At 43.0% G+C, this 72,089-nt stretch overlaps 2 protein-coding genes and 1 pseudogene across 3 annotated transcripts; 1 reads left to right on the forward strand and 2 right to left on the reverse strand.

Moving 5' to 3' along the window:
- Window positions 1-14,160: 14,160 nt before the first annotated feature.
- Window positions 14,161-15,394, reverse strand: LOC309961173 (tektin bundle-interacting protein 1-like; annotated as a pseudogene). Its single transcript has 4 exons — window positions 15,174-15,394; window positions 14,657-14,924; window positions 14,435-14,559; window positions 14,161-14,337 (listed from the first exon to the last, which is right to left on the reverse strand). The product of its transcript is annotated as a tektin bundle-interacting protein 1-like (transcript).
- A 1,323-nt stretch (window positions 15,395-16,717) lies between these two features.
- On the forward strand, window positions 16,718-38,085 carry CTSO (cathepsin O; the record flags this gene model as incomplete). The annotated part of the gene is made up of 8 exons (XM_082838525.1): window positions 16,718-16,825; window positions 23,372-23,480; window positions 24,050-24,189; window positions 27,278-27,445; window positions 28,762-28,883; window positions 33,236-33,399; window positions 33,971-34,063; window positions 36,166-38,085. 8 exons carry the CDS (start codon window positions 16,718-16,720, stop codon window positions 36,198-36,200), a joined length of 939 nt encoding a protein of 312 aa, XP_082694651.1. The 3' UTR covers window positions 36,201-38,085.
- Window positions 38,086-40,242: 2,157 nt separating this feature from the next.
- Window positions 40,243-60,705, reverse strand: TDO2 (tryptophan 2,3-dioxygenase). Its single transcript, XM_082838524.1, has 12 exons — window positions 60,606-60,705; window positions 60,277-60,382; window positions 58,839-58,929; window positions 56,818-56,888; window positions 55,680-55,807; window positions 53,990-54,176; window positions 52,654-52,761; window positions 45,493-45,604; window positions 44,691-44,748; window positions 43,209-43,288; window positions 42,546-42,636; window positions 40,243-40,795 (listed from the first exon to the last, which is right to left on the reverse strand). Exons 1-12 carry the CDS (start codon window positions 60,638-60,640, stop codon window positions 40,642-40,644), a joined length of 1,221 nt encoding a protein of 406 aa, XP_082694650.1. The 5' UTR covers window positions 60,641-60,705; the 3' UTR covers window positions 40,243-40,641.
- Window positions 60,706-72,089: the final 11,384 nt, after the last annotated feature.

Here is a 72,089-nt window from a genome sequence, read left to right on the forward strand (position 1 = left end):
ATGTAGGCGTCTGTACTGTCACGGTGCTATTGTAGGCTTTAATAAATGAAATTAAAAAATCTAATGATCTAACACTGACTGACAACTAACACTGTTATATTAAGCTTCTTTATGTTAATCATACTTGGGGTCTGTTTCATCCTTCAGCCTGAAACTATAATATGCATAACTTCATGGCTGCACAAAGTAGTATCCTAGCAACAAAAAAATAAGTACTTTCTTTGTACTAAGTTAGTAACTGCAGTATGCCCACACATAGGTGGAAGGAAAAATGCTAGAGCTCTGATAGAAACAAAAATTCTTTCAAAAGATAACTCATAGAATTTACATATTCGGTCAACACATACTTGTTAAATACCCACTAAATGCCAAAAACTATCATGATCACTGAGGACTCAAGGTTAGTGCCAGCATAAACCAAAACTCTGGTTTCAGCTGAAAACACATGGAAGGGAAGCAAAGTGTCTGCAGCGGTCAGGGTTCTCCAGAAAAGGAACAGAGTAGGAGAGACTTATTGATTGCCTGCTTGACTGATGATAAGGAATTGACTCACATGATTACAGAGGCTGGCAAGTCCCAAGACCTGCAGGGTGAGTCACCTGCAGCACCCTTTACAGGATGGAGTCTGGAGACCTGAGACCCAGGAGAGCTGAGGGTGCCGTTCCGGTCTGAAGTCCAGCCGGCTTCAGGTCCAGAAAGGGCCAAGGTTTCATTTGAGTCTGAGGCTGGAAGAAAGCCAGTGTCCCCAGTTTGAAGGAAGGCAGGAAGGAGGAATTCTCCAGATTAGCCATTTTCTTCTAGTCTTTTTTTTTTTTTTTTCAATTTGCATTTCTTTTTTTTTTTTTTAAACATCTTTACTGGGGTATAATTGCTTTACAATGGTGTGTTAGTTTCTGTTTCATAACAAAGTGAATCGGTTATACATATACATATGTTCCCATATCTCTTCCCTCTTGCGTCTCCCTCCCTCCCACCCTCCCTATCCCACCCCTCTAGGTGGTCACAAAGCACCGAGCTGATCTCCCTGTGCTATGCGGCTGCTTCCCACTAGCTATCTACCTTACGTTTGTTAGTGTGTATATGTCCATGACTCTCTCTTGCCCTGTCACAGCTCACCCTTCCTTCTTCTAGTCTTTTTGTTCAGCCTTCACCTGCTTGCCCAGGGCCTACCCACATCGCAGAGGGCAATCTGCTTTACCAAGTCTACTGATTTAATCTCATCCAAAAATTCCCTCATGGAAACACCTAGATTATGTTTCACCCAATGTCTGGGACCCCTGTGGCCCAGTCAAGTTGACACATAAAATTAAGCATCGCAGTGTCCAATTTTCAAGGCTGATTGAGTAATGCAAAAGAGGGGTAACCATGGCAGTAGAGAAGGGAAGAAAGCAAAGATGTGAAAGATGTAGGGGAGGTGAGGGAACTGGGGACGCTGGGACTTACAGCAAACGTATTCTGCTGAGCCGGGTCATCTGATGCTTATTCATGGAGCTGGGAAAAGGGATGTGTGTGTGGTGAAGACTCGGTGCAAAGTCAGAGCAGCTCTCTCCCAGCACAGATTCCCACTGTGCCACTGCCACTGGGGTGTATGTCTCTGTGTGTTCCTGGCTGTGTACGTGTATGTGTTCATACGTGGCTGGGGAGCGGGACGTGTTGAAAAAGTGGGTTACAGAAAGGGGGGTTCCTAGGCAGGACTGGCGTGCACTCGTCCTTTGCTCACTCCTGCTTCCTGCGGTCAGTGCTGCAGTTTCAAGGCAGTGCACGCACACAAGGTTGTGAGCAAAACATGAATGACAACCTTGAGAAGTCGCACAGTTCAGTCTTCTGCCTTCCAGGATGCACTTATGCGCTTATGTCTTCTGGAAATCAGATGCTATCTTTGGATTTGTCTATTTCCCCAGAAGGGAACATTTCAGAGGCTAATTCATTATCAGAAATATTCGATTCCTCTACAGTTCTGCCACACACAATATTAGCGCATAATAAAAAGCCCTTAGAGAACCTGGGGGCTCTGATAACACGATTACTGTTGCTTCCTCAGTGCTGTGGCTGCTTCTCTGCTCTGCCATCCACAGACACCAGTTGTGTGACGGGGGACTCGCTAGTTGGCCTCTTTGGACATCAGTTCCTTCCCCCATAAAATGAAAGTTTGGGTTAGAGAATCATTATGGAGCCTTCTCATGTTAATTCTGTGCCTATGATTTCTATAGCTTTATTACTAGATTCTTTCACCCCCCCCACCCCAATCCCCCCCCGCCCCCCCCACCACCACCACCACCCCCGCCCCCCCCCCCCACCACCACCACCACCCCCGCCCCCCCCCACCACCACCACCACACCCCACCCCACCCCCGCCCCCGGCTCCAGCCAGGCTACATTCCTGTCTTAAAAAGTACCATGCTGCCCTCATGTGGTCATACCTGAAACTGCACATTTGCAGAAACCAGGAAATAACGTTTTTTTGTTTTAACTAATGTCAAGTGAAATCCTATACTTGAAGTTAAAATTTATAAATAGTAACAAAATCTATTTGGATCACCTATCCGCTAAAAGTGTCAAGATTTCACCTACTCACAGTGCTGCAAAATTTTCCTGTAGGAATAATAGCACAGACTCTAACATGAGTTAACATTAATTAGCTAAGTACCAGGCAAAATTAAAATTTTACATATCTCATCTCACTTAGTTTTTCAAAGATAAGTTGTTTTGATATATTAGTTTTTATACGTGTGCACTAAAACACACTTGGGGAAAGTACCAGGATGTCAATAAATAAATGGAAAGGCCAGTATAAATCTAATTTGTCTGACTCATAGCCCAAGCTCTTTCACCACCGTATTCATGTTCAATCATTTTATATTTACAAAAGTGCATTTTCTAACATTCCATTATTTCAGGAGACAGAAGGAGATGGACAAAGGATTCTTGAAAATGCGGTGAAAGAATAGATATGAAAACTATAAAATGCAATGCCTTATACGAAAATAAGAACTCAGAGAACATTAATTCTTTCTGAATTACCTGTCCTATTGTTAATACTACAATACGGCTTTGTTAAGTAACTAATATTCGCTACCAACCCGTTGGGATGTGAATCAATAAAGAGATTAAATAAATATCTTACATCAACCAATGTGTACTGATTTTCTCAACAGTTCAAACCCTAACCCTGGTAAGCACAAAAAGATCTGTTAAGAATTCTGGAATGAAAGGGGATTTATTTGGGTTGCTAGCTCTGTTGAATGACTGCATAAGGCAGATCAGCAGTGACTTGTTCCAAGTTGCAAAAAAGAAAAAAGAACCATTTTTAGTTTAAAAGTGAGACGGCGTGTCTCCTCAGAGAAGCAGTAGCAGTCAGAATACCTCGTTAATCTCTGGCTCTCCAGGGGCTGGCTGTGTAAATTTTAGGAGCTCTTCCTCTCATCAGGAAATGTCTCATCTGCAAATTAAAGAGATTAGACTCTAGGGTTTGATCCTAGTGATTCTAAAAAGTCTTGGGTTCAGATCATCTTCATCTTTGGTCCACTTTGTTTCATAATGCTGTAGTCCATGGTAGGAAGATTTGTACTTGGTTAGGCTTTCTTTAACTTATTCAGTTATTTCTCAACCACCTGCCTGAGACTTGAGGTTAACAATCTTATTTTTGCCCATAACAACTCAATGACAGAACACGTGCCATCAGATCCTTTTAATGCATCACAAAGGCAAAGAAAGCCAGTGACTGAATGTCACATGACATTTTCTCTCCCCAAATTCCACGCATAAATCATGCTTCTGGCTGTGCCATTCACGTTACTTCTATTTTCTGTCTCAAACTACAAAAACCCCTTTTCCGTAAATATCTCTTAATGAAGAAGCATAAACTTAAACAAAAATTGTCCAAATTTGCTGGGTCAGTAGGAATATCTAAGAAGAAATTATGGCTGTATTTATAAAACCTAAACAAGTTAGAGTCATTAGGGAATCACCTTATTTCCCTGACAATAATGATAGCTAGCTCTTATACTCTATGACTCTAAGTCCAGTGTCAAGATCAGTAAAGGTCTTTAAGATGCAGAAAAGACAAGGAAGGGCTACTGTCTTCAAATATGAAATGATTTTTGCATAAGGACTTAATAATATAGAGAGTAAAGGCTCCAAATGTTTGTTCTGAATCTTGTCTCAAAGGGAAATTTTATAGTCAAACAATTGTAGCTACTATTATGAATCAACTTCTATGGCTCAAGAACTCTTGATCCATTACCTCTAATCCTCATAACAACACCAGAACTAAAAATTATTTCCAATTTATATATAATGCTAATTGAGTCCCAAAAAAGATAATTTCTTAAGGTCACACAGACAATAAGCAAACAAGTATAAGAACACACGTCTATCCAAACTCAAGGCTGTGTTTCATGCACTAGATATGTCACATGCACTGTGGCATTACCTGAGGTCTTAGCTCAAGAATTACCTTAAAGACTGTAGTACACAAATATGGTGTTAAAAATGGTGACCATCAGGAACAAGGTAAGTAGACTCCTTCTCAGCACTGCTTTTCAACATCATAACTGAAGTCCTAGCTAATGCAATAAGACAAGAAAAGAAAAGGAAAGCTATGAAGTTTGAGAGGGAAGCCATAAACTGCCTTTGTTCACAGATGACAGATTCATCAATGTAGAAAATCTGAAAGAATCAACAAATCTCCTGCAACTAGTAAGTGATCATAGCAAGGTTGCAAGATATAAGGTTAATATAGTAAAGTCAGTCTCTTTTCTATATAGCAGCAATGAACAAGTAGAACATGAAATTGAAAACATAATATCATTTACATTAGCACCCCCGAAAGTAAAATACTTAGGAACAAATTCAATGAAATATGTACAAAATTTGTATAAGGAAAACTACAAAACTCTGATGAAAGATATCAAAAAAGAACTAAATAAATGGGAAGATATTCCATGTTCATGGATGGAAAGACCTAATATTGTCACGATGTCAGTTCTTCCCAATTTGATCTGTGAATTCAACAGAACCCCAATCAAAGTCCCAGCAAGTTATTTTGTGTATATTGACAAAGTGATTCTAAAGTTTATATGGAGAAGCAAAAGACTCAGAAGAGCGACCTTGATTATTAAAGGAGAAAAGTCAGAAGACCAACACCACCCAACTTAAAGGCTTAATATAAAGTTACAGTAATCAAGACATTGGGGTTTAATGGAACAAAATAGAAACCTCAGAAATAGATCCATATAAATATAGCCAACTGATCTCTGATGAATAAGCAAAGGCAATACAATGGAGCAAAGACCATCTCTGCAACCAATGGTGCTGGAACAGCTGGACAGTCACATAAAATAATGAATCTAGACACAGTCCTTACACCTTTCACAAAATAGTTAGAAACCTGAATGTAAAAAACAAACTATAAAATTCCTAAAATATACTCAACAATAAGCATATAAATAACCCAGATAGAAAATGGGCCAAAGGTCTTAACAGACCCCTCACCAAAGAAGATATATAGATGGCAAGTAACATATAAAAATGGCCGAAATCCAAAACACTGACATCAGTAAATGCTGTCAAGGATGCAGAGCAACAGAAACTCTTGTACACTAATGGTGGGAATGCAAAATGGTACAGACACTTTGAAAGACAGCTTGACAATTTCTTATGAAACTAAATATACTCTTACCATAGGATACAGCAATGGCCCTTTCTAGTATTTATTCAAATGAAATTGAAAACTTATGTTCACAAAAAACCTGCACATGGATGTTTATAGAAGCTTTAGAGACAATTGCCAAAACTTGGAAGGAACCAAGAAGTCCTTCAGTAGTTGAATAAACTGTGGTATACCCAACCAATGGAATATTATTTAGCACTAAAAAGAAATGAGCTATTAGGCCATGAAAGGATATGGAGGAAACGTAAATGCATATTACGAAGAGAAATTTAAGCCAATTTGAAAAGGCTACATACTGTAGCCTATGGTTCCAACTATATGACATTCCGGAAAAGGCAAAACTATGGAGAACGTAAAATGATTGGTGATTGCCAGGGGTCAGCTGTCTGGAGGGATGAATAGGAGCACAGAGGATGTTTAGGGCAGTAAAACTACTCTGTATGGGGCTTCCCTGGTGGCGCAGTGGTTGAGAGTCCGCCTGCCATTGCAGGGGACACGGGTTCATGCCCCGGTCTGGGAAGATCTCACATGCCACGGAGTGGCTGGGCCCGTGAGCCACGGCCACTGAGCCTGCGCGTCCGGAGCCTGTGCTCCGCGATGGGAGAGGCCACAACAGTGAGAGACCCGCGTACCGCAAAAAAACAAACAAACAAAAAGAAACTACTCTGTATGATTCTATAATGGTGGATATATATCATTATACATTCATCAAAACCCATAGAATATTCAATACCAAGAGTGAACCCCAGTGGAGAAGAGTGATGAGCTAATGTAGGCCTTTGATTGTGACAGATGTACATCTGGTGGGGATGTTGATGGTGGGAGAGGTCGTACACGTGTAGGGACAAGAAGTATATGGAAATTCACTGTTCTCGTTGTTCAATCTTGCTGCAAACCTAAAATTGCTCTAGAAGTCAAGTTTATTAATTTGTAAAGCTGAGTGATCAATAAAAATCATTTAAACCAAGTAATCCTGCAAAACAATGAAACTGAATCTTTCTGCAGCTAACTGCCCCTGTAGTTCAGCTGCAAGTAGCTTTCTTTTTTGTATGCTTCCTGGGTTATAGATTTCTTTTGTGATTGTTGAGTGTAAGGCTAGATTATAGTCAGGATGAGTCAGCCTCATTTATGCAAAATCCACCTGAAGACTGTTTTGTGTGTGTGTGTGTGTGTGTGTGTGTGTGTGTGTGTCCCTCCCTGTGAGCCTTGCTTTTCTTACATCTCCTGTTTGGGATAATGTGATTTTTGCATAGACAATAGAAGTTAAAAGGCATGTAATCATTTCAGGCTCCATCTAACTCCAGGAAATGGAGAGGTATTAAAAAGGTTGTACATTAGTACTAATGACGTCCTGAGAATAAAGGATACTAGAATTATTTTCTTAGATCATGCAAAGGACACAGTTCTGCTATTTAAAATGATTGCGTGAGAGAGAAAGGGAGTTTTAGGGTCCTGCAAAATATTATTGTCTTGTGAAATGTATTGTTTATACCTACAAGTCCCAGATATTTCTGAAATACTTAAGACCATGGAATAATCTAAGTCTATGAGGAGAGAACTGCTACTGTTTTGCTACAAGCAGTTAATAATGGTTCTAAGGTAAACCCATTAGCTGTCACCACAGCGCATGCCATGCAGCAGAGCTAGTGCTATCCTCTGCTCGCATTCATTCAAATGTCGGCAGAATAGAAATGGATTGAGGTTTCTATGGAAACCACTCATGGTTTCAGGCATTTCTTGGGACATTTTGTTCCATTAATTGTTTGGAGAAGGGAGGTATACATCAGGGCTTTTCATTAATGACATTTTCCCTCTCGGTTAGAAGCTGGTGGGTGGAGTTACCACCTTGCCTTTTGTTTTACCGCAGTCTTAGCAGCTCCTGTGGCAGCTTCCCCTCCGGCTGAGAAAATGGAATGAGCTACTTCTGAAGCTTAACAAATCCTGCCCATCAGCAGTGGCTGTTCAGACAGCATTTCTTCTCTTGGCCTTAAAGGAAATTTGAAATTCTCATATCTAGAAATTTATGTAACTTATTTTCTCACTCAGGATTTATGTAGCTCCTATGAAATGTAAGCAATGTAAAAAGTCAAGACAACTTCAACGTCTTTGTGAACCCAATTAGCAATAACAATAACAGAAGGGAATGCTTGTGGGGAGGGGGGATTTTGTGGCATTAATGAAAATTTCAGTGTGAAATCCAAGACCAAAGAAAATAAAATATTTCAGTCCAGACACTAGCTAATTAATTACCTGGAGGAATAAGATCCCTCCCATAATATAGAGAGAAAAATTAAAAAGAAAAAACCAGCTCTTCAACGACTCAAGTGCATTAATGAGTGTCACGCTTTCCTGTAATCATACCAGAACACAAGAAGCTCGTAGTGGACTAAAGAAGGTATTACTAATAAAGAAAAGCCAACACTAAATAAATAAGAAGAAGAAACAACCACAGAGGTTCCTTGGAGTAACTGAGGGCGGTCTGGACTCTGAAATCCGACAGCTCAATTTACATCTCATCGCAACCACTGACTACTTAGGATCTTAAATAATTTCCTTAGTCACCATACAAGCCAGTGACCTCATTTGTGGAGTGAAGGTGAGATTTCCTACCTTGCGGAGGTGTTGTGAGGATCAGAGGTCATGGATAAGGTTCCTTCTCATATCAGTATAGTCATTATCTGAGACCCTGAAGTCATGAGGTTGTATAGGGATACAAAATTCCACATATCATGCAAAACATCCCTAAACTACTCTCTTATAAAATTAATATCCATTCAAATATTATCCCTAGTTTAACATGAGCAGTTCCTCGGCTTATGTTTCCGATTATTTGACTATCATTAGCTGATTAAAGTTTACAATATCTCTTGCAATTATAGTGTTCCTTGATAAGGAGTTAATAATGCATCTCTTAAGAAGATGCAGAATTTCATAAAGCATATAAAGATGGGGATGAAGAAGTGAAGAGGCTGCAGGGCAGAGACTAGAGCCGGGCTCCCCCGACTCAGATGGGCCAGTTATCAGATACACAACATTAAGCAAGGACCTCTACTTTTCTGTGTCTCAGGTTCCCACGTGCACAATGGAAAAATTACAACCCCGTCTCCTACAAGGATTTGTTATGAGGATTGAATAAAGGTAATATTTGCAAAGTACTTAGAACAATGCTTAGAAAATCTTAAGCATGGGTGTTCATTAAAGTAAAAATAAAAACAAACAAAATAACTCCATAGCAAAGTCATTTTATTTATTTTTTTAATTGGAGTTTAGCTGATTTACAATGTGGGGTTCATTTCTACTGTACGGAAAGTGACTCAGTTATACAAGTATATACATTCTTTTGAATATTTCTTTTTTATCAAGATAAATATTTTTTTTCTTTTCCATGACGGTTGATTACAGGATATTGAATATAGTTTCCTGTGCTCTACAGTAGGAACTTGTTATTTATCCATCCTATATACAATAGTTTGTATCTGTTAATCCCAAACTCCCAATCCATCCCTCCCTCACCCCCTCCCCCTTGGCAGCCACAAGTCTGTTTTCAATGTTTGTGAGCCTGTTTCTCTTTTGTAGATAAATTCATTTGTGTCATATTTTAGATTCCACATGTAAGTGATATCACGTGGTATTTGTCTTTCTCTGTCCAACTTACTTCACTTAGTATGACAATCTCTAGGTCCATCCATGTTGCTGCAAATGGCATCATTTCATTCCTTTTTATGGCTGAGTAATATTCTAGTGTATATCTGTACCACATCTTGTTTATCCATTCATCTGTCGATGGACACTTAGGTTGCTTCTGTGTCTTGGCTATTATGAATAATGCTGCATTAGCAAAGTCATTTTAAAATAAAGTAAAATGATTATAAACTGAAGAAAACCCAGAAGGTTTATGACAAGATAGAAACAATAACAAATAATGATCTGAATACCACAGAGGTTGAGAAGCATTTGTGAAAACAGTGGAAACGCTGGATTGCTCTCACGCACACACAAATGACTGCATACGCTGCCAGTGTTGACATGAGGCTGTGGGATCTTGTTCCCCAGACGCACCAATGGGTCCAGCTCCTGGTGTTCACAGCCTGTGTCATCCCCTCCACCCACCCTAGACCAGGCTTGGTCTGTGTAACTCAGGGCAGAAGGGTGCTGTGCAACTTCAAGGTTAGGTCATGGGAGACACTGTGGCCTCACCCCGGTCCTTCCCTGGCCCGTTCTCCCCACCCCTGGAATGGCTCACTCTTGAGGAAGACAGCTTGCAGGCCCCGTGGAGCCCTTGGGGGGCCCCAGGGGGTAGGGACCGGAGGCCTTCATCCAGAAGCCTGAGGACCTCTGAGGACCCCTGCCAACAGCCATGTGAGCTTGAAATCGAATCCCCCAACCCCGTGAGACCTCCAGATGACCACAGCTGCTTTCAACAGCTTGTCTGTGTCAGCTGAAAAAAAGGCACAAACTAAACGTTGAGAATTATGTGTTACTTGGCAAACATTCTGAGGACTTAAGCCCGGGACGCAGCCTCTCAGATGGCTCGGAGGGGCTGTTTCAAAGAGGCAAGGGGGGAGCCAGGATATAGAGGAGTTTTTGCTACAAAGACCAGGTAGTCGGAACATCAAAAGATTACTGTTAAGTAAAGAAAACCAGACATCTCAAGTTAAGGAAGTGAGAGCTTTTCGGTGTGTGGAAAGATGCAAAATCTGGGCTCACTGAAATTGCTCCTTTGATGCCCACCTCAGCTCTCTGGGGCAAGTCTCCCCAACACTGCAAGGTGGCTGCGGTGGCTGAGGGCTAGATGGCGGGCATCCTGTTTCCATCCTGAGTCCCTCAGGGCTCACCATCCAGGCGGCTGGAACGTGATGGCTCGACGGCTGCAACATCCTTTGTTTACTGATACGGCGGCAACAATTTTCACTGACACCTGCAACCCCACGAGAGAGCCTGAGTCAGAATCACCCAGCTGGTTCGCTCCTAGACGCCTGCCCCACAGACACCGTGTGAGATCATAAAGGTTAGTACTTTACGCTACTAAGTTTGGGGGTTATTGTTATGTAGCAACAGACAACCAGCACAGAAGCAAAGGAAGCCCAGTGTGCTATTCTGCCAATTTAATGAGAAGAATTACACCTCCCACATAGATGAAATTGATGGTGTTTATTCTAAAAATTAGCAGGAACGTGCAACCTTCAATTTTCAAGATAAAAGCTTTTTCAAATCCCTTTCTAATAAGTACTTAATAAGTAATTTTGATTCCCCTTTACCCTGCAGAGAAGTACACAGTCTGAGCGCTGCTTCTGCACTCCCCGCGTTCTCTCCTCTCCACCGCACGGACGTCTTCGATGCTTCTGGACCGTGCCAGGCACACTCCCACCTCAAGGCCTCGGCACTAACTATTCTTTCCATCTTTGTTTCTCTCTTCCAGACACTTGAGCATCTCACTTCACCTTCTTCAGGTCTACTCAGATGTCTCTTCCCCAGAGAGTTTCCCCCCAGGCACCTTACTGAAAATCGCAGCCCCACCACTCACTCCTGACCCTCTGTATCCTGTTTTATTGCCTTGTAACACTTTTACTAACTTGTGTGTATCCTTCATCCCTGGAGGCCAGCTCCATGAGGGTGGGGATTTTTGCCTCTTCAGTCACTTACTTACTGACAGATCCTCATTAACCAGAATGTCTGGCACTTAATAGGTGCTCAATACACAATTGTTGACATGCGCTTAGGAAATAAATTTAGTTTAAATGGCTTTTTTACTGAACCAGTTTTCCTGGGGTAAGGCGGCTACCTGTATTTAAATGTTCTGACTCAGTAGGTTGTCAATAAACAGTAGCTATGATCTGAATGCAAACTTCTGCTAAAAATATATATATATATATATTTTAGCAGAAGTTTGCATTGCAAACTTATATATATATATATAAGTTTGCAATATATATATATATATATATATATTGCAATATATATATGAGCTTGAGTGACTTACAGGAGAGGGCTGGTTGCAGAAGAACAGCCGGAGTTGATATGAACATTGACCTGTGAGCTCACTATTTAAATTAAACCTTTACCCCCTACATTCCGAGAGCAATCGTCTCATCATACATGCATAGAAAAAACTTTCATGTCTTTATTCCTAATACCCAGAACAGGTGTACATTATCTTTATTATCAATTTTCCATCAGAGAATAGTACGACTCATCGTACCTAGGCAAAAACGAAAGACGTACGCCAGATGGTGGTTCTAAAAAGTCTAAGAGGGCTGACCTTGACATCAATTCCGAAGACTCCCGGAAGCCTTGTTTAGAAAAGGTTAGAGTAGAAAGGCCTAGTAAGCCGCCTGTGTGGGCATGTGGCATGGGGAACCACACAGGACCCTGTGCTCAGAGAGACTCAGCCCCTGTCGCCATCCTGAAATTCTTAATAACGTGTGAATAGGGGGCCTCCATTCTCAGTTTACACGGGAAGATGCAAATCACATAGCTGCCCTGAGGCCAGAGAGGACAATATTACTCACTGATACTCACTGTCCGAGGAAATGAGCAGAGATGCAATGACCAGAAAGGAATATGAACTTTCTCTGAGGGAGACGCCTCAGTTCTTTTTCATTTCCCTGCTGAGTGAGGGGAGTGCAGAAACAGCAGCAGGCTTGGTGTACTGCTTGCCATTCTAAGTGTGGCCCCTGCTACCAGCAGCAACAGCCCTGGGAGATGGTTAGAAAAGCATAATCAGGACCCACTCCAGAACCACTGCACAGGAATTTGCACTCACTGTGCACTTTAAATTGGAGAAAAAAATCTGTGTTCTTCTGAAAGACAATGGACATTAGATGTGGCCTGGTCTCCTTGTTACCAAACTCGGGTTCAGTTGCTCACCACTTAAAAGCCAATAATTTGAGAGGCAAGTGTGAATAGAAAGGAAAGTTGCTTCAATCAGAAAGGGCGGCAATCTGGGGAGAAGGTGGACTCATGTCCTAACACCAATGCCCAAGATTCTGCTCAGCCAGGACAGTGTTTAAAGGGGAAAATGGGGGGAAGAATCTCAGTGAATCATGGAGGCAGGAGAGCGTGCAGGCTGGCTGACTCCTTCTTCAGATGTTATCTCCTCTGCCTAATCTGCCTGCAGGATTGTTAAGGGGCCTTGGGGGTAGAGAGATAGCCATTCTTTACTTGCTGAATTCTTCATTCTTCCTTCTTTTTTTTTTTTTTTTTTGAAGGTGTTGGGGGTAGAAGTTTAGTACTTTATTTATTTATTTTTGCTGTGTTGGGTCTTCGTTTCTGTGCGAGGGCTTTCTCTAGTTGTGGCAAGCGGGGGCCAGTCTTCATTGCGTTGCGTGGGCCTCTCACTATCGCGGTCTCTCTTGTTGCGGAGCACAGGCTCCAGACGCGCAGGCTCAGTAGTTGTGGCTCACGGGCCTAGTTGCTCCGCGGCATGTGGGATCCTCCCAGACCAGGGCTCGAACCCGTGTCCCCTGCATTAGCAGGCAGATTCTCAACCACTGCGCCACCAGGGAAGCCCCATTCTTCCTGCTTTTTATCTAGGAAACAAATCAACAGGTTAGCAAGGCATGATGTGCATTCAGGAGCCCGTAAGTCAGAAGTTAGGTTAAACTGCCTAGTGGTCTCATTCCTATAATTATTCTTTTAAGGTTAGAGGGGGACAGAAATGTATAAATAGCAAAAAGGGGCAAAAGAGCTGCTTTCATCCTTAAAGTGGCCCCCCCTTCACCAGAAAATCCTTAACCTGAGATGCTGCTGGAATGGGATGTTAACTTATTTGAACACTACTTCTGCTCCTTTGGTCCATTCTCTAGGATTAGGTTAATATGAAGTGAAATGATCTGAAAAAATTAAAAACAAGGAGAAGAAAACACGAAGAACTGGGTGACTATGAACTAAGCTGAGCAGGTGGAAAGCAGTGCAACGATAACCAAAGGAGGGGAAAAGCTACTTAAAAGTAAAATAAATAGCTAATACTGAGTGCTTAAGACGTGCCAGGCACGTACAAAGTGCCTTTGTGCGATGATATACTTTATTTAAACCTGGCCACACGGCCGGATGTGAGGCTCCTGGGCACAGGGCCTGCCCCGAGCTCAGCCCCGGCCAGCCTAGGGTCTCCCGGGTGCCACCAGCCCTGGAGGACAGAGCCATTGCTGAGTCTGCCAGGAGCCCAGCCTCGGGGTTAGGGGCTGGGCCCAGACCCTGGCCCTGGCGATGGTGAGGCTCAGCATGCCGGGCAGGCGGCCCGAGTGCGGCTCCCTGTGCCCAGGCCACCTGGGGCCAGGACTGTGCCTCGGCCTGGGGCCCGGCGTAGGGGGGCCGAGGGCAGGAGAGCTCGTCTGTCTGACTCTGCCCTGGAGCTTGGTCACCAGGGTCCTGGTTCAGAGCTCCCTTCACCTGGCTGCCTGAGGGCCCCAGGTCCCGGCCCCAGAGGTGGACAGACGCCTTGGGGGAGAGGCGCCGGTCCCGAAGAGCCACATCGGGCAGCGTGATCTTTATCAGTGCCTGGCCGTGTAGACGGGCGGGGGCTGCTGGCCGGTGGCGGGGCACCAGGGTTCTGTGCCCGCTGCCGGTAGTTCTGGGTGGTGTAGCGCGGGCGCTGGGCGCTGACAGGTATAGCACGTAGTCAGACGTGCGCCACAGCGGCTCCTCTCCGAATTGGTGCCTGTGGATGGCTGAGGGGCCAGGACCTGGGTCACCGGCTGGCCCCGCCTCCTGGCCCCGGGCGGTCTCACCCCAGCCCCTGGGTCGCGTACCCTGGCCCAGGATCACCGTACTCCTTGCCCCATGGGTCTGCCTTCCCACAGCACGCTCCCTACCGCTCGCAGGGGCCCCTGTACTGCGCGGGGATGATGCCGTCTACCAGGCAGTCGTCTCCCGGAGCCGCTGGGTGTGGGCTTCGGGATAGGGGTCAGGGGTCATCTCTGCACCTCTGGGCCTCACCCTCCCCTCGAGGAGGGCCTGGTGTCGAGGTGGGCAGGGCCGGGCACTCACCCGAAGGCATGCTGCGCTCCCGGGGGCTGTGGCATCAGCGCTTGTGGACATAAGCCTCGAGGTATGGGCTGTCCAGAGCGCCTGAGGGAGCGTGTTCCAGGCTTCTCGGGGGTCCGAGCTGGTCAGGCCCGTGTACCACTGTGGACCGGCAGCGTCGCGTCCCATGGGTGTGTACTTCCAGCGCAGCGCCTGCTTGATGGCCGGCGTCTGGCGGGGCCCCTCCTGGGACAGGTAGTCATTGCCGAGGGCGGGGGTGGAAGAAGAGAGACTGAGTTTTCAGCCCCCCTGCCCTCCCCGGGCCTCTTCATCCCCTTCGCCAGCGCTGAGGGTGCAGAAGCCTGGCCCGAGGTGCAGGGGGCCTCGTCTGTCCTTCAGTACTGGACACCCTCCCACCCAGGCTGGCAGAGGGTGGGAGGCTGACCCCTTGTAGCCCCTCCTCTCTGCCACATCCTCTCCAACCCCCAGGACCTCCTAAACATTTCATCTTTTCTTGCCTCTACTTAGTCCTTTGCCCAGCCTCCCAGGTCTGCAGGCCCTTTCCTCCAGGAAGCCCCCCTGGCCTGGAGATGCACCAGGAGGACGTGGTCTCAGCTGTGGCTGAGTGAATGGCACAGGTTTCACCGTCATTGGTCTGGCCTGGGAGCCGTGGGCTGGGGACACAGGGAAAGTGTGTGGGGAGCCCAGGTTCCCAGGGAGACCTTCAGGGAGCTCTTGCACCATCACCACCTGCCCAGTCATCGGGGCCAGCTGGGAGTGAAGACAAGCTCACATTTAAAGGAGAAACTATGCAGCTACACAGGAGTGCCTGTTCCGGGGGCCTCTGTTGCCAGAGCCCGTCCCAGGCTGAGAGCATCAGGAGGGCTTCCCCAAGGAGGAGGTGGCAGTGATGTGAGGAGGGACCCACTTGTGCAAAGGCCCTGGGGCATCAGGGATGGTGTAAGGAACAGAGTCTGGCAGAGCAAAGAGGGAAATGGAAATAAATATGCTAATGACGGCAAAAATCTAACCTCAACCAGGTACCATTAAAACTAAAGCTATCCTTCCGGAACACCCTCGCAGCACCACTGCCCAAGAGACAGACATGGGCACGTGCTATGCTTTGACTTGGTGAGCTCCCTCCGGGGAGATGCCCTAGGGAATGAGGACGTGACCCCAAGATGGTCCTAGCAGGGATGCTGATAAAACGTTCTCCCCTGTGCCTACTTGGAGTTCTCACTCCGCACGGAAAACCAGAAACCCAAGAGTCTCATAAGAGGTGGGCTCAACCCTGGTGGTTCCGGGACACAGGTTTCAGGAAGTGGCCGCAGGCTGGGTTTGCCGCTTGCAGGGAGGGGAGTTTGGGGACCATCTGGGGAGCCCCACTCTTCTGAACTACAAAATGAGCCGAAACTACAAAATGAACCTAGCTTGTAAAAAGGAATTAAAACAGTCTAAAATAACACACACACACACACACACACACAATTTGACCACAAACTTAAGAATTAAACGCTACGTTTCTTCCTGTGCAAATGAAGAAACTGGCTTCCAAAGTTTGAAACGGCCATAATGCAATAAGCCGAAACATTGTGTACTATTTTCACAACTGTACGTTTTGATATGTATTTAATAAACATCTGCTGAATGAATGTCTCCGTGCAAATTCGCAGACATTATTTCGGAATCAGGTTCCCAATGTCAGAGCCCATCACAGTAGAAACAGGATGAAGGTGAAATTAAACTCCGCGGCTGCCTGCATCTTTCCATCCGAGACAGAAGGAGGAGGCAGAAGGGGCTTGAGGCAGCAAGTGCGGTCACGCGTCAGCGCGTACTGTCACTCCCGTGCGAAGCCCACCCTCAGGCTCTCTTCTAGCAGGCGCGGGGCGACACCGGAACACGGGGTCCCGGGCGGGCGCTCCACCGAGCGCAGCGCGAAGCCGCGGTTCGCGGCCGCCGGACGCCCACTTCCGGGCGGCGGGGAAGAAGGGGCGTAACCGTCTCAGCCCCGCGCCCCGCCCGCGGCCCCCAATCCCCGTACCTGCCGGCTGCGGGAGCCCGCGACCGGAAGAGGGAGCGCGCGCGATGGAGCTGCGGCGCCTCTGGCTGCTCTGCTGCTGCTGCTGCTGCGGCTGCTGTCCCGGCGCCGCCCCGGCCCCGCCGAGCGGCCGCAACCCGCCCGCCGCCTTCCGGGTACCGCGCTCCCCGGGGGCCCTTCCCGCCTGCCTCTCCCGGAAGGGGGAGGGGGACCTGAGCTCACCCCCGGGTCCCCTGGGCTTCCTGTCCCGGGGACGGGGGAGGAGGCCCTGAGCTCACCCCCGGGGTACCCTGGGCTTCCTGTCCCGGGGACGGGGGAGGGGGACCTAAGCGCACCCCCGGGTCCCCTGGGCTTCCTGTCCCGGGGAGGGGGAGGGGACCTGAGCTTACCCCCGGGGTCCCCTGGACTTCCTGTCCCGGGGATGGGGGAGGAGGCCCTGAGCTCACCCCCGGGGTCCCCTGGGCTTCCTGTCCCGGGGACGGGGGAGGGGGACCTGAGCGCACCCCCGGGTCCCCTGGGCTTCCTGTCCCGGGGAGGGGGAGGGGACCTGAGCTCACCCCCGGGGTCCCCTGTGCTTCCTGTCCCGGGGACGGGGGAGGGGGACCTGAGCGCACCCCCGCGTTCCCCTGGGCTTCCTGTCCCGGGACAGAGGGGCCACCGGAGCGCCACCCCCGGGGTCGCCTGCGCGCAGTCCGGTGACGCGCCTGCGTTCCAGAGCTGGCGTGACGCGCGCGAGCCGTGCTGACACACAGAGGGGTCCTCCAAGAAAGATGTGCAGCTGCGGGTGACCACTGGCTACGTCCAAGGTGGTCCTAATTTGAAGGCGCACCCCCTTTTGGAGCCCCCGGGCGTCCTCGCCGCCTGCCCAAACTGCATTTCAAGGATGGGAACCAGAAGTAGGCGGAGAAACCTGCCCATCTTCCGGAGGGGGCGCTGGCCACCTCCTTCTGAAGTCGGAATTTTATCCGCACAGAGCCAACCTTCCGCAAGCTCAGGGAATCCTGCCGGTTTATGATTTAACTGAACGCGGGCCCCTTGCACTAGCGCACACCCTGCAAGTTCCGCTGACTTGGTGGAGACCGATTTAGAGAAAGGGGAAGCATTTCATTTCCTTTTCAGATTATTTTGAAAAGGCTTGGTAATCTCAGATGCACGCCAGCATTAAAACTCAGGAACACACCAGTTAGCTCAGTATAAATAAGGTTTTTCCTGAAACCAAGCAAGCTGCAAGAGGTAATGATTTACAGTTGGCCTCACTGTGTTCTATTCAATATGTATCCAATGCTGGGAGCCGTGGGCTGGGGACACAGGGAAAGTGTGTGGGGTCATGAGAGGTCATTATCATTTTTGAAGTTATCAAAGGAAATTCCTTCTTAAGCAAAAGCAGGTATGAAATCAGTAATCCTGCTGCTTAGTGGAATTGCATTTCTTATTTTCCCGGTATTTTCTTGAGCTTTCCATGGGATTCTGTAGCTGCTCTCTTCTTCTCCTCGTCTCCCTGGACCTCCAGTGTTTAGGAGGCGCCAGCCTTGTCTGATTCTGCGCATTCTTGTTTTTTGCCCAGACCAGGATGTGTATTTTTATCACCAATTTATTTCTCTAGCTTTCAAAACCAGAAGCACCGGTATAATCGCTTAAGATCAAAGTTTTTGTCCTGTATTCCATTCCTGCCCTGAGCTTGGAGGCATATGGTGGTGAACTAACACCTTAGGGGAAAAAAACCAATCCCACCCATACCGCTAACGTATTCATTGACTGAAGAAATAAAAGCACTGCCATACTTCTCAAAAATAAAAAAAATTGAGGAAGTCACAAGGAGGCCAGAGTAATGAATATGTATTTTAAACCTATGTTATTTATATAATTTATAAATATATATGTATTCACTCATACTGCATAGTTACTCATACTAGAAGCCATACCCAGGAGATGATGTCTAGAAAATACAGCTCCTCTCGGGTTCTGCAAGGGTGCATGCCAGGAGATAGACAGTTGTAAGCAGACAAGGGCAGAGTGAGGAAGATTCTCAGTAAGTTTAAAAACCTTGAGCTGAGAAAGCCTGAAAGATGTTCAAAGCAATTGCTCCCAGTGGGAGTTTAGTTCTTGAGATGGGGGCCTGGAAGGGAGAGCAACGAGGGCTTCTGTCCACACTTGCTGGAAACTGTGTTTGAACCTAAACAGCTGTTTGGACCTTGGGCAGAGCTGGACGTGAGCAGATAGAAAGGGCCTTGCTGGCTGGGTACCCACAAGCATTGGGAAGCACCCCTCTGGCCTGGCAAGATGGATTAAAGTGTGTTGTAACTGACACTCAGTATAACTCTGCAAAGCTTTATCTCTTTAAAATTATGTCAGGGCTTCCCTGGTGGCGCAGTGGTTGAGGGTCCGCCTGCCGACGCAGGGGACACGGGTTCGTGCCCCGGTCCGGGAAGATCCCACATGCCGCGGAGCGGCTGGGCCCGTGAGCCATGGCCGCTGAGCCTGTGCTTCTGGAGCCTGTGCTCCGCAACGGGAGAGGCCACAGCAGTGAGAGGCCCGCGTACCGCAAAAAAATAAAAATTAAAAATAAAAATAAAATAAAATTATGTCTCATTAGGAATTGGTTGAGATTCTCTGTTTACCCATCGGGGTAAATTATGTACAGATTCTAGAAAATTCCCTGGCTCCATAATCAACTTAAAACGAAAAAAAAAGTTTAAAAATTAAAATAGAGTTATAAAGTGCTCTGTGTCGTGCTAGAGAGAATGGAGAGGTTTTAGGGTGAAAAGTGGACAAATGTTGAACCAGCAGCTGTAGTCTTTGGATCTTGGTATCTTAGTTAGGGAGAGCAAAGAGGTGTCCTCTTGTTTGCAAATGCATTGATGACTGACTAGTGGCTGCCCAAAACCCAGTGGAAAGGTGTTCAGGGAACTGCTGACGCAGCTAGAGAAAGGATCTGATTGATTAGTAATGTTTTCACCATCATGGGTTCATGGTGAAAGGTTTTGTCATCCCTGCCTTACAGGGTTTCCTAAGTTCCCCGGGAATATTCCTTGAGCGGAAGTCAGGTGGCACCTGTGATACTTGTACACAAACCGACACTCCTCCTGGGATGATTATGGGATGCCTCACAGGCTAAGTGACTGGGGAAGGGGGGGACAGCAGCCGCCCCTCTGCCCTTTCACTCCTTAGAAGCTTCTGGTGCTCAGGAAGCCCCTGCCGTTGGGTTCAGCCTGTTCTTTGTGCTACAGCCCAGGTGTGGACTGACATTTGCTGAGGCTCCCTGTCTGACCACAGAACAGCTGGTCTTCTGACCCCTGTGGGAGACCACAGACCCAATAAGGGAACCAATAAAAGTTGTATGTTCTCACCTCAGGAAAGTATTTGTATGCCAATGCACATGTGATTTTGCTTAAAATTTCAGAAACTCCACCTTAAAAAGTCTTGCCTCGATGATTACATGCTCTGTTTATAAAAAATAAAATTGTACTTTGAGGCATGTTTGTTTATGTATAAATAGAAGGTCATTTTACAATGAATGATCCTAATGAATGAACCACAGATGCTTGCTGTAAACAGCCCCTGAAGATCTGGATTATTTCCTCCAAATAAACTTTATCCAGAGTGCTTTAAACCACAATTTCTGTCTAACAGAAACATTAAGAGGTGAAATTGATGTAAGACACTGAGGGTCGGGTGGCAATTTCCAATGGCTCTAGCTTCACGCGTACACTGCCAAAATGAAAACGTACCAGAAACTGGAGATCTTGGGTCAGAATTGATTCAGTCTTTCGTTCATCTGTCCATCCGTTTATCCAGTACTTTAACATCTACCATGTATAACAAGATAGTCTAGGTTTTCTGACTAATTCAGTAGGAATAAGACACGAATGGATTCTGTTCGGAGTTGGCCTCTGATTGAAATAGGCGCTTCATAGATTCTTTCCATCAGGTTGAAGAAGTTTCTTTTCATTCACTGCTGAGAGTTTCTATCGTGAAAGGATTATGAATTGTTAAGTGCTTTTTCTGCGTCTATTGAAAATACCATATAGTTTTCCTTCCTCTTTCATTCCATTAATATGGTGTATTGTGTTGATTGATTTTCAGATGTTAAACCAATATAGTCTTTTTTAATGGCCCTCACTTGGTCATGATGTATTGTCTTTCTTATAAATTGTTGAATTTGATTTGCTAATATTTTCTTAAGGATTTTACATCTGTAGTCATGAGGGCTATTGGTGTGTATTTCTCTTTCTTTGAGATGTTTTTGTCTGGTTTTGGGATCAGGGTTATACTGGCCTTATAAAATCAGTTGCAATGAGTTCCCTTCGCCTTTGTTTTCTCAAAGAATGTGCGTACAGTTGGTATTGGTATTTCTTTTTTAATTACATAGAATTCACCAATGAAGCCATCTCGGCCTGGAGTTTTCTTTGTGGAGTAATTTTCAGTTAGGAATTTAATGCCTTTACTTGATAAAAAGCTGTTCAAGTTTTCTGTTTCTCTTGTATCCAGATTTGGTAATGTGTGTCTTCCAAAGAGTTTGTCCGTTTCATGTAGGTTGTCAAACTTATTGGCCTCAAGTGGTCAGAATATGATTCTTCTAGTGCCTGAAGCGTCTGTAGCGGCCCTTGTTTCATTCCTGATATTGGTGATTTGTGTGTCTTCTCTTTCTTTCTTTTCTCTATCCCAGGAGTCAGGACTGAGAGAGGAAGTCGAGGAGGGTCAGGGAGAGTGTCTGCAGCATCTCTGAGCTGAGAGAAGGGGTGAGGGCAGGGTACCCTAGACGCCCTGCAGGCCAGGGGAGGGTAGGAGGCCATGGGGACACACAAATCCCAAACCAGTCTTCAGTGGAGGCCCTTCCCCAGTAGGCCGGCCAAGTGCTTAGTCATGGCCTGGGTGCAGCCTGTGAGCACCAGGGCCTCCCTCCCTGCAGTCCTGGCAGTTCAGATTCAGGGGGTAAGCTCCCTGTGGATGGTCTGTGAGGCCCATCCTCCTGGCTGCAGCGGGCTTTCCTGTACATCCATGAAGGTCCTACCTTGTCAGGCCTTCGCTCATCCCTCCAGCTCGCAACAGTGGCCAGTAGATGCTTACAGGACGAGGGAAGCCGCTGGACTCCTCGTCAGTCTGCAGTCGCTGGCTCAGATTTGTCACGCGGCCTCTCCTCACACTTGCTTTGCATCTCAGTTCTGTTGATAGATTTTTACGTCTCCTTCCCAAATTATATTCGGAGGCTTGCTTCATCGAGATTATCTTTAAATCTCTAAAACTCAGTAACTGTTGATTGATTAACAGTCCCTCCAGGCGTATGCTCAATAAGGAAAAAATAAGATTACGATGAGTCCCAGGAATAATCTGCTTGAAAACAAACAGCTTATGCCATTTGCAGCAACATGGATGGGCCTAGAGATGATCATACTAGGTGAAATAAGTCAGAGGGAGAAAGACAAATACCGTGTGTTATCGCTTGTATGTGGAATCTATAAAAATGATGCAAATGAACTTACTTACAAAACAGAAACAGGCCCACAGACAAAGAAAACAAACTATGGTCACCAAAGGGGAAAGGGGCACAAGGGGTAAATTAGGAGTTTGGGATAAACATATACACACTACTGTGTATAAAATAGATAACCAACAAGGACCTACTGTATAGCACAGAGAACTATACTCAATATCTTTTAATAACCTATAATGGGAAAGAATCTGAAAACGAATACATATGTAAAAAATAGCAGCTTAGCACTATCAAGGGCATGACGTATATAAAATGTAGTTATGCATATATTCAACAACAAATATTAATTAAGCATCTGTTGTGTGCCAGGTGTGTGCTCAGTGAGGGGAACCCAGTAGCGAATAAGACAGACCAGCCTGGCCCTCATTTTGCTTATAGGTTTATGGGACAGACACGCAATAAACACGTAAGTGCACAAGCAAGTACAGGATAGCTAGAGCTGGAAACTTACCAAATGGTGGGGTCTCCTGAAGTTCTGTTTATCCCACACAGCTGGTTAGAAGTAGGAAATGGAGGCGTGTTCATACAAAAGACAAGCCTAAGATTATTATCACACAACTCAAAGCTGAGGAATCTGTAACAATGGTCCCATTTTCCCTTTGGAAAGACAAGCCAGGCGATCTTCCTGGGACAGTTCCAGGCTTGCATCTCTTTCCCAAAGCCTTTTTACCCAAAATGAAACAGAGACCTCTATAAAGCTCAAGGAGAATCGGATTTATAGATTCATTAGTTACGTACTCCTTTTCTCATGCTTCATTAGTTGTGCTGGGAAATACGGAGATAAAGAAGACAGTGTTCCCAGATCCATAGCTGTTGGATCACATGAATGCTGTTTGGCGACAACTCCCACTAGTGTCTAGTGTTTATTTGCAATTTATTTTATTTTTTCCACTATGTTAAATAAACATCTATTTAGTGCTTTCAACATGCTTAGTAAAGAGGAATTATAAATGGTTACCCATTTATATGAATTCCTGGGACATTCCTTTCCCAGCTTCAAAAATTACTCCTGAAATCAGATAATATTTGTAATACAAAACATTTATAAAAGTAATCTGATTATCTTAGATGACCTTCCGTCGTGATCTGCAGGAAATAAATCAAGCTTTAACTTCTGCATCTGAAAGCTATCTCCAAGTAAGTTATATGCAGCGTGCTCTGGAAAGTTAACATGGGTGATATAAATGAGTGTGTTTTTTTTTCCTTTTAGGAAAGTCTTAATAGACATCGATACTTGAATTCTGTATTTCCTGGTGAAAACTCCACTGCCGTCTATGGAATAAATCAGTTTTCTTATTTGTTCCCTGAAGAGTTTAAAGGTACGGTGCGATGGGGCTACTAGTTGATTACTTTCCCGACTTTAACTTGTTTCCTTAACTTTTGAGAATTGTTCAATTGTGAAGCTAGTAAATTGAGTAATACTTAATATTTATTAAATGCTTAATAAATGTCCAGCACGTACCTGGTGCTGACAGTTAGAAAAGTAAATCCATGTTCACTCTCTTCCAATTATTGCTTAAGAACTAAATACCGTAGATACAGACATTTCCACGTGGCTCTGAGGGCTAATACCTCATCTCTCCTCCAGTTTTCTGTGCTCTTCCTATTCAAGACACCCATGGTTCCATGGGTTGTGATCAAACAAATGATGTCAATTATACTCATCTTTTTTTGACCTGCTTCTATCAAACACGTCATTTTATGTGAAAGCCCCGGCCCTATTGGAGGGATTCTCATCTTTGTAGCTTTCGCCTAATCCATTTCGTGTATGGAAAAGCACAAAAGGCAGACTTTATCAGAAACTCCACTGTTTCTGTTGAAACGTCCCTCCAAAAGGAATCCCTATAATATAATGTTGGTTGCCTTTTCTTTTCATGTGTATCCTCAGCTATTTATTTACGAAGCAGACCTTCCAGTTTTCCCCGGTTTTTGGCGGACGCGCACACATCCATCTCCAACGTGTCTTTGCCATTAAGATTTGACTGGAGGGACAAGCACGTCGTCACCCCAGTGAGGAACCAGCAGACAGTACGTTTGTTTTCTTTTCCTTTTTGCTCAGTGTCTGAGTCACTCTTGAGGTCAAGTTCGATCACGCTTGTAAAGGAGCCGTCACTGCTGTAGGTGGAAGGACACCCCAATCATCAAAAAATGGAGAACCCCTGGTGGGGGAGACGGATGTCAGGCCGGGCTCTCACTCTGGAGGTGAGCTCTGTGGCGCCCCTCCCTGGCTGCCTAGCCCCCTTATCACGGTCCCCAGGCCTGTGCAGAACAGCGGGTGGAAGGCTGGAGGAGGTGAACTTGACCACTGACGCTTTAGCCGTTCAAAAGGGAAACGACGTGGGCTTCCCTGGTGGCACAGTAGTTGAGAGTTCGCCTGCCAATGCAGGGAACACGGGTTCGTGCCCCGGTCCGGGAAGATCCCACATGCCGCGGAGCGGCTGGGTCCGTGAGCCATGGCCGCTGAGCCTGCGCGTCCGGAGCCTGTGCTCCGCAACGGGAGAGGCCACAACAGTGAGAGGCTCGCGTACCGCAAAAAAAAAAAAAAAAAAAAAAGGGAAATGACGTGACATCAGGCACTGGCCCCCCGTGTGCCCTGGTCTCTTGGGTTCATCCCCTGAACTCCCTCAGAAACCCTACCTCCATCCCCACCCCTACAGGATCGCACACTTTGTACCTGTGATCCTTAAAAGTGCAGTCAGTTCTGCTGGAATGTGACATAAACGTTCCTAGAAATCACCAACTGTGTAAAATCAGGCAGTGAAAATGAGAGGGAGTATAGAAGAAATGAGGTTAGGACTCAGCGCTAAAAACTTCGTGACACACTAAAAAAAGGCAGGGAAGTAGTAAAGGTGGCAGTGCGGTTTTACATGTGTTAAATGATAAAGAAGTGAGTAAGCCCTGCAGTAAATGCAACCGTTTACCACCCTGTGATATCACTTACATGTGGAATCTAAAATATGACACCAATGAGCTTATCTATGAAACAGAAACAGACTCACAGACATAGAGAACAGACTTGTGGCTGCCAAGGGGGAGGGGGTGGGGGAGGGAGGGAGTGGGAGTTTGGGGTCAGCAGAGGCAGACTAGTACATATATAGAATGGATAAACAACAAGATCCTACTGTATAGCACAGGGAACTATATTCAACGTCCTGTGATAAACCATCATGGAAAAGAAAATGCAAAAGTATACATATGTATAACTGAGTCATTTACTGCACAGCAGAAATTAACACATCATTGTAAATCAGCTGTACTCAAGAAACACAAATGTAAAAAATGCAGCCATTTACCCTGCAGAAGTCCTGAGTGTGCCTGTGAGGATCACCTGGAATCAGAGGGAAAGCGGGACCCCAGGTGTGGGTAGCACGCCCATTCACGAGGCGAGCCATCTCCCCGGCAGACGTTGGAGGGCAGACGCGCTTGCCCCGCACCCCCGCTGCGCACGGGGATGTCCACTGACCTGGGAGAGTTGGTCCCTAACCCCAGGGATGCGGCCCCAGTTTGTCTGCAGTAGAAACCTCAATGGGTCACTCAGTCTCCTCTCCTAAGACCAACGCTTTGGACCCAGCAGTTCCCCGGTCACCATCTAGTTAGGAGGATCCTTTTTGCTTTCTCAGATTCTGTATTTATTGTTGTGGGTTAAATTTTACCGCCAAATCATCTGCTTTATTTTTGGATTCGTAATGAAGGGTGATGTAGTCTGAAACCCAGTCCATCCAGGGTGTGCTTACGTTGTATTCAAGGCAAACTTTTAATTAGGAATCTTCTTACTAAAGGAAAGATGTTTTGGAGCAGGGACTGTCCCCCTGGGGCAGTGGTAGGTGGGTACCCTAAGGTGACCTGCGTTTACAGTTCTCAAGGGGTGGGCACCCTGCTGGAATGTCCCCTAGTGAATGCGGTACCCTGCTCCAGGCACTGAAGCTAGAGGTGTCAATAAGGCCACTTGGAGGCCATTAGATCGCTCAGAGCTTCCCTCCACGAACACCACCAGCTGTGCGTCCTTTCTTCGCCTGCAGTACCTGGTCCCGGGATTAAGACAGTTCCGCCCAGTTTCAAATCCCACTCTCTGCCTTTCCTGCAGTTCTTCCTTGTATGAAATTCTTGATCCTTTCCTTCCACCTCCTCCCTTTCTTGTAGGACCAGCCCTTTAATTCTTTTGCTGTAGTTTGTCCAGTGAGGGGAAGTTAAGAGTCCCAGTCTCAGGAAGCTCGTCAGCCAGTATCTCAATGAGGAACGAGCAGTAGAGGTCTCCATCATTGGGACATTTCCTGTGTTCATAACTGTGATGGGCTGAGGAGTCATTCAGCCAGTTCCTGAGTCCGTCCGTGAAAGGGACCAACGTAGGCATGTGCATCCTCACCCCTGCTCACCTCATCCCTGCCTTCTAGCCGGAGGGGGGGAGGTGGATGGCCAAGCAGAGGGATGGAAGAACGGGCTGGGCGTTGGTACACACCTTAGATGCAAGCCACCTGTTCAGTGAACTGGCTCGATTTTTTTTTTTAATGTATTTTACTGAAGTATAGTTCATTTACAATGTTGTGTTAATTTCTGCTGTACAGCAAAGTAACTTACTTATACATATATATATATATATATTCTTTTTCATATGCTTTTCCATGATGGTTTATCACAGCATGTTGAATATAGTTCCCTGTGCTGTACAGGAGGACCTTGTTGTTTATCCATCCTATACATACTAGTTTGCGTCTGCTAATCCCAAACTCCCACTCCATCCCTCCGCCATCCCCTCCCCCTTGGCAGCCACAAGTCTGCTCTCTCTGTCTGTGCAGACTCATTTTTTTAAAAAGACCGTCAGTTCAAGTGTGTTCCCAGTCTCTAAAATTCACTTGTATTCTGCATCGTCTAACCTGCAATGGTGATACTACCAATTTACCTTTAATGAATAACTAGATTTTGATGCTTACAAGAGAATTTTGGGTTTCGTTTCCTTTTTTCAACTGGAAAGTCGACGGGATTGGCGTTTATATCCTGTGGGCCTGGGCCTCCAGACTGTGCTCACTTGATTTGATCATCTGAGATATCAGAGATGTTGGCAGACTTGATTTGCACGTTATTTGATAGTAAGTACTGTTCCTGTTTCTGTCCCTGGCAGTGCGGCGGATGCTGGGCCTTCACCGTGGTAGGAGCAGTGGAGTCCGCGTGCGCCATAAAAGGGCAGCCTCTGGAGGCACTGAGTGTCCAGCAGGTCATAGACTGTTCATACAGCAACTACGGCTGCAACGGAGGGTCCCCGCTCAACGCTTTGAACTGGCTCAATAAGGTGACTAGGTCCACAGCCTTTTAAGCTGCTTGTTTAATGCACATTCAGAATTCACAGACAATCTACTGTCATTTACTAAATAATGTTTTCGGGGTCGGCAATGTAGCTAACCAGAGCTTGAATTAATCAGAAGACTTCCCAGTGTGACCATATCCGGAAATAGAGTCTTTAGGAAGCTCTGGAGGTTAAATGAGGCCATAAGGTTGGACCCTGACCCGATCGGACTGTGACCTTGGACTTCCAGTGTCCAGAACCGTGTGAAAATCAATTTCAGTTTTTTAAGCCAAAAAAGAAAAAAAAGAATTGCTTCTGGGCAGGTCAGCCATCAATAGTGAAACCAAAGTATGAAAAATCTTACCTGCAATCGGTGTTCAGAAAAATATTTATGTTTATTTCCTCACATTACTTAACAGATGCTTTTTTTTTGCAGATGTGTGTCACATGACTCACAGCTGAGAGCGTATTCATTTCCGTAGAATTTCTGAGTGTTCAGGTTTACTGGGGATTAGCGGTCAGCTGATTGGGTGCTCTCTGTAGGCGCAGGGCTGAGCCCACGTTGCGCGTCAGTAGCTGGCATGGGGCTGCGCCCTGTCTCTCCCCCTCCAGAGGCTTCCCCAGCACTAAACACCCTCTGACGCTGTCCTAGGTCCAGCAGCAGTGGCATGAAGCCAGCGATGAGGTGTTGTGAAAGCTTGTCACGACAGCGCTCCCCAAGCTCCAGGGCCCCCCTCTTGCTCATTTGCTGTGTTTTGAGTCACCGCACACCGGACGCTGATGCTCTGCACATGTTATGGGCAGCAGTGGGTAGAGCGTGTGCCCGTGCTCGCATAAGCCCCGCTCCCCGAAACGGAGGGTTCGGTCCCGACAACTGTACGGGTGTGTGGCATTTGCCAAGTGAATGGCAGCGAGAGAAGTGGATGGAAGGATGCTTGTGAGCACAACGCAGGACCACTGCCCTGCCTGAGCCTCAAAGGCTTGGCAGCCCAGAGCCAGAGCCGTGGAAGGAGAGCGGTTTACACGCCTGTACCCTCGGGAGAAGGAGAGCCAGACTTTATCATCAGATCACCGGAGGTCCCGGGAAACGGAACACAGGAAATACAGGAGCCAAAGACAAAGAAAGACATTGAGTTTAAGTACCTAGGATGTCCTTATAAAACACCTAAAGCGTTCATTTAAGATTTTCATAACTCAAAGAATACCCACACGATGAAGGTGTGGCCCAGGCTAATCTTGTTTTGACACATGGTAATAAGTTCTATTTGATTTCTGACACAACCCTGTGACAGAGATAACTTTGGGCGCGCATTTTCTTTTAGATGCAAGTGAAGCTGGTGAGAGATTCAGAATACCCGTTTAAAGCCCAGAATGGTCTGTGCCGTTACTTTTCTGACTCACATTCTGGATTTTCAATCAAAGGTTATTCTGCCTATGACTTCCGGTAAGTGTCTCCCTCTGTTGTGGTTTCCTCTGTATCTCTTAATTTATTATCTATTGATTATTTGGAATGAATAAGTTGATTGACAGCATCACTGCCTACTCTTGTCTTACAATGGCCTTTTTACTGAAAATTGGTAATCAACGTGGAGGTCTATGTACGTTGTTTCTTAAATATGATCTGCTTTCTCCCACGTCATTACAAATGGAAACAACACACTTAAATTAACACGTTTCAATCCAGTTTAAAGTATAATTGACACTCACCACCTCTCACCAAGTTTAAGTGCCGCACTTCCCTTTAGCGTATTTCAGTCTTACTCATGAATCAATAAAGATTGCTCGGTGTAGACTCCAGCTAACGTCAAGCCGTCTACGTACCAAGAAGCATTTTTGAACGCACTCTGTGTTCCTTGCGTTTCTCAAGTGATCAGCTGTAAGAAAAACATGAAGTGCGGTTTTCATGTGAGAGGCAAGAAGGCAGAGCACGTGAAGAGCAGGTGACGTAGCACATCTGTAGGCGCGATGGGGAGGCCGGAGAAGAGGACTTGTGTTGGGACTGGAAGGGTACAGTGACTTTGGACAGATTCAGGAGAAAATAATCATTTACAAATTCTTTAAAAACTCAGAGCCGGCTAGAGAACCACTACGACCATTTGATTTCGTGCAAAATAGGTACTCAGAGATGAGGAGAGCCATGCAGCGCCTGGCTTCAATTTTAAAAATATGAAGGGAGCTTGTCACAGCGTTTCGAAACAGAGTAAACAGAAAGATTAAAATCAATTCCGCGAAGGTGACAGATTGCCCTACTACTTAGTAAATATAAAAGGATCTCTGGGTGCACGTGGAGTCTCCCCATGGGATCTGAAAGAAATCACGGGCGGATCTGGATCCTTGAGCAAAATGGAACCCTACGACGCCAGCATCCTTGCGTCCGAGGACAGCCAACGGTCCCCGGCTCCCGTCTGCGGAGGGGCTCTCACCAGGCGGCCTCAGGCCCCGAGGGAGGAGGCACAGAATCCGCGATAAACGGGCAGGGTCGCTGAGCACATCGGTCCCCACCTTCCTTGAGGGTGAAGTTCACGCACTTTCTAAACAAGCAAGTGCGTCTCTAAGCTGTCAGCTCCTGGAGAGTCTAAGGGAAGCGTCTGCACACGAAGGAACTGCATCTTCAAAGTGTCATTAGAAAGGACTCAGGGCATCCCTTGTCATGAGTAGCAGACTGAAAAAGTTAGGAAGAAACAAAAGAATAATAGGCACTAGTCTGAGTCAGAGAGAGAGGGAGAGGGAGAGAATGCAAAGGTGACTGCTTGGCGTCTGAAGCAGGATTCCTCCAGCCCTTGGATTAGAAGGCAGAGGACCTTGTGAGATCCCTCACGTTACAGCGAACGGTTAACTCTGAGAACACAGCGCCAAGCTCACTGCGTTAGACTCCGCAAGAAGAGCCTCCTTTGATTTATTCGTTTATTCAAGTATTTACTGAACCCTGTTTTAGGTTCTGGGGATTTGTCAGTGAACAAAACAGACAAAAATCCTGTCCTCAGGACTATATTTTAGTGATAGAGACAAGAAATAAATGAAAGAAATAAAAGTGTGCCTGGTCTGTTAGATGAAATAGCTTTAAAGAGAACAAAGCAGTCGTGGGGTGAAGAGGAGACACGTGAGGGGTGCACAGTCTCGGGCCGGGAGCCCAGGGAGAGGGTCCCTGAGGAGGTGGCCTTGGGGTGAAGACGTAACCCTGCAGATACCTGGGGAAACGTGCTCCCAGCAGAAGGAACTGTACATGCAAAAGCCCTGAGGCAGACATGGGTCTGGCATAGTTAAAGAGCAGTAAGGACACCAGTGTGCCTGCCACGGAGAGAAGAACAAGATGGGCAGGTGATGAGGTGACAGGTCGTCAGTGATAACCTGAGCAGTGTTACAAGAATGGCCTTAGACCTGGTGGAGACTAAAGCCCCACAGGGTGTACGGAGGGATGTTTCTGAGTTTGTACAGGAGAGTATCACAGGGGACTCCGGGATTTTTGCCCTGAAAGACTGAAAGGATGGAGTTGCCATGAATAGAGCTGGGAGAGTCTATGACAGAACAGAGAACATCAGATTTGTAGGAAGTGACCCCAGGAAGCACCGGGAGGGGACTAGGGCATGAGACAGCAGGGAGAGCCGTGTGTCCTCGGGACACAAATTAGGTCTGAGGGTAACTCGGCCCTCAGTCCTACTGGGGGCCTCTGGGATGCAGGGCAGGATGTGTGTGTCAGGGACGATGTCCCGCCGCAGTTGGCGCACATCACCTCCCAGGATTCAGTAGCTGAGGGCGCAGCGGAGGTAGCAGTGGGACATGGGCTTGCTTTCCAGGATCTTGAGGGGAGAAGGGCCTCAGGCAAGAGCTGCAGGGTCTCCTAGTGGGACCCTGGCTGCCTGGCCACACCGCAGGGTAAGGGCCGGAGGGTGTGGGAAGGTCCCCAGGCGTCTGCTGTGACCCGGCGCTGGGCAAGCCCCTGCCCTGGAATGTTACCGCTTCCCCAGGAGGACCTGAGCCGCAGCCGCAGGGCCCGGTTAGGGCTCATGTCAGGCCAACTCTGAAGCTCATGCTTTTTCCCCGACCTCTATTTGTACGGTCATGCTCTCTTAGTTTTTGAGTAGTCTCAGACAACATCCGCCCAGGGCACAGCTACCAGCCAAACACTTCATAAAATCTTGTGGTGACTCTAAAAAGATCTAAAAGAAAAAACCACACTGAGTCATAAAAGCAAAACGATCGTTCGTACTCAGGCTGCGTTCTGCATTTTTGCTCGCCACACCTCAGGAGAAGCATCTCAGGAGTCAAACTAGGACATGAGCATCACTATTTCAATAAACGAAAGGGACAAGCATCACGTGATGTCACTTAGATGTGGGTTCTGATAAATCATACAAAGGAACGTATTCACAAAACAGGAACACTCACAGACACAGAAAACAAGTTTATGGTTACCAGGGGACAGGTGGCGGGGGATAAATGAGGAGTTTGGGATTAACATGCACACGCTACTGTATATAAAATGGATAACCAACAAGGACCTACTGTAGAGCACAGGGGACTCTACTCAGTATTCTGTAATAACCTAAAAGGGACAAGAATCTGAAAAAGAGTGGATACTTGTATAGGTATAACTGAACCACTTTGCTGTACACCTGAAACTAACACAATGTGTATCAACTACGCTCCAATATAAAATAAAAATTTTTTTAAATAAAATAAAATATTTATGGGTGAAACAAACAAAAAGGGAAAGAACCTACTACATACAACAAGAGACTGAAACACTAGGAAGCAGTATACCACACTGAATTCTAGGGAGGTTGAGGTGCAAACCTACACACTTACCCAGGGTCTGCAACAGGTAAGACTCGCCTTAATCACCAAATCTGGATGACAGTAAAGATTAGGAGAATTCTTTGAAGACTGCGAGATTTGTATCTTACTGATGTGTAAAATTATTAGTAAGCTCATGGAACAAGGTTTGATAATTTGATAGTAGTTCCATATTGGGCTAAAAATGGAAATAAAGATACTGTTCGGAGCATATTTTCACTTGTTTCCAGCCCACACTGCTCTGAAAGACAAGTGACCGCAGTTCTGGGGCTAAATGGAGCCTTTCCCTGCTGGTCTAGACCGTGGCGTGCACGCCTATTTCCTATTTTCCAACAGCTGTGAAACCTCCCTCGTCCTGCCTCGAGCAGAGATGATAACTAAATCGTTTCCATCAGCCCACAGCGCTCATTGCCCTCCACGTTCCGAACAGCTTCTGTCCCCCCCGCCCTTCTCCTTTCCTCACACCGTCCCTGTAAGGTGTCGCTGATGTCCTGTATTTACTGTATAGCTTTTGTTACCTTTAAAAGGTGGCGGGACTCCCCTGGCGGTCCAGCGGTTAGGACTCCGCTTCCACTGCAGGGGCACGGGTTCGATCCCTGGTCCAGGAAGATCCCGTGGACCGCATGGTGCAGCAAAAAAAATAAATAAATAAAATGGAAAAAATAAAAGGTGGAGGCGGGCTTCCCTGGTGGCGCAGTGGTTGAGAGTCCACCTGCCGATGCAGGGGACACGGATTCGTGCCCCGGTCCGGGAAGATCCCACATGCCGCGGAGCGGCTGGGCCCATGAGCCATGGCCGCTGAGCCTGCGCGTCCAGAGCCTGGTGTCCCACAGCCCTCCTGGACGGCCAGTCTTCCAGACTTCTTTTAGCCTCCATCGATTAGGGCTTGATAATTGCAACCAAACCTACTCCTACCCATATACAGATTAAATAGATCACTTTTATAAAGTATTTGTACCTGAAAAACTAAACTTCTTAACCAAACATTTCCTCTTTTGGTAGTGACCAAGAAGACGAAATGGCAAAAGCACTGCTTACCTTGGGCCCTCTGATAGTGGTAGTAGATGCCGTGAGCTGGCAAGATTATCTGGGAGGCATCATACAGCATCATTGCTCTAGCGGAGAAGCAAATCACGCCGTTCTGGTAACCGGCTTTGATAAAACAGGTGAGTGCTGGTGAGATGCGACCAATTGCTTTGCAGCTTGAACTCCAGCTTGACAAGTGATTGCCTGCCATCCTTTAAGACGCTGAAACCTGGTCCTATTACGTCTAAGTCCTCATGAGCTTTACAACTTTTCACTAAACTTCCAGGTATACACGCCCTGCGGGTCCCACTATCAATCTGGTAAATGCCTCGTTGAAATGACACTAAATTCCTGATCTAAATAATGGGCATTCTCCATCTGGAATGTTTAGGGTAACTGCTGGGAAAGAAAAGTACTTATACTTACCTAAGGATCCTTTTTTTTCTTTCTTTTCCTTTTTCTAAGTCCCTGGAAAAGGATGTGTGTTTTCATTTTCTGCAGAAACTGCATTAAGTGAAATGAATTCAAACACATTTTCCATTGATGGGCGTGTGACACTAGTACTGATCAAGTTTACTTGGCTGGTTTGTTAGCAGTTCATTACATTTTTTACCTTTTTCTTAGAGCCACTGTACTTTTCAATAACTGAACTTTAAATAAACACTCTTTCACCACAAATATGTTCTCCAGGGTTTGTTTCATGTTTTTTAGGAAGTACCCCGTACTGGATCGTGAGGAACTCCTGGGGAACTTCCTGGGGCATAGACGGCTGTGTCCACGTAAAAATGGGAGGAAACATTTGTGGTGAGTCGTGAGTTGATATTCCAAACTCCAGGCTAAATGTCAAGGGAGAGACTGTGAATAGATTAAAATTATAGCCCATCCAGTCCATAGTGTGCGTCCAGGATACTTAGATCACTTTTACAGTAAGAATTGTCATCCTTTAACTAATTGATAAAAATACAACAGTGTTTTTTAAAAAAGACACTACTGTACACATTCATGTTTTTAAAAGGAAGAGGGACTGTAGTAAAAACCAGTGTAATGAGCAAAACATTGTAAGACATGGCGAAAATTTATCAAAGTTAATTACTTCCAAAACCAGAAAAAACTCCACTTAGGAGGCTGAGCTTTTCCAGAAATGTCTCCAATTCCAAATTTACTTTTTATAATTGTATTACTTTCCATTATTTTATGTATTATAATACCTTCTCTAGGATCATCAAGAATCTCTTTTTCTTTGTATCAAAATGGGTGAAAATCTGAATATTAGGGTTGTTTCTGATTTAATATGCCCCTTGTCACTTAGAAAAGTCTAGCAAAAAATTCTACCCACTGGAATTGAGAGGTTTAAAAGAATGCCAAACATGCTCTTTTGCTGAATAACACTTTTTATTAATCAACAACAAACCAAATTAAGATCGCTATTTAAGTATGTTAAACGTATTCTAAAATCCATATTCAAATTCTGTTCTAAAATTTTTGATCTAGAAAATCAGCATATTTTCTGAATCAAGTTGGACCCAAACTATGCTGTGTGTACAACTTTTTAAAAATTGTAGAACAGCCCAGGCTGTGATATTCATGATAAAAGAGAGTTATGGATGGGCTTCCCCGGTGGCGCAGTGGTTGAGAGTCCGCCTGCCGATGCAGGGGACGCGGGTTCGTGCCCCGGTCCGGGAGGATCCCACATGCCGCGGAGCGGCTGGGCCCGTGAGCCATGGCTGCTGAGCCTGCGCGTCCGGAGCCCGTGCTCCGCAACGGGAGAGGCCACAACAGTGAGAGGTCCGCGTACCGCAAAAAAAAAAAAAAAGAGTTATGGAAAAATTTGAGAGCTTACATTTTGATTCAGTCTAGTGACGACAGCTCAGTCGTTCCACAGAGCCGCATCTGTGTAGTTTAGTAAATGGCCTGTTCAATCACCCCAGTAAACAATTTTTCATAAATTATTTATTAACAAGAGTCAGCCTCACAGAAGCTTTTCAGTCAAAGCGTGAGCACCCCTGCCAGGCCTCTGCGTTCAGCTTCACTGGGGCTCTGCAGATAAAGGGCTGCTGCCACTCCCGGAAGCCCTGCTGCCCCCACAGTTCATCCCCAGCTGCGGAGTGAGGGGCCTGCATCTGGGCTGGGGGGCGGCTGCTTTCACAGCTCTGGCAGGGTTGCTGCCAGGACGTGATCCGGATGCTAGTTCAGCATCACTGCATCCCCACCTCTTCCCAGCCCCCAGCTACAAAGGGTGAGTCGGGATCATCTTTGCCCTGTACCCGTTTCCCAGTTTAAGTCTCCAAGGCCTGCCTGGTTCGTCATTATACAGGAATCCAGATCCTTTCTGAAAGGGAGTATTTCCTGAAAGTTACATCCCTGGGATGGTCACATTACTCTCACGACCAGCTGCGGAAGGCGGGTAGCATTCCGTGGCCCCAAGAGATTTCAAAGACGCAGCTAATCACAGAGGAATCCAGTCTTCAAATAGGATGTTTGATCACTTCCGCCACGACATTCTGATCTGCGACCGCAGAGCACACTGGTGATTTATTGAAATGTTATTGAAGTTCAAATCTTAGAACTTAAATCTTCAAATTGTGTTTAAAATAATCCTATAAATTATCGTATTGCCTCTAAGCACTATGTATGAGTGCGATACAGATTTCAGATACATTCACCTGTTCAGTTCATAAGTCGTTTGGGGATTTTTAATAGTTTCTTGAAATAAAAATATTAGGTATCTCCTCTAATATCTGCGTGTGAGGTTGCCGTGTCGCTATGGACAGGTAGCTATCACCAGTGAGTGATTTTCTTAGTAGATATTAACTCTTTCCGAACCCAAATGAAAATTGTTTTAATTTGCTATTTAAAAGGCATATAAGGAGGAAATAGAGTAGTACTGATCGTTTCCTTTTTCTCAGGTATCGCAGAATCTGTTTCTGCTGTATTCGTGTGATATGTTCGCCAGATCAAGAGACAGATACAAAACCGAAGGCTCGTGATGAGATGTGATACTTCATTCTCGGCATTTTCATCTTTAGGCTTTTGCAACTGCCCACGAAAGACAGGCTCTAGGGCCTGGTCCTGCTGAAACTATTGATCAGTTGTAGAACGTTCTCTTCTTAGAGAGAGATGGACAAGGTCAGAAGAAAGAACACCAGCACCATGGCCTGGGACGAAGTCTGTGGGACAGTTTCCTGCTGGGAGGACAGTCAGATTAGGAGGTATTTTAGGTCTCTTCACTCTGAAAAGGCTATTGTCTGGTTTGTTTGATCATTGTTTCTGTTTGCCGTTTCTTTATTTTTAATGACGTATTTCCAATCGGCTTAAAGACGTGATAAGAATCCCTTTTCCTTTATGGGATAAAATCACCAGCCCAAGCTGCCCAGCATACAGGAATAGCCAGCCTAGAACTAGGTGTGCCCCTCCCAGTTGTATTCCCAGCCCTCCAGGATGCAATTTCAAAGGAATGTTGAAGGGCCAGTTGCTCTTCCCCAGCACATGGTGCCGACCCGTGACCTGCGCAGATCATGTAGAAAGAAGCAAAGAGACAAAGTTACTTTTTAAGGCAGACAGTTAGCCTGATTGAAACTAAATGACCAATATGGCAACCAAGTGATAGGAAAATCTCAAGTAGCCTTGCCTGGAAGACAAATTATTTGGGGGTTTCACGGCCCGGAGGGTTCCAGTACGTTTTATTTCCTCCTTTGTTCTTGCGGATTGAGGAGCGGTGTGTCTTCTCACATTTTCTCACTCTTTCCCTTACTCTTGGCCGTGAAACTTCTAAATCCTCCTGGTGGTGCGGCTTCCCTGGCGAAAGAAGTCTCATTGTTTACTTTCCGTTTCAATTTAGGGCCATTTATTTGGCTCCAGTTGTCTCTAAGCCTTTATCAGCATCAGGACCTCACCTGTATGTCCGCCCATCATTTCGACGCACCACCTCTTTCAAAGTTCAACCTCATTAATCTGGGGTATCAGCCAAAATGTGTTTCCCAGCCTCTGTTGTCCCAGTCTTCTGCTTATTTTTCCCAGACTCCATCCTAACTACTTTTTCGTGCATCCCTTTGGCTTTCCACGTGGTCCCCGGTCCTCGAGGTCCAACTCCTCTTTCGCAGGGTCATTATGCTTGGCCGTGTAAGAGCCTCAGAGCATGAAAGCTGCTCTTCTGATTGAATCGTATTGTGTGAGTTAAATGACAAAGTTGTATCAAGTGCTACGTATGTAAGTATCTCCTCTCTCAAATTCTCGGTCGCGGTCCAGTGTAGACTATCTTAAAAGCAAAATTGTAGAGGTGGCAATAACCACTGAAAAAAATTGAGACACCCCATTTTCCCTCTCACGGTTGGCCTTTATTTATCACTCTCCTTATTAGAAGAAAATCAAAAACAAGGCACTATTTCTTTTCCTTACACCAACAAGAAGCGATTTCAAAAGAGTATGTGTTTACTCAGGTTTAGACATGACAAGTTGACACTCCGTTTGGCCGATATTCTAAATACCAGCCATGCCACAAAGGACTTGTGTCTTGATTGTCTCAGTTTGTGTTCATGTACTAATTCCTGTAGCGTGTGAGCGCGTTTCTGATACTCTTTTACAAAGATCAATACCCTTCTGAATTACAAAGTGATGAATACCTCTCGGCTCTTCTGGATTTTGATAACATTTTTAATAAAATGACCTGTATCTGACTCTGGGTCAAGAAGACTCTGTCCATGTGTATGGCTTACATTTTGTGAACACAGTGTTAATGCGGTTCACATTCACACAAGAGTTTCCTCAGCTCCAAACCCATATGTTTAGTTTTTGGTTTTCTCCATAGACATCTTAACTTCCATGTCTACAAACTATCTCCTTCCCCCCCTCAAAACAACAAAACAAAACAACAGAACGAAAAACCTAAAAACAACAACAAACGCCCACACATCCTGGAGTCTCTGTTTCGGGTGACAGCATTAGTATCATGTAATAACCCAATCAGTAAAATTGAGGGAAATCTTAGATGTTCCATCAGGTCAGCCACACCTGAGGACCAGCACCTAATCACCCACCTGCTCTCCGTTTCCTTCCTCCATCCTTCACTCGCTGCATGTTCTTTAGCATCTCTGACCCCCACTGCTCAGGAGTCGACCCACCAGACCCCTTGTCCCTCAGTCTGGGGCTTCTCGAGTACGGCCCCCAGACCAGGAGCCACCCGAGGACTTGGAAACTGTTTCGTCAGCCCCCCGGGTGTTTGTGATGGACGGATTGACAATGCATCTGCTCTGTGTCCCCGGGGTTTACATTTCTAAAAGACACGATTTTCATGTTATCCCTCTGGTTTAGCCCATTCAGGGGCTCCCGGTGCCTAAAAGATAACATATCAACTTTTCTAAATGAGCTTTTCCCAAAGAGGCCCCTTCCTGCCTTCTCAGCCTCACCGTCTGCTGTTCCACGTGGGCGTGTGCTGTACTCCCGCGCTGACCAGCTGCTGGACGTTCGCCCGTGAGGCCGAGAGGAGAGCAATGAAATCTTCACATAATAATTAGGAGTCATAATGAAAAACCAAGATGTTCCTGGATGTGATTTCACTGGGATCTCAGAGTGAATACTAAATTAGCCTTACAGGGATTCATGATTCATTTAAGAATTATTGAAAGTGGGTCGTAGGCACTAGAAGCAAGCTTAAATGGGGCAAGGGCACTAACTGGCATTATGAGTGGTTTCGACATTTACGTAAGAATTAGTGATACATCATTTGAAAAAAACTACACCTGTATAACCTAGTCACACCAAGAAACAGATAAAAATAACTAAATCAGATCATTCATTTAGTCTATTAAAAGAACGTGCCTTGACATATAGCATTTATTCCAGGATTCCAAGGCATCTTGACGGACGGAATATCCAGTAACATATTTCTTCATTACTTCCTGAGAAAAAGCCAAGATTATAAGTATTTTATCCCAATACATAGAGAGGAAACTGGGGATTAAACTGGTGGTTTGGACCAAAGTAGATAATTAATAGATGCATTTGATCTCAAACTTGCTGACTTATTTCAAAGGGAGTGTCATTGGCCTCGCTACTTGTCTCTGGATTTTTCAGCTTAACCACCATCTGGTACCATGTGCCTGTCCCTGTGCGCGCACACACACACACACACACACACACACACACTCACACACGCCATGGAGGCAAAAGTATATGTAAGTAATGGAGTATACAAGTATACTTGTATACTTGTATACTTGTATACTTGTATATTCCAAGTATACAAGTATACTTGTAAGTATATACATATACTTACAAGTATATGTAAGTAATGGAGAGACAAACTAGACAATATGACCCTTACAAGAAAATTGCAATTGAGACCAAAGAATAGCTCACTTCCATCAAGAGCCTACCGCTTGCCCTCGGTCAAGGTGGCTGCACATTCCAGATTTCTTTGATAATATTTTGTACTCCCCTCATAACAGGAATTTCACTAGGTATTGACAGACTGAGCTAGAAAGAGAAGAAAGGAACTCCTGTTGTTCTAAACTCTTGATCTAACCCATTTTATGCCAAACGAACCGGGTCATTGCTTCCTCTGTTCACCTCTCCTTTCCTCTGGAAAGAACACTCCCCGCTACCTCAATTCTGCAGTGCGCTAGGGTGGGCTCTGGCTGCCAGACACGTGCCTTGGGGCTGGGGGGAGTCCAGAGGTGCAGGAAGAGGGACACAGCCTGAGGATGGAGCCGGTGCCCACAGGGCAGAGCGAGGCCAGCACCGACAGAGAAGAAGAGGTGAGACAGAGGTCCTCCAAGGTTTGGGGAATGGCGTTCTCCAGGAGCTGGATCCATCCCGGTGCCTCCAGGCTCCCCAAGCCTCTCTCACTTCTGGGAGCTACGGGAGAAACTGCCCAATAAACCCCCTGCAGGTAAGTTTCCGGAAGATTTCTGTCCTTGGTCACCAAGAGTCCTAACAAATACAATGTTTCCAAAACAGTATATGTCAAAAGACTAAAGTTTATTTACTATTTACAAAACTTTTTGACTGAACACATCTTTGTACAGAATGACACATTTTATTGCATAAAATATTTGAAATAGCTGAAGTTTACAAGCTTATAAGGTATGAAGCTGAGAAAATTATTACATTAAATGGTTACATTAAGGTAAACACAGGGACATTGTCTCTGATAGGAAAACACTAGGTACAATGTTACAATGTAACTGAATTTCTTACTGTTGAGTCTGATATCATCACAAACATGAGGTAATAAAATTATTTTTAGGATTGAATCAGTGCTATATATGCTATATATATGTATAAACATATATTACATTAGGAGTCTGCATAGTCATGAAAATTCATAGACAATAAAGACCGCAGCCTGAGAAATCAATGTTCTTCATAAATTTTTGCAGATGATTTTAATCTGATTCATCACTGCTGAAGTAAGAGCTGTCACAATATTCAGCTGTATAAAGGAACTTATGGATAACTGGGTTCATCTTCGGGATCCAGTGTCGGGGCACCAGATATGTTGAGAGATTAAATAAATCTACAAACACCTTGTACCTGTCACTGGAGAAGCACATATATACAGATGTTTCAGACTTATTGACATGAAAGATTTTTAAATTTCTCAAATAATGATATTTTGCCGTAAATAATTAGTATTCATTATTATATGTTCCATGTTGTGTTTATCAAAGAGTATTAGTATTAAGATTGCTTCATTTTTATTCCACATCCAAGGTTCATGCCCATAAAACCATATTACGTGTTTCAGTGATCCGGACCAGGCTGGTCCAGATTAAAACCTAGAGCTTTACTATTGTCATGCTACCTTCATAAAGATAAGGGTGTGTCCTAGTTTCTGACTTTTAAAGGACAGGATGCAAAATTATAAATTGAAAGCACACAGAATTCCTAGTTGTTCATCAGAAAATATTTCCCACCCATTAAGTTGTTGCCGGATAAGTGACATGAGTGCATTAATAAATTGAAATGCCATCTTAGATTTATAATAAATGTCTATGAGAGTGATTTTCACATTTAAAATTGCCATGTGTTTGTTAGTCAACTATTTTAACTTGCAGTTTTATAGCAGAAGAACATTTGTCTTTGAAGTCAAATTTGGGTTCAAATTTTGCTCTTTCATTTGCAACTCATGTGACCCTGGGCAAATTGTCTAAAGCTCAGTGTTTTGGTTTCTAACTCTGTAAGATAAAAACTACAATCCCATCCTCTAACCAGGCCTTTGTGAAGATTTAATGAGAAAATGACACACCAGGAATGCTGTTTGTGTTCACCGTTCCCACCACCCCTGATGGCGGTGCTCGTTTCATACAATCATTTACAGTTTCATGCTGCTTACAGAATTTACTCCCAGGAAAAGAGGAAATGTGTAATGGCTGAAAATTCAAACCAATAACTTTTGTGACTCATTCAGCCTAGCGTTTATTCCCGGGGAAACTGAAAATCTCTACAAATGATGAAAATAGAAACACTGTGTTTTATAACTTAGTCAATCAGGTAGTAAGAGTAGGGATGAAAATAGTGAATTATAAAGAATTTTGGAGTCACTTTGCTGTACAGCAGAAATTAACACAACATTGGAAATCAACTATACTGCAATAAAATTTTAAAAAAAGAATTTTGGAGACTAAATCTAACTTATTCTCGATTCTCCTTTCCCATGGGGCTCTGTAAGTTTCCCAGTTTTCAGATGTGTCTGTCTATCTGTATATCCACCTGTCTATAATACTGTGAATACTAAATAAAGTAAGAACATGAATGTCCTAGAAATCTCTCTAGCATGTTTGAAGTGCTCAGTAAATGTTGCTTTCTTTCCTTGTAAACAATATAAAAAGTCAGTCTCTGGAGCACATGGGAGTAGTTTTTATCCTATACAAGAGAGTCATCTCAGCAAACAGGAACCTGTTTTCGGCTGTGTCATTCATCTGGCCAGGAGGACTTTGGCGGAATCAATGATACCCATTTTAGTCTAGCCCAGACCTGAGCCAGAATAAGTTGAAAACGCTTCTTGGGTTACCTGGTTCCTGCCCTCCCAGGTCATGCAGACATCGGTACCCCGCCCCCTCGCATCCCAGGATGCAATGATGAATTTCCAGAACTAAGGATGTTTGCAGTGACCTCCGAAGGCTCCCACAGGAGTCCCTTAATCTAAGGATACATGGGTTGCCGGCAGTCCAGACAGGAGGGAGTCCAGACAGGAGGGAGTATAAGTGACTTTTCCTAGATAAGGCGCATCTCTGTGGGGAAAAAGGCGATGGTGGGTCCCCGAGATGAGGAGGGATGCCCGGCTTACCTCACCGTGGAGCGCAGGTACTGGTACCCCGAGGACCCGCCGGTGCCCGCCTTGCTGCCCAGCATCCTGTGCACCACGCACACATGGTTGTCTAGACAGACACACGCGTTAGCTCCACGTGCACCAAGGACAAGGGGTCGGTAACGATTATCACCTCCCCTTATCCCTCAGCCGTGTGGAAGGCTCACGTGTGAGCGGATGAGGGTGCGGGGTGGTTGCCCGGCGCCCTGCCTGGTCCAGGCTGCGCGGGGCGTCCGTCCATCCTTACGCACGCTCAGCCCTCGGACGCCGTGGGCGGAGGCCCTGCGACTTACATGAGCCCTCGCTACTCGTGTCGTCATGGGGCCCTTCCTCCATGAACTCGAACTATTGAAATTATATTTTCAAGTTGTACTGACGCCAAGAGGAGTGCATTGCTATTACAAGCGAAATTTTCTTCGACCCTAAGTCTGCTTGTTTCTTCTGATTATCAAACACAGCGTCTTCCTGGGCCCACAGAGGAGCCGTGAGCACTGGGCACTGCGCCTGCCACGCCCTGGATGGGTCGGCCCTGAGAGCGGCTGCTCGGCTGCTTTTACGACAGAGCCCCACCCCGACCCACAGCTATGGGGGAGGGGAGGGTGCCAGGGAGGGAGCAGCTCTGGGGGGTCCGGGGGGACTTACATCTCCACTTGGTCATGAGCGAGTCCATGTCCATGAGGGAGGTCAGCAGCTGGAAAGGGACCTGGAACCTGGGCTCTTCCCTGGGACAGAAAAAGAATAATAATAATAATAGTAAATAATAGTAATAATAATAATAAAAAGTGTTCAGGCAGGTCCAGTGTGTCAGGAAGAACACACGTTCTACCACCTGTTGGGCCTGAAACAAACATCCCCTTTGCCTCTTAGGAGCTGTGACAGCTCTGATCTCTCTCCCAGATTAGTTTCCTCATCTCATGAAAGGGCTTAACACCACTCATGTTGCAGCATGTGTGTAAGAGTCTAGAACATTCCTCGATAGACGTGAAGTGACCCGCCAGAGTCGCACCTCACACCCCTTCTCATTAAAGGCAGACACGGACACCATCTCGGATTTTCTAGCCAATAACAGTCAGAAACTTCTTCCAGGCAAAGATGTTAAAACGTGAAAACAAAGACTGCTTGTTAGAGCTCCCTCTGATATATGTTTCCTTTTTCATCTAATCCCCCAGCTCTCTCAGTGCATTTTCTGCCGAGGATACATAAGCCTGAATAGCATATGCTTACTAACATTTGAGGAAAACAGAAGGGTTTTTTATGCTGCCATTCTGAAAAATAGATGGGACAGGATTAAAAAATAAACCCAAGTAAGTAAGACATGCAGTAAACACAGATTTTTTTTAATTTTTAATTTTTTTTTTTTTTTTTTTTTTTTTTTTTTTTTTTGCTTTTTACTAGTGTGCTATCTATTGCTCTGACACATTTAATCTATGAAACACAAAGATGGGCCGTTCACCCACGTGGCTAGGAGGACAGGACGTGGATGCCCCAGACGCTGTGGATGGTGGAAACAGACCTGAAATTGCTGAACAAGCAGAACAACAGTTTATAAGGTGTTTTCACTTCATTCTTTTTCATTTTACAAAACAGGAATAACAGCATCATTAAGTGACAGAACCCATTTCATGGCTGAGTTTCTGAGACAGATTAAACTTTGTGTCCTTAGGACACTTAATGTACATAACACTCTGCAGAATTTAATGAAAAGGATATCAATTAATTTGTGTGTGTTTTTATGTTTTTTTACCCACCACAGGTATAAAATTGGACTCTTACTATTTAAAATAAAGAAAAACCTCATGAAACTTCACGATTATTTTCTAAGCTTCCCCCCCGGCCAAATCTAAATGATTTTTTTAAAACTATGATTGCAATGTATAAGCTTTATACTGGATTTATTATCTGTATCTACTCCTCCATTTTTACTTCTAATTCACCTCTTTTGAGAATTCCCTGGCGGTCCAGTGGTTAGGACTCAGTGCTTTCACTACCAGGGGTACAGGTTCCATCCCTGGTCGGGGAACTAAGATCCCACACGCCGTGCGGCACAGCCAAAGAAAACCAAAAATAAATAACTAGAACAATCATGCTGTATGCCTTAATTCTCCTCTTTTGATTTGCTTTTACCTGTAAAAGTATATCATCAAGGCCCCCTGAAGCGCTTTGTATGATAGCCGTCTCTCTCCTGCAAGACACATAGCAAGTTTTAATTTAATAGGTAATTTAAGGCACTCATGTTCACTTGGCAATCATCACCTTAATTGTGTCACATGTCTTTAGAAAAGAATGTGAATGTTCGTTTAAATATTTTATCCCTTAGCTTGAATTTGGAAAACTATCATTTAAAACATTATTGTAATATTAGATTTTAAAAGACAAATTTAAATATATATATATATATATATATATATATATATATATATATATATATATACACACACATACTTTAAATTCTCAAAACCTTTAAATAGGCAGGGTTAGAAATCAAGCAATAAACAGCCACATACAAAAGGACTTGACCTTTTTTCTTTTCCTAAATACTAAGTTGCTGTATCATTTATGAATACCTTATTGGAAATACTTCAAATAAATTATAGAATTATAAAATAAGGTTTATTAAATATATTTTAAGTCACTTAAAAATATATTTTAAGTCACTTAAATATATTTTAAGTCACTTAAATATATTTTAAGTCACTCAAATAAATTATAGAATTATAAAATAAGGTTTATTAAATATATTTTAAGTCACTTAAAAAAAAAGAGAAACCTGGTATAGAAAATACTTAACTTCCACAACAAATGAAAAATTCCTTGTGCCTATGAGTGGAAATAACAGTGTGCATTTCTTCCCCCCAAGTAATGTTTGACTTTTTGATCTCATGGTCTTACGTTCCAGGGGAAGAATCCTCGGAATAGAAATGCCTACCTTTACTAAGGAGATGCTCATGGCGTTTCTCATCAAATAAGGATAGTAACACCTCTTTCTGCTTCTGAAATTCAGCCTTTTGTTCCTCCTTTTCCTCTGACTCTTCCTTGGCCTTTGGGGAAAATACTGCATTAATATTCCCAAGAGAGAAGAGATCCTTATTTTAGAAAACATTGCTTGTGAGAAAAAACTAGCTGGGTGCAGAAAGGGTGTACTTAGGATATGTACTATATCATCTAATACTGCAGCTTGGAAATTACGGCTTATGAGACAGGACCTTCCTCATACCACTGGTTCTATACTTTTGTTTAAGTTTAAATGATTTGTTAAATCCAAATACTCTCTTCATAAATATCAAGAAAACTGGGCTCAGATGGGCAAAGCTGGAGGTAACTACAAGTGGTCAATGATGGTCTAATTTTAGACAGCAATTATTTAATACAGGCAGTAAAGTAATTCCACTTAGGAAAAATTAAGAATTCCTAGTCAGAGATACTACTAATTCTACTGAAATTCTATCTTCAGTGCAGTATTCTAGAAATACAATTCCTTAGATAGTTTCCACTGTTATATATTTTTTTATTTGACATCTATTGATTTGTTTAAGGAAATTCTTATTTTCCTGCTTACAACACATGTGCTACTTACAACTCAATTACTTGGGCTGGAGCAAAAATCCGTTTCCCCAATTGTCTTCAATTCATCAGAACAACCACACTGTGTGGTAAGAATGTGTGTGCACACTATAGCCAATTGATTATTGATTTATTCAGTAAATAAGGCTAATGTGATAGAGATAAAAATCATGAGCAAAATTGAGTCCCTTGATCTCTATCTGGTGGGACTGAAACACTGAAAACTTAAGTTAAATTACAACCATAGGCAGTGGTGTAAAGGAACAGTGTTGTCCATAATAACTTATAGTAGCAGAGAGGTTGGGTAAGAACATCCTGCAGAAGTTGTCCTTGAACCAAGACATTCAAATTATAGGGGTCCCAGAAGAAGAAGAGAAAAAGAAAGGGACTGAGGAAATATCTGAAGAGATTATAGCTAAAAACTTCCCTAATATGGGAAAGGAAATAGTCAATCAAGTCCAGGAAGCACAGAGAGTCCCATACAGGATAAATCCAAGGAGAAACACGCCAAGACACATATTAATCAAACTATCAAAAATTAAATACCAAAAAAAAATATTAAAAGCAGCAGGGAAAAGCGACAAGTAACATACAAGGGAATCTCCGTAATGTTAACAGCTGATCTTTCAACAGAAATTCTGCAAGCCAGAAGGGTGCGGCAGGACATCTTTAAAGTGATGAAAGGGAAAAATCTAAAACCAAGATTACTCTACCCAGCAAGGATCCCTCATTCAGATTTGATGGAGAAATTAAAACCTTTACAGACAAGCAAAAGCTAAGAAATTCAGCACCACCAAACCAGCTTTACAACAAATGCTACAGGAATTTCTCTAGGCAGGAAACACAAGAGAAGGAAAAGACCTACAAAAACAAACCCAAAACGCTTAAGAAAATGGTAATAGGAAAATACATATTAATAATTATCTTAAATGTAAATGGATTAAATGCTTCAACCAAAAGACATAGATTGGCTGAATGGATACAAAAACAAGACCCATATATATGCTGTCTACAAGAAACCCACTTCAGACATAGGGACACATACAGACTGAAAGTGAGGTGATGGGAAATGATATTCTATGCAAACAGAAATCAAAAGAAAGCTGGAGTAGAAATTCTCATATCATACAAAATAGACTTTAAAATAAAGACAATTACAAGAGACAAAGAAGGACACTACATAATGATCAAGGGATCAATCCAAGAAGAAGATAGAACAATTGTAAATATTTATGCACCCAACATAGGAGCACCTCAACACATAAGGCAAATGCTAACAACCATAAAAGGGGAAATCAACAGTAACACAACCATAGTAGGGGACTTTAACACCCCACTTTCACCAATGGACAGATCATCCAAAATGAAAATAAATAAGGAAACACAAGCTTTAAATGACATGTTAAACAACCTGGACTTAATTGGTATTTATAGGACATTCCATCCAAAAACAACAGAATACACTTTCTTCTCAAGTGCTCATGGAACATTCTCCAGGATAGATCATATCTTGGGTCACAAATCAAACCTTGGTAAATTTAAGAAAATTGAAATCATATCAAGTATCTTTTCCGACCACAACGCTATGAGATTAGATATCAATTACAGGAAAAAAAATACAAACACATGGAGGCTAAACAATACACTACTAAATAACCAAGAGATCACTGAGGAAATCAAAAAATACCTAGAAACAAATGACAGTGAAAACACAATGACCCAAAACCTATGGGATGCAGCAAAAGCAGTTCTAATTTTGTTGTGGTCATCCATTTACAGTGCTTGGTGTCAGTTTATTTATCTCTTGTAAAAATAAAATACAGTGTGTGTGTGTGAAAAAAAAAGTAGTTCTAAGAGGCAAGGTAATAGCAATACAATCCTACCTCAAGAAACAAGAAACATCTCAAGTAAACAACCTAACCTTACCCTAAAGCAATTAGAGAAAGAAGAACAAAACAAACCCAAAGTTAGCAGAAGGAAAGAAATCATAAAGATCAGATCAGAACTAAATGAAAAAGAAATGAAGGAAATGATAGCAAAGATCAATAAAACTAAAAGCTGGCTCTTTGAGAAGATAAACAAAATTGATAAACCATTAGCCAGACTCATCAAGAAAAAAAAGGGAGAAGACTCAAATCAATAGAATTAGAAATGTAAAAGGAGAAGTAACAACTGACACTGAAGAAAATACAAAGGATCATCAGAAAAGACACAAGCAAGTATATGCCAATAAAACGGACACTTTCTGGAAGAAATGGACAAATTCTTAGAAAACCACAACCTTCCGAAACTGAACCAGGAACAAATAGAAAATATAAACAGACCAATCACAAGCACTGAAATTGAAACTATGATTAAAAATCTCCCAAGAAACAAAAGTCCAGGACCAGATGGCTTCACAGGCAAATTCTATCAAATATTTAGAGAAGAGCTAACACCTATCCCTCTCAAACTCTTCCAAAATATAGCAAAGAGAGGAACACTCCCACACTCATTCTACAAGGCCACCATCAACCTGATACCAAAACAAGACAAAGATGTCCCCAAAAAAGAAAACTACAGGTCAATATTACTGATGAACATAGATGCAAAAATCATCAACAAAATACTAGCAAACAAATCCAACAGCACATAAAAGGATCATACACCATGACCAAGTAGGGTTTATCCTAGGAATGCAAGGATTCTTCAATATACACAAATTAATCAATGTGATATATATTAACAAATTGAAGGAGAAAAACCATATGATCATCTCAATAGATGCAGAAAAAGCTTTTGACAAAATTCAACACCGATTTATGATAAAAACCCTCCAGAAAGCAGGCATAGAGGGAACTTACCTCCTCATAATAAAGACTATATATGAGAAACCCACAGCCAACATCATTCTCAATGGTGAAAAACTGAAACCATTTCCACTAACATCAGGAACAAGACAAGGTTGCCCACTCCCACCCCTATTATTCAACATAGTTTTGGAAGTTGTAGCCACACTAATCAGAGAAGAAAAAGAAATAAAAGGAATCCAAATTGGGAAATAAGAAGTAAAACTTCTTCACTGTTCGCAGTGACATTATACTATACATAAAGAATCCTAAAGATGCTATCAGAAAACTACCAGAGCTAATCAATGTATTTGGTAAAGTAGCAGGATACAAAATTAACGCACAGAAATCTCTTGCATTCCTATACACTAATGATGAAAAATCTGAAAGAGAAATTAAGAAAATACTCCCATTTACTATTGCAACAAAAAGAATAAAATACCTAGGAATAAACCTACCTAAGGAGACAAAAGACCTGTCTGCAGAAAACTATAAGACACTGATGAAAGAAATTAAAGATGATACCAACAGATGGCGAGATATACCATGTTCTTGGATTGGAAGAATCAACATTGTGAAAATGACTATACTACCCAAAGCAATCTACAGATTCAATGCAATCCCTATCAAACTACCACTGGCATTTTTCACAGAACTATAACAAAAACTTTCACAATTTGGATGGAAACACACAAGACCCCAAATAGCCAAAGCAATCTTGAGAAAGAAAAATTGAGCTGGAGGAATCAGGCTCCTAGACTTCAGACTATACTACAAAGCTACAGTCATCAAGACAGTATGATACTGGCACAAAAACAAAAATATAGATCAATGGATCAGGATAGAAATCCCAGAGATAAACCCACGTACATATGGTCACTTTATCTTTGGTAAAGGAGGCAAGAATATACAATGGAGAAAAGACAGCCTCTTCAACAAGTGGTGTTGGGAAAACTGGACAGCTGCCTGTAAAAGAATGATATTAGAGCACTCCCTAACACCATACACAAAAATAAACTCCAAATGGATTAGAGACCCAAATGTAAAGCCAGACACTTTAAAACTCTTAGAGGAAAACACAGGCAGAACACTCTATGACATAAATCACAGCAAGATCCTTTTTAACCCACCTCCTAGAGAAATGGAAATAAAAATAAACAAATGAGACCTAATGAAACTTAAAAGCTTTTGCACAGCAAAGGAAACTATAAACAAGACGAAAAGACAACCCTCAGAATGGGAGAAAATATTTGCAAATGAAGCAATCGGCAAAGGATTAATCTCCAAAATATACAAGCAGCTCATGCAGCTCAATATCAAAAAACAAAAAAAAAAAAAATCCAAAAATGAGCAGAAGACCTAAATATACATTTCTCCAAAGAAGATATACAGATTGCCAACAAACACATGAAAGGATGCTCAACATCACTAATCATTAGAGAAATGTAAATCAAAACCACAATGAGGCATCAACCTCACACCAGTCAAATGGCCATCATCGAAAAACTACAGACAATAAATGCTGGAGAGGGTGTGGAGAAAAGGGAACCCTCTTGCACTGTTGGTGGGAATGTAAATTGATACAACCACTATGGAGAACAGTATGGAGGTTCCTTAAAAAGCTGAAAATAGAATTACCATATGTCCCAGCAATCCCACTACTGGGCATATACCCTGAAAAAACCATAATTCAAAAAGAGCCATGTACCACAGTGTTCATTGCAGCTGTATTTACAATAGCCAGGATATGGAAACAACCTAAGTGTCCATTGACAGATGAATGGATAAAGAAGATGTGGCACATATGTACAATGGAATATTACTCAGCCATAAAAAGAAACAAACTTGAGTTATTTGTAGTGAGGTGGATGGACCTAGAGTCTGTCATACAGAGTGAAGTAAGTCAGAAAGAGAAAAAGAAATACCATATGCTAACCCATATACATGGACTCTATGAAAAAAATGGTTCTGAGGAACCTAGGGGCAGGACAGGGATAAAGAGGCAGATGTAGAGAATGGACTTGAGGACACAGGGAGGGGGAAGGTTAAGCTGGGACGAAATGAGAGAGTGGCATGTACATATATACACTACCAAATGTAAAATAGATAGCTAGTGGGAAGCAACTGCGTAGCACAGGGAGACCAGCTCGGTCCTTTGTGACCACCTAGTGTGGTTTGATAGGGAGGGTGGGAGGGAGACGCAAGAGGGAGGGGATATGGGGACATATGTATACATATAACTGATTCACTTTGTTATACAGCAGAAAGTAACACAACAATGTAAAGCAATTATCCTCCAATAAAGTTGTTAAAAAAATAAAAAGTAAAAAAGATAAAAAATAGAATAGAATTTGCCTTCCAATGCAGGGCATGTGGGTTCGATTCCTGGTCAGGGAACTAAGACCCCACATGCCACGGGGCAACAGCCCGTGCACCACAACTACTGACTGAGCCCATGCACTTTGGAGCCCGCAAGCCACAACTAGAGAGAAGCCCGTGCACCTCAAGGAAGAGGCCCCACCCTGCAACAAAAGATCCCGCCCCCAACTAAGACCTGAAGCAGCCAAATAAATATTTTTTAAAAAAGCAAGAAAAAAGGAAATTTAAGGAGTTAACTAAGCTAAACAGTTGAGGATTACTCATGTCTTAGCAGATGCTGAAGCAGTGGGTATAAACGAGTTCACTGGTGGAAGAGGACAGAGACGGAATGCAAGGGCTCTGAGCCCTTGTGAAAAGGAGAGAGAGAAACAAGGACCAGCACACTAGATGAAGACACAATGTTCATACCAAAACCATGGGGGAAAATGTTCAAGAAAGTGTAAGTAGTCATTAGTAGTAAAGCCAGTAGGAAGTGAAGTAAAATGGAGATAAAAGTGGTCATTGGATTTAGGTACCAGTGACCATTTGTGAATGACGGGCAGGAAAGCAGACTGAACCGGGGCGAGAATTAGATGGAGAAAAAGAAATAGCCATACTGACTGCTGTTCTAAGTACTCTGCAAATATGAACCTCATGTAATGTTCACAGTAATCCTATGAGGTAGATACTCATATTTTCAATTTTGCCAATGAAGGGAGTGAAGCAAAGAGAGGTTAGGTAGCAGGAGGGGTTCAATGGCACAGGGTCACCAAGCAGGGACGGGGGGACTTGACCCATGACTGTGGCATCAGGTCCCTGCTTTAAACACCTTGTGACACAGCCTCTCAAGGTGTAGAATTGAAACAACTCTTTCAAGAAATTTCGTCATGAAGAAAGGATATGGGGCCCATAACGTGAGGGAAATTGAGGAATCTACAATATATATTTTTTTAACTGAGAGAAACTTGACATTGTCTGAGAGCCAATAAGAAGAACTCAGCAGACATATCAGAGTGAAGGAAAGTTATATGGCTTAGTGTATTGGATCACTGGTCCTTTGTGAGCCCACTTCTGTCTAGAACTGGTCATAACATGATATTTTCAATATAAATGAGAAAGGTCTATTAGTCTCATCTATTCAAAGTCTTGCTTACAATCAACTTCTTCATTTAATTTTTATTGCACATCAGTAAAATTAAATCAATCATGTCATATATTCCAAGCAGATGCATTTGTAAAAGAATATGAGGAAAATGAAAGATTAATAGAAAATGGTTAAAATGAAATTCCCAGTACTTCTCCTGTAGCAAACTTATGTTTACTTATGGCTTCACAAATACCTGAATTCTTGTGAATTCTTCTTCCAGGCCTTTGACAATGTTGTTTTCAAACTTTCTCCAGAAGTTAAATCCATGTGGCTCTAAACCTGGGGTTCTTTCCAGCCATGCCTGAAATAAATATTTTTCAAGTAAATACATTGTAAAATTTAAAATATGTAAAATGCTTTGTAACAAACATTTATGAACTTGAAATAGAAAATTTTCATGGTTTTGAGAAACATACATCCTAAGTTTTTTTGTGTGTAAATATTTCTCTTTCCCTTCAATTTCTTCATTTATAAAATAGCAATATTTTATTCTCCTAATCTTAAAAGAAATCACATTAAAGATATTTACTCTTTATTAAGAAATATATTATTACAGAAATCCCAATTTTTTCTATAAATCTATGAACATATCTATACATTCTTTTAATGAGGGCTTCTGGTTTATTCTCAAAATAGTTTATGTCTTAGGAGCTGAAGGAATCATGACATGTATAAGATATGATTTCTTCTAAACGCAGGGACATTGTACACTTAGCAACTTTGAAGTCAACTGACTGCTCAATTATTTTAAGATGTCACAGGATTTTTAATCTAGAAATAAAACCGAATCTGTGCATCTCTGTGGGTTCTCACTTAGCCTATTTTTGGTTTTGAAATTAGCTTTCTGATTCTTTCTCTATCTTTATAAGCCTTTAAATAGCATTATCTATAATTTATTAACCTAAATCTACACTTACAATGCCCAGGGGATTAGTGAGCAGAGTATAATTCACTAAAATAAAAATTTAATTTGCAAAGGAAAAGACTTTGTCAAGGAACTCAAGACTATACAATCTTTATTTAATAATTTACTTATGCGAGAACAAATTAATAATTCCTCAAGGTCATTTACAGACCCACAGAGAAGTAAGATATGAAGGGAAAGAATTCTGAAGGATAGAATCTTAGTGACTTAGTGTAATTAAGAAACACAACTTGTGGAACTTTTCAATTATCGAATATTTTAAAGAAATAAAGCTCATTCAGTAAATAACCACACCCAATTTAAAAATCAGCTAATCCAATGTTGCTTAGCAGGAATATTTAAAAGGACTGTTATAATAAGATAAGGAGGTTATTAAATATTAACATATCATTGATTATATAAATCTCTCTGAAGTTCTCAAGAGAGCTTTTAATATTTTAATTAGTGGAATTTACCAGCTAAAGTATTTCTATACATTCATTCTTCTCTTATTTACAATGAACGCGACCCAACTTTGATATGAATTTTAAAATCCGGGTGTCGCAGAAGCTCAAGTAACCAGGTGTGCTGAGCTAGGCGTTCCCAGTGGCCTTTGCACACACACCTCCACCAGCTGCAGGAGGGTCCTTTCCTGCTCGGACTTCAGTAGTAGCTCGTTGTCTTCTCCCCTGAAGTTATCACGGTAGTGTCTTCTGTTGTAAGGGACCCTCAAGCTCTGAAGAACCCCTATCTTGTTTTCTAACAGTCGGAACTGCAGACTCTGGAAGCCTGATGCCGGGGATAAGTACTCTCTGTGAGAACAGGTTGGGGAGGGCAGAAGAGGAGGGAGGAGATTGTTGTCATGGCCAATCGCCGCAAGGGTCTCTTCTGTTGGGAAAGGTGGTCAGTGTGACTCTCCCAGGCATCACCACACACAGACACACAACTGCCTAGCATTGGACCCAGGACTTGGACTTCACCAAAATCAGGACAACGAGGTCCTAGCCATCATTGTCACTGTCAGCTGATATTTGTATAGTCTGTGAAAGGTCATATGTGTATGTATGTGTGTGTTTATCTATGTGTGTGTGTTTACATGTAAACTTATACGTACACATGCAGACACGTACATGCATGTGTGTATACTAAGCTTTTCCTAAGATAAAGACAGGTGAACACTGAGCAATATTTTTCATTTAATAGTGCTAAAAGTTTCTTTATAAGTATTATTCAAGGGAATTCCCTGGCAGTCCAGCGGTTAGCGCTTGGCGCTTTTTCTGCGGTGGCCCAGGGACAATCTCTGGTGGGGGAAACCCCGCAAGCCATGCGGCCAAAAATATATATATTATTCCATTTCTCTTTAAAGTTCAATTCATTAATCTCACTACCTAGTATTATTATGAGCACTGGTAAGACCCTACAAGTAAAATGAATGGGATGTTGCCTAGCACAAAATAGGGCATCACAAAGTGTGAGTACTCCCACCCCACATAACTCTCACATCCTTACAAATTTCCTTCATCTAACTGGTACTAAAACTTCAAGTTGTTAAATATACTACAAAGGAATTCTACCACTTTTCATTTGATCATCAAATATGTAGAAGACACTGTCTGTTCCATCAGTAAATGCACCTGACGCTCTTAGGAAGATTTCTTCTCAAATTTTGGTTATGAGAAAAGATTTCATAGATAGATAGATAGATATCTTCCCGGATATGTACCTCTAAAATTTATAGTTCAACTGTTCAATAGTCTGTAATAACCTAAATGGGAAAAGAACTTGAAAAAGAATAGATATGTGTATATGTATAACTGAATCATTTAGCTGTACACCTGAAACTAACACACCTGAGTATAGCTGTTAATCGACTATACTCCAATATAAAATAAAAAATTAAAAGTATTAAAAAATAAAATTTATAGTTTAATCTATAACTTATGCTGACATGTTTTTTTATATATCACTCCTGTTTCTCTTTTATTTTCAGTTTTTAATCATTTAACTTTAGTTATGTGTATTATATCAGCCTTTTTAGCCATTTTGGTAAGTTGTCTAAAATCCTTTTGGGATAAAAATTGGGCACACACGATGAATTGAAATTCACAGATCGTGCCGTGTTCATATGTAAGAGGAAAGGGATGAAGTATTTTCAGTAGCTGCTTAAATGCTTGTGGTGATGATTCCCGAGTATTCCCAGTGACAAAGTGTCAGCAGGACAGGCTTCTTACGTCACACAACACAGCACACACATTCTCTCCAGCCCATCAAAATGGGAGAGTAACCCCTGCGTGTTGACAAAGCCGCGTGCACACCTGAAGTCGTTGAAGTCCAAGGCTGTCATGGTCTCCAGGACGGAAAACTGCTGGACCAAGAGCTTGAGTATCACCCCCACTCGGTGCATTCGGGTCACCACCTTCAGCATGTTCCTCTCATCCCTGACCTGGGGGTTAGGAGATGAACAGAGTCCTCAGGCCTCAGTTCTGGAAGACACTAAATAGAGTGTAAATAACGATGTGTTCCTGTCAATGCCGTCTCTACTCTAAGGAGGGACCTTGGCACTAAAATGTGCCTTAGGTCAACACTGGACTCATAGCAACTCTGAATTGCGTACAAGGAACGCCTGCAACCTCAAAATCATTTTTTTCTTTAAAAATAGAAAACTATATGGAAGCAAGTTTTAGGTAAATTCTGGACCACAACTCCCACCGATTCCTTAGCAAATGCCTCTGCTAGTTTTGCTTTAAGGAATAAAGTCCAGGGGAACATGGGGACCCGTGCGTGCAGGTTAAGCAGACCCCTGGGTCCGTGGGCTCCGTCCTGAGGCGGGAGTTGCCGCTGAGACAGATGGGGTTTGCGTTCACAGGTACGAGAAGGGCACTGTCCGAGGCTGGATGTTCTCTCCTCCCAGCCCCCTTGGCGCAGGGGCTCCGAGCTGGGGGACCCAAGGCTGGGTCCTGTGTCCTCCAAGGGCGGAGGAAGGTGTGGGCAGGGTGCGGGCTGGGAGGGAGGCTGCGGGAGCTTCGCGGGGCGCCCCTCTCTGCCCTCCCCCGTATCCTCTCCCACTTTTCCCTCCTCTTTCTCTCCGTCTCCTTTCCTCACCATTGCTCCTGTCTTCCCATGCAGACGTTGAGTAGAAATACAATTCTGGTACCTACTGATGAACGAATCGGCATTAGCTGTCCTGGCAATCCACCGTCGTTCGTCATAACTTTTTTTTAAGGGAAAAATATGGAGTTCTAAGCAAGGGGCTTGAAACTAAAATTGGAAAGGAACCTTGAAGCAAGGTGATGACGAGGCTGGGAAGATGTGACTAAACTCTTCTCCGCTACAAACTTTTTTTCCCCCGTTAAGTTATAATTCCACCATTTGGTGTTAAAATTTTCCCATTAATAACACTTTCTACTTTCTCCAAGAAAAATATGAAAACAATATTGTGACATGGCAACTCACGTGGCCGTGCTGAAAGATCTCGCGAACAGAATCCAGTTCCCAGAGGATCTGCTTAAACCAGAGTTCATAAGCTGCGAGAGGAAAATCATTGTCAGTTGGAAAGTGATGGGAGCCTTTTGGCCATAATTATATGAAAGACTCGGTTAACACACTGAAAGAGAAATCAAAATGGAACTTAAAATTCAATAAAGGCCAATACAGCCCCATTTTATGCTACAAACAAATATTAGTGATAAAGTTATAACAGCCTCCTTTTATTGAGTGCTTGAATATGCCAGGCGTGTTATCCATATGCTTTACGTTATTTTCCAAACGACTTCTCTCAACAAAATATTGTTAATGTCCTTGAGGATACAGCACATAATCTAAATCTAACTTCCCGTGTGGAAGCTGGAGGTGTGTGGAGAAGTGGAAGTGATACTAAATTTCTATAGAGTGAGACCCTAATACACATTAACCTAATGAGTATGACAACGTATTTGTTTCTAGGGACTTGGACTCTATGGGGAGGACAAGCTATGAACAGCCTGAAACTCTGTCATACTCATCTATTTCCCTCAGTTCCTAGCACAGTGTTTGGCGTAAGATAAATGCTGGGTGATTATTATATAAATAGATGAATTAAACAGCCAGTGTAGTCACTAAAGGAGCATGGAAACCAATCACCTTAGTGATCGCTAGTGTCTTCTGTTTGGGCACAGGCTGTGCTTCTGTACTAATGAAGGGAATCAAATTGTACCTTTAAATTACATTTAAGGAGACTTTCAGAAATCTATTTTCCATATGTGGACAAAAAGAGGAAACCAAATATATTTTTGGATCAGTTTGTGAGTCACGTTTTCAGGTTTAACTTGGTGTAGCTGGTCCCATGACCCACTGACCACGTGTTCTGATGTAAGGAAAGTCTCCGCATCAGACGATAGGTGCTACCATTCGCTGTGTGCTGACTGTGTGCTCTACCTTGAGCTCAGTGCTTAGTGCACGTTACTCATGTCATCCTCACAACAACTCTATGCATGAGAGGAAACAATCATTCTTTCCATTGTATAGGTGGGGAAATGGCGAGAATTACTGGTCAAGAAACCTGACCGAGGTTACACCATCTTTAATGGTAGAGATGGGATTCGAAACAAATGTCTGATTCCCAATGTGTGCTGCCCTGCGGTGATTCCTCCCCTGCTGATTTGGCCTTCGAGCCACTGATAAAAATGGCAACATAAAAAAACAGGAGAAGTAACACATTAGCCCCATTATTTTCCATTTTTAATTCTGTTTAACTCAAAGGAGACGATCATATTAGCCAGTCCGTGAAGAAAACACTCATTTGAGGAAAAGGCACAAAGAATCGATAGAACAAGGAAACATCTAGAAACGCAGCACCGACCCGCATGAGTCACTGGGCCCTGGTCAGCCAGATGGCAGTATTATGACACCAACAATCTTGAGGAAATCTAAAGGCTTGGGGGTCACAGACCTCTGAAAGACATGTTTGTGAAATTTTGCACAAAATTTCAAAGAGTTCAGGGACTTCCTAAACTTCCAAAGTCAAGGACTCTACGTTAAAAACCACTACCCAGAAGCAGAAGTATGGAGACTAGGAACACACATTTTAGACAAAATTCACATTCCTGTTTAGTACCAGCTCTCTGTAGGACATGTAAAGTTACAGTAAATGTGAGGGATCTGTTTCTTGAAAATAGTCTCCTAACGTTCCAAGTGGAAAAAAAGTGACATCTTAGCTTGCAAATTCTTTGTGAATTCCAAGAGATAGAAAGCCCCCTTGGGTTTAGGACAGAGTCCTAACTGATCCAACAAGCACCGAGGTAGCAGAAAGAAGACTGTTATAAATCGCGGAAGGAGGTCCTGTGAGAACTTATCTGGCAGCGAAGTATTCGCGAGCATCCTAACAAGGGTGATTTCTTAGTCCTCCACCGTCTTACAGGTAAAAGTGTGGTAACTTTCCTCATTACTGATGGAAAATTCCTATGAATAGCTACTGTCCAACCTTGTGTGCAACTTACCTTGATGAGTTATGATGAAAAGATGCTCATCATGGATTTTATTTCCTTTTATTTCACTTTGAAGTGCCTGCGCATTCAAAACTTTTTCCAACTTTAAACAAAAAAATAGAAACACTGATTTTGTAGAAACTTCCAGCTACAAGATGAATACGTTATGTGGATCTAACGTATAGCATAGTGATTATAGTTAATGACAATGCATTACATACTAGATCTTAACTGCTCTCACCGCAAAAAAAAGAAAGGGCTATTATGTGACATGATGCATGTTAATGCTCTGGTGGTAATCACTTTGCCATATATAAGTGTATCAAATCAACGTGCGTGCACCTTAAACTTATGCAATGTTATATGTTAATTATATCTTGATAAAGCTGGAAAAAAGATTACAAAGAAAGACTGATTTTGAAATCGCAAAACTAGATTTTTACCAACTTTAATAAATAGAATACAATACTGAAAAAAGTCCCCCAAATCCCAAATGCTCAGGAACCAATCTACTTTCTTTTAAACAATTAATGTGTCTTCATAAAGAGTGAGTTGAATTCATGAGTTTTATTCTTTTCAGAAGAAAGTATATTTGGTAGGAATCTATCGTAACAAATGCTGTTACCCTCACTGAGAAATCATGTCCCTTCCATCTCTTGCCCCATCTCTTGACCCTCATGTCCCTTCCATCTATAAAAGCTTCATAGCTTGCTTAGTCTACTGTGTGTCTGCTGATCTTTTATTCTCCTAAAGAGTCGATTCTAAGACCTTAACGTTGCCTGTCAGCTCATCCTTAGAAACCCACCAACAAGGGCATCAAGGGCTCTAATCACTTCACGTCTTAAAAATAATCTCCAGGGACTTCCTTGGCAGTCCAGCGGTTAAGAGTCCACGCTTCCACCTCGGGGGCATGGGTTCAATCCCTGGTCGGGGAACTAAGATCCCACATGCCGCGTGGCATGGCCAAAAAAAAAAAAAAAAAGAGAGAGAGAGATAAAAATAACCTCCAAATGCCTCTTTGTAACATCTTTCTTTCATCTAAACATACGCCTTCAACATTTCTAGTTTACGATAAAGAATTTCAAAGAGAAAATGTTCTGGCTACATTTGCAGTTATCTGGGCTGGGATTCAGTAACCAGGTCTCAGGTATGCAAGTTGTGCAACGCCTGCCAGTTATCTGCGCTTTATCTCATCCCATGTGTCCTCGGCCTGGATTCTGCATTCTCTGCTTCCACTGTATTTCTGTCAGGCAGGTGAATCTTCACATATGAGTCTCTTGACGTGTTCTAACAAAACTTGAAAAAGCATATGTGTGTATGAAAAGAGATATCTTTAGGTCCAGAAAACTATTTGGCGACTGAGAAGACAAACAAACAGAAACCCCAACATGAAAATGTCACCTAGCGCTTAGCAATGAAAGCTCCTCCTTGTGAGGACTCTGCCACTTACTTGCAGGTAGTTCCCATAGATAAGTCCCCCTTTACTGGCTCTATTCACACCCATTTGTGATTTGTCTTCTTCACTGCCTTGTACAGAGAGGTTTTTAAAAGCATATCTGCAGATGAAAACGTGAGAAGAAAAAAATAGAGCTTGAAAAAGAACAATAACTAATAAAAGGACTGATGAGAATTCCCTTATTGCTAACTTTTCAAAGTAGATTATTAAACAAGGGAAGAAGGGTGACAGTGTTCACCCTTGCTTTTGAAATTCCGAAATTAGTGTTCATACTTGACATTCCTAAGAGCTTACCCATACTTAGGATAGAGGTGAATACTCACCCAAAGCTGCTTCCTAAACATGGGCACCCACTCATGGTGAAGACGTGCTGTCACAGGAGCCCTGAGCTTTGCCTCTGGCCGGGTGATGTCTTTGCCCCCCAGATGTTCCACAGCTGCCTTTTATGGACCCTGCCCACCCTGCCCAGCCAATCAGCCCCTCTGTGTCTCTTACCAAGGCTCTTGTTTCAGCTGGAACAGGAGCTGAACTTTGGTAAACGTTAGCGTGGATTTGTGTTTGGGACAGTTTGTTTGCTAGAAGTGTGAGTGTTCTGCCTAACAGTATTGGACTTGTCAACTTCTGCTTTCATATCCACAGTAGCAAGGAGCAAATAACTCGGTAAGAGGCAAAGGGAACAACCCAAAGATTTAACTGTTCTGTTCCAAGAGCACATTTTCGTAGTGTTGCGGTGTATGAGAGGATGAGCTTGTACGCTGCATGAGAAAAACAAATGCTTATTCTCTCAGTCTCACATTTGAATATTCTCACCACACCTCAGCCACAAACGGACCTCGAACGTCTCTGGGGAAAGAAATTCGTTACGTAACAGACGCAGGATTCATGCTTAAAGCCCGTTTCCAGCCCCTCTTCATAGCTCTTCTGGCCTGAATCTCATCTAATGATTAGCAGCAGTTAGGCTGCTGTATTGAATTGGAACTTAAATGCACATTATTAATTTACTGGTCACCTGTCACACCCTGATTACCAGGCAGTGGCAGTCATCCCACTTTGTCTGCAGACAGTTTTTATTTTTATTTCTTTTTTCCTTTTTTTTTTCCCAGGATACAATATATAATGAGCTTGGTCAGGTGGACGTACATGTTTAATCAAATGGTGACGGTGACATTGCTTTGAGAACACAAAGTTAGCATTGCCGCATCCAGACTCTCACGTTGCCAAATCACGTGTTATGATGCAGTGCAGACAATTTTTAAACGATAATAATGTGCCCAGGGTTCCAAGCAATGTCTGTGAGAAAGTATTCTTTCTAGAAAACATTATTTACTGGACTAACTTCTAAACCGTTGCTTTGAGGCCCCTGGAGCCAGGGCAGAAGCTCCATCTCCCTCCCTACCCGCCGCTGAGAGGCACGAAAAAACACACAGACAGACAGCTTTTCCTATTTCTCTCACCGTCTAAAGGGATGGATTTATGCCATCAGAAGTCAGAAGCTTCATTTCTAGTCTTGGCTGACTAATTTGCGATATGGGAAAATTAACTTAATGCCTGTACACATCTACTTCTTCATCAAAAGCACTGAAGGTGTTAAAGTTGATTGTCATTTCGAAGGTCTTCATCCACATGAAAATTCTGATTTTATGACTATAATAAATTGTAACATCAATGCAGTCTTACAGAAGCATAAACAGCATGAAAATGTTATAAGAGCTGGGAAATCATCTAAACCACATCCTAGATCCCTGCACTCCACTGGGGTTTTCACAGATACCTCAGGCCGTTGCTTATTCCCTGGACGGGGGTTGTCAGCAGGAAAGGTAGCAATTGTTCCTGGTGTGCTGGCCCAGAGTGTCTGGAAGCAGAAAATATTTAATAGCTCCTCTTTCTCTACATGGTTATTCAACTAAGTGTGTTTACAAATAATACAGCTAAATAATTTATTCTACTCTCTTTAAGCCTTTCAGCTGAGAAATGATCTTCACTTACTGGTCCCCATACTAGTGAAAGAAATAAGGAAATGATGTTGTTTTCACTATAAATTAGAAAAGTTAGATATTTTAGAAGCAAAAAAATTTTCTGTCTTTTTTTTTTAAATAACATTCCACTTAGATCTCCTAAGCAGTGTCAATTCAGTGGCTTATCTGAGCAACACAAGAGCTGATTATTCAAAGATTTGAATTCAGTGCACCAGAGAAATCCTAAATTAACCTAAGAAAAGCTTGTTTCCTTCAGCCAGGACAGTAGCTACAATGACAGCGCTCAAACACATGTATTCTCATTCTTTTCTTTCTTTTTTTGGCTGTGTTGGGTCTTCGTTGCTGCCTGCGGGCTTTCTCTGGTTGCAGCGAGCGGGGGTTACTCTTCCTTGTGGTGTGCAGGCTTCTCATTGCGGTGGCTCCTCTTTGTTTCAGAGCACGGGCTTCAGTAGTTGTGGCACGCAGGCTCAGTAGTTGTGGTGCATGGGCTTATTTGCTCCGCAGCATGTGGGATCTTCCCGGACCAGGGCGCAAACCCATGTCCCCTGCATTGACAGGCGGATTCTTAACCACTGCACCACCAGGGAAGCCCTCATTCATTTTTGCAATAGAAAGTATTATGAGATTTAGGACTAGTTATATTCTGGTCAGCATCTTGCCAACACTTAAATGTTGCCACTTGAAAACCAATTTGTCAACCTGATGCTTACCCCATACTGAAAACGTTTTCTTCGTGATCAGGTTTAAAACTTCTATAACCAATGTAGTACTTACTGCTCCCAACATAGCTTATGTACTGGATATTTTATACAGACCTTCTAGAAATATACTTTAACGCAAAGAAATCTCACGGTAAGAACCTCAGACATTAGAGCAGGTGAAAAGAGGAGACCACATGGCTACAGGCAATGCTTTGTGGTAATCTCTTCTAAACTCTTCACGGGTCCTCAAGCACATAACTCTGTGTACCCATGGGTTACAGAGAGAAAATGCTAGAGGCAAAGCTGCCTGATGTCCATGCTTAGAAGACAAGAATCATGCCCAATCCTGGGCCGAACGAAACCCCCCAAACCACCCAACCTGCAGAAGTAAAAATACTGAGAACGTGGGAGACAAAATAACATTTTTTCCCAGACATGTCCTCAAAGAACATTAAAGGAATATCAAACATAACTTGACTGTCAAAATAAAAACCCATGTCTCTGGTTCTTTTCCTGGCCTAAGATTAGGGGGTAGGGAGTGAGCCCGTGAGATGGAGCGAAGGGAAGAATTAGCAAGAGCTGGTGTTGGGCGTAATTCAGAAGGTGAGGGGAATTTACTTTATCCCTTCAGCCACACAGCATTGGTTTCAAGCAAAAGGCCACCTGTAATCTGCTGAGGAGTGGTCCATTTCCTTCTTTCACATAACCCTCACATCTTAGAACTGCCACAATCCCCACTCTACTCTCCAGCCCAACTGTTCCCATTTCTCTTACTCAACAGTTAGAAATGGTGGCAGACATGGAAACACAAAGCCAGGAGGGGAGTTCTCATGGATAAATGCCCCAGCATCCTGTTTTTCAGAAGATGATTCTGAAAACACCCCACACGCTTCTGGGACCATCCAAGCGGAATCCCCACTTGTCTACAGCCTTGACCTCCATAAGGAATCCTGATTTTGGTTTTTCCTCCCTCCCTGCCTGTCTCATCACCTCACCTCCTCCTGGGACCAGTTCCGAAAGAAACTCCCTCTGCTCAAGCCCTTGCCTCAGGCTCTGCTTTGGAGAAAACCAAAGCAATATGCAGGCCTCTTATTCATCATTTAGGAACGAAATAGTTACCTTTGTTTTTCAAAATCTTTTTCCTTTCCAAGCAAAGAAAGTTCTGTAAACATAGCAGCCATTCAGCAATCCATTTCCATTCATTTCTTTGGTATGGTGAATTGCCTTTTGTTGTATGAAGTAGCCTTTCTTTGTTGCTTTGCTGTTGTTGATGTTTTGTTTGATTCCCATAGATGGGCATCTCAAGAGAATTAAAACCCCTTACCTGGGTGCTTCCCCGGTGGTCTAGTGGTTAAGACTCTGCACTTCCAGTGCGGGGGGGTGTGGGTTTAATCCCCGGTCAGGGAACTAAGAGCCTACATGCCCTGCAGGGTGGCCAAAAAATTAAAAATTTTAAAATTAAAAAAAAAAAACTTTACCTGGAATTTAAACTTAGTTATAAAAGTAGGAGCTTTGCAAAGTCTTTTGGTAAAACTCTGCAACAGCCATCAACACGTAATATTTGCTCAGTTGTAACTATTATGGCAGACCCCTAAGAAGCAGAAAAGAAACGCTTAGGACACGAATTTCAAGGGAAGGGGCACTCAGGTTGCGAATTATGGCTCAATTAAGGGACTATTTCTTTCCTCTGTGTGGATGTAGGATGACTAGCGTCATCAAGAAACAATGCAGAAGGCTGTGATTAAGAAAAGAGATTTGGGGGCCTTAAGAATCACAATTTGGGAGACGTAGATTCAGGTAAAACCAAAAAAGTGTTCTGGGGAAGAGAAAGCGTCAGGAAGACAAAAAGCCACAAGGCTGTTAAAGCTGCCTGGTGAGGGCTGTGATGCGCTCCAGCTTGAGCCAGGAAACATTTGCCTTCCAGGATCATGAGTTGTTTTAGGGCAGGGATCTGCTAAGAAGACAGACCGTCATGAGTTATTTCAGGGTAGCAGTCTGAGAAGTATCTCGAGTTTCTGGCAGACATTCTGGATGCCTTCTTTGGACAGTGAGTGGTCAAAAGGTCAGATTCCATCCAGGCTAATGTGCACAGGTCACACTTCCTTACTGGCCTCCTGGCTCCATTTTGGAGAGCTCTCTTAACAATACCAACTCCATTTTTATTTTCCTTCCTTTGATTGAGATCTTCCATTAGAAGCACTGATGGTGAACCATTTGGTTATTTGGCAACAGTATCAACTCCCTTGCTTCCGGGAAGGCTCGTTCTCAGAAAGCATGCCCCACTGAGGGGTAAAGAGGTGGCTGTGTGAGAGGTATGCCCTTTGAGAGTTTATGGCCCCATAGGAGCAGCACGAAGCCATCCAGGAAGGGAGTCTTCAAAACAGGCATGTATCTTCATCGGGAGGGGTCTTAGAGGAGTGGTTAATCATCTCAAGACCTCAAGCTACCATTATTCCTGTGGAAGGTATCATAGCACAACAGCAGAAGATACAAAGCTTAGACTGTTTAAAACAGCAAAGAGAGAACGAATCAGAAACATGATTAGAATCACTAGCTGCGATCCGGATCGCAATGAGGCCCCGAGTCCAGAGCGGAGCCAGCTGATTCTAGATGTCAGGGTCAAAGCACGTTTTGCAAGGTCTCTGATGCTGTCATCAGGTGTTTAGGTAAACTTTCTGAGTGGCCCAGATACAAAAGGTACAAAGATTGTCTATACAGACATGATGTTATGGTGGTTTCTCTGAGGTTTATATCAAGTTGTCCAATTTTAGTTCCTATGACTTTGGAAAAAGGGCAGTTTTAGTTCTCAGTGATTCCAAGTTTTCAAAAAATGGGAGAGGAACTGAAAATGTTAGTTTGGAGAATTATAGCCAGATATTGGAGGAAACCAGAAGAATTCAGGATCTAGTCCAGTTTACAGATAAATAACAAAACCTCACAGACAGCTGAGTACTGGAACCTAATATACACAAAGGTATATTACTGAGACATAATTTTTCTCTCTCAGAACACCCTCATTTCTACCAAAGAGAGTCAAATTAAGACTAACTTGTTTGCAAAATGTCTGGTTTCAGAAAACTTGATCTGATTATTTATATACATGTAACAACAATAACGATTGACCATACAGGCTTTTAAAAACAGGATTTGCTGGAACTTTTCATAAGGAATCTCAGATTGAATTTTTTTTTTTTTTTTTGACCATGCCCTATGGCTTGCAGGATCTTAGTTCCCTGACCAGGGATGGAACCCAGGCCACAGCAGTGAAAGCACCAAGTCCTAACCACTGCACCACCAGGGAATCCCAGATTGAACTTTTAAAGACCTCTCAGGGCAAGGAAAGACAAGCAAAGGATGGCTATCAGACTTTGCCTGCAGTACCTACAGATATGGGTGAATTCTTCTCTTCTTGAGGTCCCCAAAATGTCTTGAGTTTTCTGCACCTTCCAGGAAGTTACCTTCCTTACTAAGCTGGTTATGCTGCTGGGAACCATGTAACCGAGGTACCAAGTGAATATTTCCAGGAGTCTTATTGGCTCTATAAAGTCAATCTTAGTTCCTTAAAGCTCTCTGGTCACATCTGAGTCTGTTTCTCTCAAATATGACACTCCAGTCAAAGACTTGGTAATATAACACTTCCAATAGTGTCCTGTAATAAGGAGAACAGATTCTTATTGAACTTATGCAAGTAACTATGTTGAAATAAAAATAAAAATACTAAGAGTTTCCGAATTCCGGAGGAATCGGGTAGGGAGAATAAGATAAATATTTCATCTTTGTTTACAAAGGTATACTTTACCAAATTGCTGCAAGTCATAGACAGCTTGAGAGAGGAGGTTTCTTTAAACCTGGAAGAGCAAAACGTAAATGAACCAGCAAGGTTTAAAAAAAAAAAGTCATAAATATTGTAATCATCCCCATCAGTTCATTCAGTCCCATGAAATAAATTCTTGGTCTTTATCTTTTGTTAGCAGTTATATGAAGTCATCAGTTTCTTCATTAGAGTTTCATAAATTCTTTCCCAGTTCAATGGTATGATCTGAAAGTTCATTAGAAAACTGTACTCTAGATTAAGTGTCAGAGTCCTTTACTTGAATCTGTCTGAAGATGAAACATGTTTGTAAAAGCATCAATGTAAAACCATAACTGTCTAGAAATGACAAAAAAGTTAAAATGACATGGTTAAAGAGCTGAGTACAATGCAATTGACAAAGGAAATTAGGTTATTTCCTTTGTGGTATACAACATTTTAAGACAATAAGTAGAATTCGCTGATAACATTTACCAGAAATATCAAATTTCTAGGAACTTCATAGTTTCTGAAACACTTATATGCCTATAAAGAAGTTTTAGCCTTTCTTGCCCATGTACTTTAACATATCAAATAAACTTAATTAACGACCCTTTTTTATAAGGAGAGAGAACAAATCTTTGAGATATTTCAGGGGCCCTCTGAAACATATCTCAAAGTTAGTTCTAAGTAAAAAGAACAGAATTTGATTTGGGGAAGTTTGTCAAAAATATCAAAAAATTTTAAAACACTTGTTCAAATTGGATCAGGGGTCACTGTGAAACAATGCTTAGTTATCCATTTAACCAAGATAACAATTAAAGATGCCACAGGCAAATATAGATGGTTGTATAGTTGTAAAAATCTTTGTTTTTCCAGACAGATTGCATTAAAAGTAAAGAAAACCTTTGTTTACAATTCATCATTAAGACCAGAACAATAATCTAAGAAAACTCTGTCTTTTAACGGAGAGAAAAAGCCAAATTTTACTTTTGCACCAGCTTACTTTTGTTATTAAAACTCATTTACTAAATTAAAGTTATTCTGATTTTATCCAGATTGGCCACTCATAAAATTCCTTTCTAAAGATCCTTTTTTTGGGCTTCCCTGGTGGCACAGTGGTTAAGAATCCACCTGCCAATGCAGGGGACACGGGTTCGAGCCCTGGTCCAGGAAGATCCCATATGCCACGGAGCAGCTAAGCCCGTGCGCCACAACTACTGAGCCTGCACTCTGGAGCCCGAGAGCTAGAACTTCTGAGCCCACGTGCCACAACTACTGAAGCCCGCGCGCCTAGAGCCCGGGCTCCGCGACAAGAGAAGCCACAGAAATGAGAAGCCCGTGCACCGCAATGAAGAGTAGCCCTGCTCGCCGCAACTAGAGGAAGCCTGCACGCAGGCAACAATAAATAAATAAATGTAGAAAAAATATATAGATTCCTTTTTTAAAAACCTTTTACAACCTTCTAATTCCATTTTATTTGCCCCTTGTTTTCTTTCTCATTTACAAATAACCAGCTTTAGGACAAAATCACTTTTTTTCCCTTAACAAATGCTCTTCCGTTCTTTATACCTTTTTTAAAAAGTTTCCTTTCATTCAAAGATGCTTTCCTTATAGTTTTAGGACTTTTAATTACATATATTAAGTAGAATTCTTAATACTTTGAAACCCTAAATTTTTTTAGTAAAAATAAAGAACTAAACAATTGTGAATTGTATTAATGTTATGTGGCTTGGCATACTATAAATACATTTTATAATTTTAAAAAGGATGTGCTACGTTATAGCACAATCTTTTAATAAGGCACAAGATATACACATTTACTTATAGACCCAATAGTTTTAGTCTATCTGAAAAAGAGGTCAAAAGTAGGTAAACTTAGACTTGTTTAGCAATAAAGGTTTCAGTACTTTGACTTTTAGCAAACCTAGGTACAATAAAAGTATTATACTTAATGCTGATAGCTCTAACGACATGTCTGTATTAATTAAACCAGCCAACTTTAACAAGTTTTACACCAAATGTTAATTTAATACCAGATATTTCCCAGACCACATGAACCTGAAATTCATTTGGGCTAGTTTCTATTATATTTCTGAGAATTTATATAAGTACTTAATTTTCTTTAAGTCAATTAAATAGAACTCTTTACAAATTAATTTTGGTTATACCATCTAGAGGTAGAAAAAAATACCATATCTAAAATGTACATATCTCGACATACAAAGTGATAGACACAGACACAGACAGAGATCTCACAGCTTTCTTTTTAAAACTTTAGCCAGGGAATTCCAGTGGCGGTCCAGTGGTTAGGACTCAGTGCTTTCACTGCCGGGGCCCAGGTTCAATCCCTGGTCAGGGAACTAAGACCCCACAGGCCAAGTAGCACCACCAAAAACAAGCAAACTTTAGCCATAAATCAATTATAACACAAAAGTCACTAGTTTATAAATTACAGTTGGAGTAAAGTAAATCAACTTGCTTAGATGGCTTTGATAATGTGTGGGGAAGACTTTTAAGATTTGTGTTTGTCCTTGACAAGCAATTTTAAGAAGGCGGTTTGGACAAGAGAGTCCCGTTAGTAGTTTGTGTTTAAAAAGACCCCTTTCCTCAGTCTTTTAAATAAATCTTCAATCTTAGGATTGGTGATGATCTCAAAAAGGGTTCTTGAAGTACTGGTAGAACACTTACATTTCAAAGGCACAGGGAGAGAAATGCAAGCTCCTCCTAGGAAGACTTTTGAACAAATAGTATTTTCGCAACGATCATAATAATCATAGACAATGTCACCAGGCCATTGGATGCACTGTTGCCTTCTATGCGGGATCAATCTTAGTGTTATAAGAAATAAGTTCAGAGAGAGGTGGGCAGCAGGGTGGAGAACACTGCAGTGGACATTCAGAGGAACAGGAAGAAGCAGGGGTGGGGTGGGGGGAGGAGGGAGACCTTCAGAAGCCTCAGAGGACGTTTTTTCCAATTTGGAAATCCTTTGAAGTAATCGTGAGCTCGTTTCTGAGGGAAGCATTAATGGATTCATTAGTGTGTTTGGGGCCCTCAAAATACCAATTGAAATGTGCTTCCTTATTTTGTCTTACATCCTTTTTTCTAACTGACTGGGCACATAGACTAACAAATAAATTAGATAAACGAATAAATAAATTAGGTAAACCAATTCAGGGCTTTCAAAGGAGCCACAGGTAGGTCAATTTAATTGTTAATCATCCCAGGTAATGACAGTCAGCAAAACAAATACTTGCAGGGCTGGGGTCCACAGTTCTCCTACGAAAACCCAGCAGGAGTTCCAGAGGGATTGCTCTGCAGACTGACCCTTAGAGAGCGAACTTTCCATATTTCGACAGTAATTACTCCTCAGACCAAACAGAAAACGACACCTTGAAAACGGAAGTCAACAACAGGGGACAAAGAAATAAATTAGAACCTCTACAAGGTGAGAGCCTTGAATAGAAGAGCACCCACCAGCAAGTCCAGGGCCACGGAGGAGATGGTGGAGCGCCGCGCACTCCCGCGGGGGCTTCCCTTGGATCCGAGGTTGCACCAGAGCTGGGACCCGAGCAGCTGCCCTGTAGCCTATTCATCGGATGCCGTGAAAAGTCGACCCCAAAACAATGCAGAGGCTGCAGTTAAGAAAAGAATTTATTTGTGGTCTTAAGAACTGTAGCTTGGAACACACAGATTCCGGTAAAACCAAGAGTGTCCTAAGGAAGAGAAAGAGTCAGGGGATTGTAAAGACAAAAAGCCACGAGGTTGTTGAAGTTACCTGGCGAGAACGGTGATGGACTCTTGATGTGGGTCAGAAAATACTTGTCCCTGAGGAATCATGCGTCGTTTTTGGGTAGGGGTCCAAAAACACATGGACTGTGGCGAGTTATTTTAGGGTGAGGGTCTGGAAAGTGTCTCGAGTTTCTGGCAGATGTTCTGGACGCCTTCACTAGGGCGATAAGCGATAAGTGGTCAAAGGTCAGGTTCCATCCGGGCTGAGGCACACTGAGGCCACATTTCCCCAGTGGCCTCCGGGCTCCATGTTGGAACTCTCTTAGCAGTACAGACACAATGATGATCTTCCTTCTACACTCGTTTCCAAGGGAAAAGGAAAACAAGAGAAACACTCGTGGGAGGTGTGTTTGTGCAAGGCTGCTCTAGCCCACTGTGTGGAAATGGCTTTTGTCCACTATTGCTGGTGTTATTTGTCATGAAACTCCCACCCACATTTTTTTTTTTTTTTTTTTTTAACATCTTTATTGGAGTATAATTGCTTTACAATGGTATGTTAGTTTCAGCTTCACAACAAAATGAATCAGTTATATATATACATATATTCCCATATCTCTTCCCGCTTGCGTCTCCCTCCCTCCCACCCTCCCTATCCCACCCCTCCAGGCGGTCACAAAGCACCGAGCTGATCTCCCTGTGCTATGCGGCTGCTTCCCACTAGCTATCTACCTTACGTTTGGTAGTGTATATATGTCCATGCCTCTTTATCGCTTTGTCACCGTTTACCCTTCCCCCTCCCCATAGCCTCAAGTCCATTCTCTAGTAAGTCTGTGTCTTTATTCCTGTTTCACCCCTAGGTTTTTCATGACATTTTTTTTTTTTAAATTCCATATATATGTGTTAGCATACGGTATTTGTCTCTCTCTTTCTGACTTACTTCACTCTGTATGACAGACTCTAGGTCTATCCACCTCATTACAAATAGCTCAATTTCGTCTCTTTTTATGGCTGAGTAATATTCCATTGTATATATGTGCCACATCTTCTTTATCCATTCATCCGATGATGGACACTTAGGTTGTTTCCATCTCTGGGCTATTGTAAATAGAGCTGCAATGAACATTTTGGAACATGACTCTTTTTGAATTATGGTTTTCTCAGGGTATATGCCCAGTAGTGGGATTGCTGGGTCATATGGTAGTTCTATTTGTAGCTTTTTAAGGAACCTCCATACTGTTCTCCACAGTGGCTGTATCAATTTACATTCCCACCAACAGTGTAAGAGGGTTCCCTTTTCTCCACACCCTCTCCAGCATTTATTGTTTGTAGATTTTTTGATGATGGCCATTCTGACTGGTGTGAGATGATATCTCATTGTAGTTTTGATTTGCATTTCTCTCATGATTAGTGATGTTGAGCATTCTTTCATGTGTTTGTTGGCACTCTGTATATCTTCTTTGGAGAAATGTCTATTTAGGTCTTCTGCCCATTTTTGGATTGGGTTGTTTGTTTTTTTGTTATTAAGCTGCATGAGCTGCTTATAAATTTTGGAAATCAATCCTTTGTCAGTTGCTTCATTTGCAAATATTTTCTCCCATTCTGAGGGTT

Source organism: Leucopleurus acutus (genome assembly GCF_964270905.1).
Source record: "Leucopleurus acutus genome assembly, chromosome: 4".
Lineage (NCBI taxonomy): Eukaryota > Metazoa > Chordata > Mammalia > Artiodactyla > Delphinidae > Leucopleurus > Leucopleurus acutus.

Bases quoted from the DNA above. Each gene is read 5' to 3' on its own strand.
- TDO2 (XM_082838524.1), bottom strand. From the start codon at position 60,640: ATGAGTGGGTGCCCATGTTTAGGAAGCAGCTTTGG. The intron at 54,177-55,679 runs GTGTGCACGCGG...CTGTTCTCACAG, and splicing joins TTGGACTTCAACGACTTCAG to AGAGTACTTATCCCCGGCAT. The intron at 44,749-45,492 runs GTAGGCATTTCT...TGTGTCTTGCAG, and splicing joins TGAGCATCTCCTTAGTAAAG to GAGAGAGACGGCTATCATAC.